This window comes from Aedes albopictus, chromosome 2, assembly GCF_035046485.1.
Source record: "Aedes albopictus strain Foshan chromosome 2, AalbF5, whole genome shotgun sequence".
Classification (NCBI taxonomy): Eukaryota; Metazoa; Arthropoda; class Insecta; order Diptera; family Culicidae; genus Aedes; species Aedes albopictus.
In genome coordinates, this window is record NC_085137.1 from 332,725,823 (window position 1) to 332,797,911 (window position 72,089).

At 37.2% G+C, this 72,089-nt stretch overlaps 3 protein-coding genes across 5 annotated transcripts in view; all 3 read right to left on the minus strand.

The window, feature by feature from the left end:
- Positions 1–1,608: 1,608 nt before the first annotated feature.
- Positions 1,609–10,222, minus strand: LOC109426115 (peptidoglycan-recognition protein 3). Of its 3 annotated transcripts, none has more exons than XM_019701566.3 (4): positions 9,464–10,222; positions 2,502–2,759; positions 2,096–2,437; positions 1,609–2,031 (listed from the first exon to the last, which is right to left on the minus strand). In XM_019701566.3, exons 1-4 carry the CDS (start codon positions 9,474–9,476, stop codon positions 1,829–1,831), a joined length of 816 nt encoding a protein of 271 aa, XP_019557111.3. In that variant the 5' UTR covers positions 9,477–10,222; the 3' UTR covers positions 1,609–1,828. The 3 variants fall into 3 exon arrangements, with proteins under 3 accessions (XP_019557111.3, XP_019557103.3, XP_019557095.3); XM_019701558.3 differs by lacking the exon at positions 9,464–10,222 and adding an exon at positions 9,060–9,429; XM_019701550.3 differs by lacking the exon at positions 9,464–10,222 and having other exon boundaries at positions 2,502–2,996.
- Positions 10,223–16,371: 6,149 nt separating this feature from the next.
- LOC115253461 (clavesin-2) lies at positions 16,372–55,020 on the minus strand. The gene is made up of 4 exons (XM_062852533.1): positions 54,997–55,020; positions 17,302–17,780; positions 16,930–17,240; positions 16,372–16,830 (listed from the first exon to the last, which is right to left on the minus strand). Exons 2-4 carry the CDS (start codon positions 17,747–17,749, stop codon positions 16,558–16,560), a joined length of 1,032 nt encoding a protein of 343 aa, XP_062708517.1. The 5' UTR covers positions 17,750–17,780; positions 54,997–55,020; the 3' UTR covers positions 16,372–16,557.
- Positions 55,021–71,707: 16,687 nt separating this feature from the next.
- LOC109426083 (transcriptional repressor CTCFL) overlaps positions 71,708–72,089 on the minus strand; it is a 7,941-nt gene continuing 7,559 nt past the window's right edge. The window contains 1 exon segment of the mRNA XM_062852534.1: positions 71,708–72,089. This exon segment is cut by the window's right edge and continues 103 nt beyond it. The gene's annotated coding sequence lies outside the window, so the exon portion shown is untranslated.

The window sequence follows — 72,089 nt, forward strand, 5'->3', positions numbered from 1 at the left end:
TGGTAACCAGGTAAATGATTAAACCATAACAATTTCTTATACGCTTTTTCGCCAAGGAAAGCACCCCATTAAACCCTATCCAATTTCCAACTCCAGATATCTATGAAGTGGGCCAAGTTCTTGGGCACATTATGAGTAGATATCTAATCAACATTTCCTCCCCATTGTCGGGGCCCGTGGCGCAGTGGTCCACACGTTCGCTTCATAAGCGGATGGTCATGGGTTCGATCCCAGCCCCGGCACTTGCAACTTTTCGTCAGTTGCTCTTTCCCCCGAGAGCAGCTGACACCTGACCCTCTTCGGAGCATATAGCTCTAACAGACCCGGAATTTGGATATCGGCGAACCGCAACTCATAATGGTCGACCCTCAATTGGGCTGAAAAAGGAACAACAGCCACACATCGTGCTCATCATTCTACCGTGGACAGGGTAGAAAAGTTGAAGCAGCACAAGGCACCAGTTCGATATGTGTAGTTGAATTAGAATAGAATACATGTAGGCGCTGTACAAAGTGTAAGTGCAGCGTCCAATTGGAATCGCTCACGTAGTACCCAAGTGGACAAAAGAGCTGTAAATTAGGTTAAGTGATTAAGAATAAAAAAAAATTTCCTCCCCATCCCCGCTCAGCGTAAGGACCTGGCCAGGTGTCGAGAGTTCGTTAAATGAAAGGTTTGTCAAGGCCCAGGCAACTTTTCTGGCGCATTAAACGTCTCTATCGACAGCCACCCCAGGATGTGTACGGTCGGCTATGCTATGCTATGCTAATTTTAAAATCATTCTCAAGGTTAGAATATTTTGCACAGGCAGCAATTTTTGCCTTACAGATAAAATGTGGTGCTGAAGAAGCTTGCAGATGTAGACAAAATCGTGATAGAGATATGATACAGCAAGTGGCAGTGGCTTCGAAAATATTTTCAAACGGGTTTAAACACCAGGTGTCTAAAATGTATACCGTCAAATTGATCAGCGGGGTGAAATGATCAGTTCGCAGACTAAATTGTTATTCGATATAAGCAATTCCAGCACGTCATTATGATCATAATTTTTTTATCGCAACGTGTTCATAGATGTCAATGGATGATTGTAGAAATTCAGTTTTTAGAAAAAGTTAGTCTTGAATTATTCTTATTGAAGGATTTTTTATTATGCTTCTTACATAGCCCAAACCATTGGTACTAAACAATCGATTGCCTCTAGGAGCTATTCGCTATTTTCATTCAATCTTCAGCCAGGAATGACCTTGTGGATATTTTTAATGGACAGCCGTAAGAGCCTCGGATCATACGAACATGATCATTATGGGCAACATCATCTGTATCTGTTTGATTTTGATTTAAATTCAAACTAATATCCTCTGGGTGGTCCAAAATTCGACCGTTACCCTACAATGACTGGACTTCAACTCTATCAACCTGCAAAAACGGGCAACCGACCACTGACTAAGATATCATTGTACATAAACTTTGTACATTGAGAAAGGCTACAACGTTTCTCATGTGCGGTTTTCCTGATTCAGTACAATCATGAAGTAGAATAGACATGTGCATTTAGGCTAAATCTAGATCAACCAGACTTTGCATAGCTTTCGGATCATGGATAAGCAATAGTTTGCTTTTCTAATTACTAATGTGATAGTTTCTTCTGACTCCTTGGCCTTTATTTACATAAAAGCAAATTTTTAATATCTTTGAAACGGATCAATACTTTACTACCACCATTTTGTAAAATCGCCATTTTATTCGAAATTTTCCACATATACATGTAATACTTGCGGACCAAGATTGGTCCACGTCACCGATGATTAAAAATTGCGCTAAAACATTTTCCCTAAACTGTAACGAATCCCTTCCAATGCCTCCACTCTTTGATCTCTGCGTACAGTTCGGCAGCAGCATTGTTCGCTATTGAGTTGTCGATCACGCCGAACAGGCGATAGTTTGGTGATAGGCAGTACCTTCGGATGGATTCCGTTAGTAGTGCCTTGATTTCTGCATACATCACGGGGCCGGGCCGCTGGTCGTTAAATGTACCTAAAAATAGAGTTTAGTGAAAAAGATGTTAGTTATTACATAAAAATGTTGAAGTAATTCGTACCTATCACCCCCACAACAATAGTGTCATTTATTCCGGGAAGATTCGAAAAACCATGCTGCGTTTTCCAGCCTCTGCCTTCGTAAGTTTTTCCATCGCCACCTATTAGGAAATTGTACGGAATATGCGTTCCGTTTAGATTCCACGCGTCATTCTGTAGCTTCTGTACCAGTTCAATGCATGCGGCTTGATCGTGGCAGGTTTCGCTTCTCGTATGCAGAATTATTACGTTCTGAGTTGCATACTTCTCCAATGGATTTAGCTGGAACTCCTCCGTCGGTTGTTTCCACCATACGTTACGCTCCACTAAGTAAAACGGATGGGATACGGGCCAAGGACGTGGTACTGCAAATGGATTATTTTTTAATAGTTTATGGTCCCTAACAATTATACCAACATATTCCCTTACCTTGCATCAGCAGCAAGTACACGGCTATTATAATGCCTATCAGAAGGAATAACAGCAGCGTCAAAATGCCAAGCAGAGCTGTGGTTTGTACGGTTTGAATATGGCGGGACCGGTCGTCTACATCTGGGGCAAAACGAACCCTCGATACCAAAAGAGGAGTGTGCTCTCCTGCTTCCAAGTCGTATTCCGACAAATTGCTGCCATTTCGGCTGATTGGATTTTTCAAACGGTTCGAGCTGCTTATGGCGGCGGTACGGGCTGCAACGGAACGAAAGAAGTTATAACAATTACTGTAGCAACGTTCTAGGGTAAGGTCCAGTTGGCTGCCATGCAGGAATGGTTGTTCGTTGGTTTGCTTTTGCTCTAAATGGCGCTCGATGCTGACAATCAAACGAGAGTTTATAAAAATTAACATTTTTGTTTAAGTTACTACGAGAAAGGTTGCTTCTAGAATATTCGAAAATGCTAGTCTAAATAAGTAACTCCAGGCATCATTGTTCAACATCAAAAGCGATAAGGCAAAAAGATCAGAAGTTAGCAAAAACTTGTCAATCAATATGATGTGATTATCTGTGCGATAATCATGGCTCATGTGTATGCAACTTATATGCATGCATTTTACATTAACTGAATTACATAATTGAGAAATCACCTTATCTAAGCACATTATATTTTGAAAACATCAATCTGTTGATATTTCTGACACAACATACATATGTCGACATCAGCTGAGAGTTATACGAATCAATGTCCTCGTCCAGTCATCTAGAAACTGCATACTTGCAGTGAATAATTTCCCTTCAATGGTTTGCTCTTTACTAAGAGTAACTCCCGCTGAGACCGACCTTGTCTTTGAAAAATTTTAAGGCGGCGATTTTGTCCTCGCCAAAAAAGTAAGGAAAATGCATTTGTTTAATCAAATTGATGGGCCCCCGTTAGTTGGAGCCACAACCATTTTTGCGAGCCCCTCGATATTACTCTCAGTGTTTTGTTCTAAGAGTCCTTTACATATTCTCAAACATCTTCGAAGACATCGTTTCAATTCATCAAACCGTTTTCGAGTAAATTTTTTTTGAACGCACTTTTCGAAAGTTAGGTGAGAAAAAAGAGTTATAATTCATGAAAACCAGTGCGTGAACAAAATATCATTCAAATAGAAAAATATCGACTAAAAAATGCCATATTTTCTCATGTTCTGGAGGAATTCCTGGAAAAATCTCTGGATATATTTCGGAAGAAATCTCTTTAGGAATTCCTAGAGGGATTTCGGAAGGAATCCCTTGGGGAATGTCTGGAAGAATTCCTGGAGAAATCCTCGGAAGAATTCTTGAAGAAATTGCTAGAGGTGAAGGAATCCCTGGAGGAAATCCAAAAGGAATGCCTGAAGGATGTTCTGGACCAATTCCTGGTGCGATTCTAGGAGGAATTTCAGGAGGAAACCCTGGAGAAATTTCTAGAGAAATCTCTAAAGGAATTCTTGGAGAAATTCTTTGGAGGAATTTCTGAAGGAATACCTAGATGAATTCTTGGAGAAATTCCTGGAGGAACTCCCAGAGAAACGCTGTGAGAAATGCTTAGATAAATTTCTGAAGAAATTCCTCAAGAAAGTCCTGGAGAAATTGCAAGCGTAATTTGTGGAAGAATCCTTGGCGACATTTCTGGAGAAATCCTTGAAGAAATTCCTGGAGAAAGCCCTGGAGGAACCGCTGAAGAAATTCGCGAAGAAATCTCTCAAGAAATTCCTGGAGGAATTCCTAAAGCAGTTCCTGGAGGAATGTTTGGAAGAATCCTTGGGAGAGTCCCTGGGTGAATCTCTAGACGAATTCCAGGAAGCAATTTCTGGAGGAATCTCTGGAATAATTTCTGCAGGAGTTCCTGGAGGAATGTCTGGAGCAATTCCTAAAAGAATGCATGGAGCAATTCCTGCAGGAATGCCTGGAGGATCTCTTGAGGAGTCCCTGGAGGAATCCTATGCGAAATCCCTTATGATTATTAACTTTATTTACGATATTTTCAGCCTTAGGCTGGCTCATCTCGAGCGAAATCCCTGAGTGAGTCCCAAAAAGAATTCTAGAGAGTAACCTCCCAGAGGAATCCCTAAAAAACCCTGGAAGAATTCCTGAATTACTGAAGCTATTCCTAGAAGTTTCTCTGGAGCAATCCCTGAAGGAATTTTCGGAGAAACTCTTGGAGGAATTCCCAGGGGAATTCATGGAGGAATTCCGGGGGAAATCCTGAAATAATACATGGAGAATTTCCTGGATGAATGCCGGGAGGAATTTCATTCCTAGAGGAGAAAATCCTTGATAAATTCATGGAGGAATCCCTGGAAGAATTGTTGAAGGAAATCCTGAAGAAATTCCTGGAAGAATTTCTGAAGAAACCCCTGTAGGATTTCTAAAGAAATCGCTGGAGGAAATGTTGTAGAAATTTCTTAAGTAATTCTTGGCAGAATTCATGAGTCCGGTCCTGGATGAATTCCTGGAGAAATCCTTGGGGTTATTTCTGGAAGAATTCCTGCGGATGTCCTTGGAGAAATCTCTGGAGGAATAACTGGAGGAATTCCTAGAGTAATACCTGTGGTAATTCCTGGAGAAATCACTGAAAAATCTCTTGAGAAATTCCTGGAAGAATTCATGGAGAAGTCCCAGGAGAAATTCTTGGAAGAATCCCTGGAGGAATTCTTGAAGGAATCCCTGCAGGAATTACCAAAACCCCGGAATAACTCCTGGAGGAATCTCCAGAGGAATCCCAGGAAGAATTCCGCAAGAAATCACAGAAAAAATCCTGATAGAAGCCCTCCTCCTCTGAAGAAATCTCAGAAAGTGCTGTAGAAATCGCAGAAAGAATTCTTGGAGAAATCCTGAAGGAATCCTGAGAAGAGTTCATGGGGGAATCCCTGTATCAGATACTGAAAAAACCGCTGGAAGAATTCCTAAGAGGTATTCCTAAGGGAATCCCTAAACAATTCCTGAAGGAAGTCCTGGATTAATTCCGGGAGGAATCCCAAAAAGAGTTCCTTTCTGACGGAATCCTTGAGGGAATTTTTAAAACATTATCTGGAGTTATTTCTGAAACAATCACAGAAGGAATTCCCGAGTAAATCTCTGGAGGATTTCTTGGAGGAATTCCTGAAGCAATCCGATGAGGAATTTCTTATGAGATCCTAGGAGAGCTTTCTTAACCAATTCCCGGAAGAAATTACGTAGGAATCCCTGGAATAGAAACAAAAAAATGAAAGAATGCATGTCTTGATTAATATTTGGACGAATTGATTAAGACATCCTTTGATAGGCTCTTGAAGGATTTTTTTTACAAAATGTTTAAATAATTCCTGGATTCTTTTTGAATAATATCTGGTTGAATTTTCTGAGAGAATTCCTGGAAGAAATTCCTACATTTTTTAATTTTTTTTCATGCAGTCTTCAAAAGTACTGCCTACAAAATTCCAAGAAAAATTCCTGAAGTAATTCTTGCTGTAGCAAATGGAGAGCACGAAAATCACTTTGCATGAATTCTTCAGGACAGAAATGTGGACCTTGTAGAGTCGTTTTTACCCTATTTCCTAACACAAATCTGCAAAATTGCTTTTTGGCCTTTTTGGATATTTATGAAAGTCCTTCTGTAAGATGTTCTGGTGAAAATTTTTACTAATATTCTCAGAAACAGAAAAAAATGCCTCATATACTGGAAGATTTTTAAGCTCATTCCTTGAAGGCCTATCTGATGATTTTTTTTACATTGTCATGAATTTCCAAGTAAGTTATTTAAAAATGTGATTAGAAAAAGTCCAGAATATTTTTCAATTTTTTTTTCTTCAATATCCAAAAACAGCCTAACAATTTGTGTTAGAAATGTCAATGTTTTGTTTCAGATATTGAGGATTCCTCACAAATTTATTTTCCATCCCAACAATTTCTTTATAAATGACCACAAAAATTAAAATGTTTGAGTAAAAATTCTCTAAGGAATGCGCCACGAGTTCCCTCATATTTTAAAGATATTTCCTAAACCTCAGCTTTTTCTAGAAAAATATTCATTCCTCAACGTAAGTGTTTTTTACGGAAAACCTAGAAAAAATCACGCAGTTTTAGGTTTCCTGAACCTGACAAATGAAATAGGACCGTCTTTGAAGACGTATAACTGTGTTCGTATAAATAGCAGTGAAGGCTTATTTTCATACAAAATGGCCAAATTTAACATTCTGTATCTTTGTTTTCTTATGACTGTTTGAGCCAAAAATTTGAGTGCGAACTACAAATACGATTAAATTTTTTATAGCAAAATTTAGAACACTTACAAAAAAGTTAAATACTATGTAAAAATGTTCAAAATAATAGCAGTGTTTGTTTTTTTTCTATTCAGCAATTATTTTCATTATTTTTTCCTTACATTCTAATGCTTCACCTCGACAGATGTTGTCCGAACCGCGTGCGTGAACAATTTCACATACATTGCAAGTGCTCCGAAAAAGTCTAAATTTTGCTAAATCAAAATTGACCATATTTGTAGTTCACTGTCAAATGTTTAACCCAGTCGGTCATAAGAGAACAAAGTTACAGCATGTCAAAGTTGGCCATTTGGTATGAATATTGGCTATTTACAGGTCTGAACACGTTATTTTACGTCTGGTTAGACTCAATTTCAAACGAGTTGCCAACATTTTCTATCCTTCAAGACTGAATTTCACAAAAAAAGATGTAATATTCAGCGTAACATTTGGAAATTTGAGATATTTTAAAATATTTACGTGTAAGTAATGAAATTTACGTCTCATGTAAAGTTCGTTTCTTCTTAGTGTGCTGCGGTTACCATTAGTTAGTAAGAATTGAAAAATCGGACGGTGATAAGAAGAAGTTTAAACATCCATCTATCGGACTAAAGTTGGAATACCAATTGAAAATTAATCGATAAATCCAAAATTTCGTTGTTTCTGGTACCCAAGTATTTTTAATTACTTTATCCCTTTGGGGACGCATGGATCATATGTGCTTAGCCAAGAAAGTGGACCATCACAAACGTGTTCTAGACCAGCGAGGTTGCATTCAGAGAGGTGAAAATTCCGTCTCCAAATGGTTAAAGTTTGCGGATTGAAGGGTTTTTTTTCTTGTCCAATTCTATTCTGCAGCCAATCTATCGATTGAACTGTCATTTTATCCAACGTAATTAAAAACAAAAATATTGGAGCGCATTAAAATCGTTTAATTCTCAGAAAAGGGGTCTCCAGTTAGCCTTCTGGTTAAGGCTATGGATCGCCAATCCGGAGACGGCGGGTTCGATTCCCGTTCCGGTCGGGAAAATTTTCTCGGCTCCCTGGGCATAGCATATCATTGTACTTGCCACACAATATACAAATTCATGCAATGGCAGGCAAAGAAAGCCCTTCAATTAATACTGTGGAAGTGCTCAAAGAACACTAAGTTGAAGCGAGGCAGGCCAAGTCCCAAAGGGGACGTTGAGCCATAAAGAAGAAAAAGAAGAATTCTCCGTAAAGTTAGCTCTTTCTATTAGGCAATAAAAATAGCATTTTTTATTCACTAAAGAACCAAATTATCCGATTTACTTGATTAGCCCAAACGAACATTCGGATCACGTTCACGGTTATTTATTGATGATTGACAACTTGTTGACATCTGTCAGTCGTTGCAGTTATCAAATTTAGTTTGCTAAGTGGAGCGTAAACATGTTGCAGTTATCGAACGTCTACTGTATAGTACTTGTTCACTGTACTTTTTGGTTCAAGAGTGCAACAAACTATTGGTTATCAATTAATATTTTTTTTATGGTTTCCATAAATTGAAGTGATTTCTGACGAATTTTGTTCAAGCACTTTTTATTCTAAGCATTTATTTGCATTCAAAAAGTTGTGGGCGGTAAGTTAATGTACCGTAGGCCGGGGTCAAATTGATCAGATGTTTTTCTAGTAGATTAAACATACTTTAACCGTTATGTGGCTGGCAGTTTTTTTGCTTTTTTCTACACCGTGTCTTTTAAATGGGGGCTGGGTACCCGGGTACCCTGCCGGCCACATAAGGGTTAAATTGATCCCTTACTAGTATCGTGCAATTGAAATAATATACTACACGATAATTACAAGGAAAGTGTTTGAAGCATGCTAAATCTAGTGGAAAACGTCTGATCAATTTCAACCCGAGGATCAATTTAACCCCGGTTTACGGTACATATTTTTTGGTTCATTCGCCTCTAACAATGTGCATATATTATCCATCAAAAGTTTGAGAAACAATATGTAATATATTTTGAATATGAGGGTATATTAAAAAACGGTCGCGCTTATGTCTACAAATCATGATCAAAATAATTATTACATGTTAAAAGTATCTCCAATTAAGAGACCTTCAGCCTGGTTCGTGTCGTTCATGTTAAAAATCTAGGCTGGAAATAAAATATGATTTATTTACGCTGATAGAATCTTAAGTTGTAAAAATGGTTGCACAAGGGCTATCCCGAGCAATGAATTTGAAGATTCCATCGAAATACTCTCTTTTGAAACGTTATATTTACGAATCTATGTAAATTGAATTATTACCAATGTACCATAGTATGCTACCACTTGAACAATTGTGTTCATAGTTGTTAGATTGTACTGATTTGAACCATCAAATTCCAAATCCTTCCAAGAATAACACTAGCACCAACTGTACAGAACCAACACTCACTACAATCTGCTGTTTAAGCTTCTTTATCCTGCCAACTGTTCATAGAAATGAGATGATTCCACTGAGTCAATAATGCATCACGAACCATGGATGTGATGCGTTTGCCATTGTTTCGTTATCAGTGTCTTCAAACAGTTCTCGTCAAAGAGAAAATAATGAGATCCTCCTCACATGCACTATTCCTTGATAGTTTATCATTAGGCAAATATTGTATTTCAAACTGTCATTTTCTGCCTGGCTACCGGACTCGTAGTAATCTAATTGGGCTGCACAAGAACTTACCTGTAGAGTACATACTGGTTGAGGAACAATTTTCTAACGACGAAACAAAAATAATTTCCTGCTACAATTTCTTTCACAGAATTCCGCGTCCAACGGACTCTCTGTAAGGCCCTAACGTGGAACGCACAGAGTACGACCGACCGTTGAGGTGGGCCTTTCGGGGATTCGCTACATTAAAACAACCTTTTCTTCTGTTTAAAAATAGGCACTTTTGGCCTACACTGCTAGCTGGCTGGTGATAGTTTCGGGGCACTCGAACAACTTTTTCTCTAGCTCAGGGAGGTTCTCGGACGAACTTCCTATTCGCAGTGTGCGAAATTGTCATCTGAGAATGCCAGCACTGATTTGCACATACTGAATGGAGAGCAATCTTGTATGCACCCAGTAGCTCGATAAGTGATCGATCGGCTTTCTCTGCACTAACGCCAACCGTTGCCGATCGATTGTTTCTCCTCTCCCGATGATGTGCACTTGCCCGGTATACAGATAAACTTTTGAACCTCGGTGGTTGCTCTCCGTAGCAATGCTTGGTTGCAGCTCAATAAATAACGATTTGTTTTTTGTTAGAGCACAAGATGTGTTTACTATAACGATCGTCTATACTATATAGGTGTTGATGGCTTCTATCCTCGATGGATTCAGGTTGTCAGTGAACCGCAGCTTCACGTTGGGTATCGTCTTACAGCTTCCAAACCGAAATGTTTCAAATTACTGTGATCGCACTTGCTGCGTCTGCAAACTGCACAGATAGACTGTACCGTGACGTGTGGGATGTGTGAAATAAGTATGATTAAGCATCCAGCAGTGAGATTGTGGAGTAAACAGAAAGACCTTATCGGAAGAGTCAAGAAGTATTGCAATCATGCTCCACCAAGTATTAAACTTTGGAATCAGACATGGGCAGTGTTTTCACGAAACTTTTTGAACATGATTTAATTTATAAGTGCAGATAAAAAAAAGCTAGATCTTCTTCTTTATGTCTCTATGTTCCCACTGGGACTTGGCCTGCCTCGCTTCAACTTAGTGTTCTTTAAGCACTTCCACAGTTATTAATTGAAGGGCTTTCTTTGCCTGCCATTACATTGCATGAATTTCTATATTGTGAGGCAAGTACAATGATACACTATGCCCAGGGAGTCGAGAAAATTTCCCCAACCGGATCGGGAATCGAACCCGCCGTCTCCGGATTGGACTGGAGACCCCAAAAAAAGCTAGATAAACCCAAGAAAAATTTCAAGCTTTGTTCTCTGCCGTAAATCACAAGTTAGTCCCATCTGAAAAAGTGGGCATTGAGAAAATGGACTCGGAAGTTTTCAAAATTGATTTCTACAGGGGATAGACAAAATGATCGGGACAGGCAAAATTTTCCCTTCCCAAAAAAATGTCATTTAGTTGTAACTTTTCGAAAAGTGCATCAAATATTCTCAAATTTTTACTGTAAGTTCATCAACTATTTGTGCATCAGTGGACAAAATTTGGAAAAGATCGAATTATTCTGCACGAAGATATAAAGATTCTAAAAAAAGGTAGAATTATCCGATAGCCAACTTTGAACTGTTATATCTCCGGATTCAATGAACCGAATGCAATGAAATTTTGACCATTTATGACTTATATAATGAGCTTTGAAAACCTTTTAACATAACTTAAAATTTTTAACACGGAAGAAAATTATAACGATTAGATTAATTTTCTAATAAAACACCAAATTTTCTTAAATTTTAACATCGTTTCTAAATTCAAGATGTTAATTATAGTTCACTTAAATTCCCTCCGATTGTCTTGAATACAGATATGTTTTGAAAGAAAATATCAACATAGGCGGCAATTCATTGAAAAAGTAATGGGATGCATATTAAAAATAGACCAATTTACTAAAAAATCATAAAATTAATGAAATTGCTATAACTTTTTCTCTTGTTAATAATTTCAAGTTTAGTCAAACGTTTTTCAGAGCTCATTATATAAGTCATGAATGGACAAAATTTCATTGCATTCGGTTCATTCAATCCGGAGATATAACAGCTTAAAGTTGGCTATCGGATAATTCTACCTTTTTCTAAAATGCTTGTAACTTCGTGCATAATAGCCCGATCTTTTCCAAATTTTGTCCACTGATGCACAACTAGCTGATCAACTCACAGTGAAAATTTGAGAATATTTGATGCACTTTTCGAAAAGTTACAGCTAATTGGACATTTTTTGAAAAGTGAAAATTTTGCCTGTCCCGATCATTTTGTCTATCCCCTGTATGTGAAACTTCAAAAATTCATCACGAATTGAAAACTTCTGCTGTCATCATGAAACTTTCACAAATTGTTTCAAACCAGTGTTGGTAAAAACTGAAATTCTCAAATCTCATGGTTGACTTGTTTCAGGTGCGATTCTTGACTCGCCAAACTCACCACCGAAAAAATCATGCTTGAGTTGACTCGTGATTTCACTCATTACTTTATTTCTTGGTGTTCTTATTATTTTCATCGGTGTTTTTAGGATTGTATGATAGAATAAAAGCAAATCTAGCATACAACAACATTGAATATCGTTCAAGTTGATTTTGATTCTTTTTACAAGCGAACGAGATTTCGGCGCTTGACTCGTGAGAGCGAGATTTTGCATGAAAATCTTGCGCGTGAAAAAACGATACAGAATCGTGCGCGATTTTGCTCACACAGGAGCGGTTCATGAGTGTGTTTTGAGTGTGAGTTTACCAACATTGTTTCAAACGTGAATACGTTACTGTGAAAAATATAAATTGGCTAAAACAGTGTTTGATTTTGTACTGCAAGGTACTCAAGTTCGTTATGGGACTGATTTGCGATTACTTTTGATTGTGAGACAATCTGACTTGATGTTGTTTTTCGATTTTACTGAACAAACTATATATTTCAATTCACGCAGCTGATAGATCACCAAAAAAAAAGATCGAAAATTGACATTAACTCAATTTTGCCCAAAATGCAGATGGGACTGATTAGCTATTCACGGCAGTTCAGCTCTATAAAAGATTTTCATAACCAATTTTACAAAATATCCAAAAAATGGATTCATTCAGCAAACCCTCTTGGGGTACGTTCAAAATTTGTTACGTGGGGTCACATCATGGTTTTGGAGATACTATCATTTTTTGCGACTGTCGTACTTCACATCGTTAAATTTTCAACGTGTTTTTGCAAGATTTTTTTCTTTTGTTAGTCTTCAAACCGAAATTATTTCCCAAGTAAACCATGGAGCTGTACACTCCCGATCAAAAGTTGAGGATCATCCCCTCAAAAACATGTTATTTTTCAGGCTCATATATCCGCCAATTTGCGTACAATTTCTAAACCCTAGATCTCATTCAAAAGATAATAAGTCAAAGAAAGATTAAACGTGATTTAGGTGATACTTTTACAAAAATATATGTAAAATTACCTAAAATTGCAACATTTGCTAAAAAAAAATTTCGCTGAAAATTGGGTCGATCAAGTTGAGAGCGTCAATTTAACCTACTTTCTTTTAGCTTTCAACTGCGCTTTTTACAGAACTTAGCTAAATAATCTAGACTATTCCGTACGAAGTTATAAAGATTCTAGAAAAAGGTTTATTTTTCCGATAGCCAACTTTGAGCTGTTATATCTCCGGATTCAATGAACTGATTGCTTTGAAATTTTGACCATTTATGACTTATATAATGAGCTTTGAAAAGCTTTTGACTTAACTTAAAATTCTTAACACGCAAGAAAATTATAACGATAAGATTATTTTTCTAATAAAACGCCAAATTTTCTTAAATTTCAACATCGTTTCAAAATTCAGGATGCTAATTATAGTTCAATTATATTCCCTCTAATTATCTTGAATATAAATATGTTTTGAAAGAAAGTAACAACATAGCCGGCAATTCATTGAAAAAGTAATAGGATGCATATTAAAAATAGACCAATTTACTAAAAAATCATAAAATAAATTAAATCGCTATAACTTTTTGTCTTGTGAATAATTTCAAGTTGAGTCAAACGTTTTTCAGAGCTCATTATATAAGTCGTAAATAGTCAAAATTTCATTGCATTCGGTTCATTGAATCCGGAGATATAACAGCTCAAAGTTGGCTATCGGATAAATATACCTTTTTCTAGAATCTTTATAACTTCGTGCAGAATAGCCCGATCTTTTCCAAATTTTGTCCACTGATACACAACTAGTTCATCCACTTACAGTAAAAATTTGAGAACATTTGATGCACTTTTCGAAAAGTTACAGCTATTTGAATATTTTTTAAGAAGGGAAAATTCTGCCTGTCCCGATCATTTTGTCTAACCCCTGTATTTTGGGCTGCTGAATCCGAATCCGGGCTCCAGCACGTCACAATTTTGAGTTATACCTCAATTAATAGGGCAAAATATGAGATTTTGGGATTTTTTGATTGCATGCCATTGGCATATAAATATTTTTTTTTAAGAAATCAAAGGATAATTGGTCAAATAACATCTAAATTAACAACTCATGAAAAATATTCTGCTTTACCAAATAACATTGATAGGTTTAAGCATTTTATGTTAGTAAGTGAACTTGCATGCAACTTTTGAAGGGTGACTTGTATGGGAAATATCGTACCTAGTATAAATCGGCTAAAACTACTAATTTTGATTTAGTAAAACGGAATATTTTACATAAGTCGTTCATTTAGATGTTAATTGACCAATTAAAAGGTACGAAATTGAAAGGTACGAAACTGATTACACTCATTCTCTGGATAGAACTTGATCTATCAAAAATCTTTCATAAAACTATCATTTTTAAACAAGCGAAAATTGTAAGCAACTGAATAAAGTCATGTGCTAGGTTCACCCTCGAAATGCCACATGCTTTGTCGGTATTACATCCGGCTTGCTTCTGCAAACTTTAGGATAACCTTTAACTGGATTCACCTGCCGTCACTCTTTGACCAAATAAATTATCTGATAAGCTGTAGAACATTCCGACTGGCCGTGATACGCTACTATACGCATGCAAGGTGGAAGTGAACCTAATCATTTCACAGTCTTATGAAACAACAAGATTAATATCCAGAACGATGATGATTGGTATAGAGTGGAGAAGTGCGCTGCGCGTGAATTGCATTTAAATTTTGCTAATTGATGACGAAATTAACAGTTTCGTGAATGCTGCAAGATCCGTGGAAATGAATCCTGATCGCAAAATTTAGGAAATCCCGTGAAGTGTCGCGAAATTTAACTAGTTCTAGAATATTTCATACGAATCTTTACGAATTCCTTGCTTCGACTTCGTCATAATTGACAAATGGAAGCAATAACTACAGGAGACAGACAAAATGATCAGGACAGGCAAAATTTTCACTTTTCAAAAAATGTTCATTTTGATGTAACTTTTCGGCAAGTGAATCAAAAATTCTCAATTTTTCACTACAAGTTGATCAACTAGTTTTGTATCTTCGGACAACATTTGGAAAAGATCGGACTATTCTGCACGAAGTTATAAAGATTCTAGAAAAAGGTATAATAATCCGAGAGCCAAATTTAAGTTGTTATATCTCCGGATTCAGTGAACCGAATGAAATAAAATGTTGTCCATTTATGACTCATATAGTGAGCTCTGAAAAACGTTTGACTCAACTTGAAATTATTAACAAGAGAAAAAGTTATAGCGATTTCATTAAGTTTATTATTGTTTAGTAAATTGGTCTATTTTTAATATGCATCCCATTAATTTTTCAATAAATTGCCAGCTATGTTGTTACTTTCATTCAAAACATATCTGTATTCAAGACAATTAGAGGAAATTTAAATGAACTATAATTAGCATCTTGAATTTTGAAACGATGTTGAAATTTAAGAAAATTTGGTGTTTTATTAGAAAAATAGTCTAATCGTTATTATTTTCTTCCATGTTAAAATTTTTAAGTTAAGTCAAAAGTTTTTCAAAGCTCATTATATAAGTCATAGAAGGTCAAAATTTCATTGCACTCGGTTCATTGAATCCGAAGATATAATAGCTCAAAGTTGGCTATCGGATAGTTATACCTTTTTCTAGAATCTTTATAACTTCGTGATGAATAGTCCGATCTTTTCCAAATTTTGTTCACTGATACACAACTAGTTGATCAACTTGCATTGAAAATTTGAGAATATTTGATGCACTTTTCGAAAAGTTACAGCTATTTTGAAAATTTTTTAGAAGGGAAAAGTTTGCCTGTCCCGATCATTTTGTCTATCCCTTGTATAATCCCAAATTGGGATGAGAGGTAACTCGGTATTCACCACAAAAGCTGATTACTGTGATTAATCATAACTGTGATTAATCATTGTAATCAACCCAGTTACCTCTCTCATACCGAATACCTAGTATGAGAAAAAAAGCATGAGTACTTAATTGAGCAAATTCTTTTCGTACGTGCTATCATACTGTGGAATCAGCTTCCAAACGAAGTCAAAGTTATACGTTCTGCGACAAGTTTCCGTCGTGAATGTTTGAATTGGCTTAATGGGGGAGACTAAAATGATCGAGGAGGAGCAAGTCAACGAAGTATAAATTAGTTAGTTTGTTTTTGTATGTTTGTTTTGTAGTCATTGAATTTTCGCATACGGAAGTGGTAAATTAGAACAGCAATAATATACCGATTGTAATATTTTTATAAGAGTGAACTCTTACGCTACAAGTATCTTGAAATAAGTAAATAAATAAATAAATAAATAAATAAATAAATAAATAAATAAATAAATAAATAAACAAATTTATTCACAGCATGAGTTTAATTTAAAGATTTTCGAGGTTCGCGTTACTAATTCTCATTGATAATGAAAATTTTACTCTCTGCTGAGTAGACATTTTTCTGGTGTAGCATGATCGATAGGTCCATTACTTAAGACAGAATGTGATATTTTTTGCATGTCATTTAACACAATCGCTAAGGCTAGTGGTGAAATTTATTTCAGAAAGCTATACATTTGCTATACAATGGGATCTTTAAACTGTTCATGGTGTCCTTTAAAGCTACATAGTACATATTTTAAGTCAACACATTCACACTCTTGATTATAGTAACATTGCAACGATCGATTTCTTAACCTAATGACATTTTTTTACAATCTTCACTAATCTACTTCCAACTTTCGGAAGCTACCCGTAATAGTTTCCATGCCCAGAGCGGCACCATTATTGTTGTTACGATCGGTTCCATTCCGAGAAATGATGCTTCGATCGCTGAAAATGTTCATATTGTCCAAGGCAAGCAGTGTGTTCCGCTTCGCTGCCAACTCCTGCTTCCACCAATCGATCATGTCGACCATAGGGATATTGCCGCCCAGTTCCTTTGGGAGACACGCGGGTTCTACTTTTTTGCACAGATCTGGAATGGTGACATGTACCTGGAAGAAGCGTTGAATGAAACATTTTGGAATCGTTAATATCATTAGGGAGTGATAACCTCCAAAACAATTGAATGGTTCCTGTTTTGTAATCCTTACCTGAAGTCGATCCTTCATTTTCTTGCTGATCATTGATTTTCCAGCTTCAATCACGTATTTCACCGCGGATGGAACATGCACTAGATGCACCTCTTTGTGACGCATCGGGATCGACTGTTCGCCCCACTTCATCATGCGTAGAAAATCGGTTGGATTCCAGCAGGAGACGTGCGCAGTGGTGATGCCCTTGAAGTCTCCAATATGTACGTAACCCATAATCTGGTTTTGAGCATCCTCCTGAAGCGTTTCGTAGGTTATCGCGTGCACTCGGGACATGTCCGAACTGTCGTGCTCTTCCGGATTGAAGTTTCCTGAAATAGTGCGATAATTAGCAATATTTGAGCCCAACCGCTAATAGCCAATCAAACATACTTGCAAAGCCGATGATCAACCGTCTGCCATGCTTGTCTCGCACTGGCGAAGGAAACATGTAACCGTTATTGATGAGTTTATTCAACTTTGGCGAGAGGAAGTCCAGTCCGTACATCAGGTGCATGTGGACTTTTCGCAAGTTCAAATATTTTAGAATCATCTGCTGGGCCATGAAGACGCTGAATTTTTTGGTGCGTAGAAATTTGAGCAAGAACAGATCATCTGTGCGAACGTTCTCGACGTCTTGGTTTTGTTTGAGCCATTCGCGCATCTGTTCAAGTGCCTGCTCGCGGATCGCTTTGTCTTCACGTAATTCTTTGCGGGCCACCTTCAACACGACGTCGCTCAAGCCAGTGTCATTGTGAATGTCTCCCTTTGTTTTTTCATTATTGTTGTTATTGTTGTTGTTACCCCATGGGAAGTTCAGGATTACCCTGGTAGTTGTCATGGCTGTGATTTCCTGGAGGCTGACGAGAGCTCTGGAATGGGAAATGAAAGACGAACATCAATAGCAGTTTGTTAAAAATTAAGGAATATTTTGTCAAGATTATTAAGCACGGATTTAAAAACATTTTTGATTTCTTAACCTTCGTAGGGCATTAGGGTCATTATGATCCAAAACGTGATTACAAGCATTAATAGGAACTTTCGAATTTTCGGCTGTTCTGTTCTCTTTCGTCATGGTTTTTTTTTTAAATTGGCCTCAAATCTTTCCCAAGCAAGCTGAATTATACGACCAAATTCCAGGCAATTCAGTCAAAAAAACAAAACCCTCATGACGAAGAGAATAAACCTTTCGATAATACCCTCTGTCACCCTATCTCCTTTGTTCATAAACTAATCGTTATGAAATTTCTAGACTTTTAATATTTTGCAGAAACGAAGCAGATAACGATTTTCTTTTTTCTTAAGGTGAAATCAAAATGGCGCCACAAAAAAACCTACGAACGATAGTGCATTGAAGTCATTATGACCCAGAAATTCAGACTCTTATTGAATGATCATCAATGAGTTTCACCAATACAAATGACCAACGTCTTATTTGAAAGAAAATTTCATCAAAAATATAAAACAGAGGTTCCTGGAACATTGACCATCGGGAATCTGCTACATAGTGCCCTTGTCGGACATGAGGGATATCATTATATTTTGCCAGTAGTTGTCGTTCTGGACTATTTAGAAGGATACTAGGGTATTGGGATGCTCCGTTGGCATACTCCACCCGTTCGACCTATCCCGCACGTAAACCAAAATACCAACAAATACGCTAAAACTGGAGATCGAAAAAGGTATGCGTCAAACAATTTAAACATATCATTTCAATTCGAGCACTTACACTTTACCCGTCATAAGTACGGACTCACAAAAAGTATTGCAACAATATTGCATCACCCTGACTCACCTTGATATCTCCAAAACCTGAGGACTTACAAAGATGCTGTCTTCAGGAAAGTTATTCAGAAGACCAAAAGCAACAACTTTTCTGAAGGCGACATTTTCGTAGGTGTTCTGGTTTTAGAGATATCGAAGTGAGTCAGGGTGATACAATATTGTTGCAATACTTTTTGTGAGTCTGTACTTATGACGGGTAGTGTAAGTGCTTAAAAATAAAATGAAAATGTCACTTTGTTTAGACTTTTTAGACGTCATGATTCTTCTGGCTTGGTGGATAGTCTGAGCACATGATCAAAAATGGCATGATTCTGGGATATATTGAATTGACAATAACTGAACAGTAAATGAAACAGTTAAAGACATTATATGTTCAATGTATATATTTGTTTTCAACGTATAACAACTATTTTACTAATTAATCCTTTATAAGGCCAAGAGAATCAGGCACGGAATCAACTCGTTCATTGGAATATAATAAGTACATGTGGTGTAATGAACAAAAACGTTTTTATTTTCAAAAAATTCAATGGTCGATTTTGTATGAAAAAAATGGTCTAAATTTTAACTTTTTGTCAACAAAGTTTAAAATGTTGTTATTTTGTGATGTGTTTATTATATCAATATAATATCAATCATGCTGATTCTTTGACAGGTTGTTGCCCTAATATTCATGAGTTACATGTGTGGATTTGAACTTGATTGGTCAATTATTTTCAACGATATGGCAATTTTAGTACATGCCCATTTATTGTAGCACATTTTTTCAAAAGGCTGAGTTTCTAAATGTAATGAATCAATCAAGTTGAAATGTTGTCCACAAGTAAAAATAACATAGGCCTTTCATTCCTCATCATTCGATTTTCAATTCGCTCGCCACAGCAGAAGTTCGAGCTTATAAACCTTTATGCACTCAAAAATGGCAGTTTTTTGAGAGACATTTTGTTGCAAAAAAGCCCATTCATATTTGTTATGGCTCAAAAAAATCATGAGTGTCCACAAAGGCCTAATGTGTCCATCAGTTAAAACAGAAGTTGTAAAAATTTTCTAAACGAACAGAAAAAAATATGTGTATATGGTGGCAATATAGTATAGAAATATGGAAAAAATGAGAGAATAAGTGGTTGTAGCGCTCGAAATGCAATAGGCCAACTATGTATTCAATCCACTAATAGGTCAACTTTTGTACCGCAGACCAACGTTGCATTATGTCGCATCAAATCTTTTTAACGTAATTAAGTAAGTTCTTGAATATTAACGTTAACGTACCTCCAATTGGTGAAACATGCATTGTCTAGTACGCGTGGTAGAATAAAAAAAAACTTTTCTAGTGCCATAATTTACGAGTTATAGTCAAAATTGACATAGGCGGCTGGCATATTAGGACAATGTATGGTACATATACCCTATCTTCGGTACATGTGCCCTATAAAGTTGCTCAGAAGACTAAGAGCTTTCTACAGGAAGTAATATAGTTCGAGAATCACTCACTACGTGGCGCTTGTGTTCTCAGGAGCTTCTAGTTTAGTCTAAACATCGTCTATCTCGCATTCTGGACCACTTAGAAGAATACTGTCTTCGGCAAAGTTGCTCAGAAAACTAAGAGCTTACGCATAGAAAAAAAATAAGGTACACTGGGGCAAGATGACTGTTTCTAATAACACTAGTTTACAAAATAAAACGAAAGTCGTAAACTTCTGTCAACGACCAAAGCTTTTGAAGCAGAATTTAGCGCTGATTTCGAAACCGCGCTGCAAAAACTTTTAAGTAGAACAGTTTTTGAGTTTTAGCTCAATATTGATTTTTACAACTTTTTAAAATACGGAATTTACTAAAATTCAAATATCTCGCGTTTTGTTCAACCAATTTTAAATATTTTTCCATAAATAAAGAGCTGAATATAATACCATTCGATCATCTGAAGGCAGGTTGTGCGTCAGATTGATGAAATTCAAGATATTGGCAAATTTATGGGACGATCTCCTTAAATTTTAGCAAAATTCCCAAAAATATGTGAAGAAATGTATTTTTTTCAATAAGAAAAAAAAACAATTTAAAAATTCTTTCTCAATGTTTATTTTACATATCATATGTAAGCGAGTTACAGTAAAAAATTAAGCTCAATCGGTGCATTGATTACGGAGAATAAGATTTGTGAAGTGAGCGACTTTACTTAAAAATAGAACAAAAATCGATTTCAAATCATCAACCTTGTATGGAAAGTCGAAAAAATTTCCGCTCTACTGTATTTTTTTCCTTCACATTTTCGAACTCAGGGCATGATTTTACACCAAAAACGATCATTAGCTTACCGAGTTCAAAAATGCTGTAAACTAGTGTAATAATAAACAATTAATTTACCATTACACATAGTTTTTGATTCAAAAATTCTTTTAGCGAAGGATACATTTCCAAATTGTATTTACATCTGTTTCAAAACTTCGCATCTTACCCGGAAAAGGACACTTTAAAATGCATAAGCGTAAAGAGAGCCTATAAGCTCATTGGAGTTTGCTTGTAACGTCATGCGACTTTCAATACGACATTGAATGGCACGCCGTTGAAAACAACCTCAATGTTCAAGAAATCACCCAAGCAAAAGCTACGTTTGAGCGAGTGCTTTCTTGAGAACGTATAGACCTTTGCGTAAAAGAGCCACTGTGGACATCCCACATTGGAAGGCATATGAGTTCACATGAATAGGCATATTAGCCATACGAACATCACAGATGTGATAATCGACAATACGTTTCAAGAATTTCAGAAAGAACGAGGTAACCTGATAAATCTGGAATTCATTCCTTTTTTATACAACACACGCATCCTTTCGGAATAAAACTATAGAGTAATTTCACGTCATGAAAAAAAAATCCAATAAAATACTACAAGAATTCAAAACATGTTTGAAATACTCAAATCCCTCTGAAGAAAATAGGACAAAACCCCATTTGCTCCTGGAGATTTAAAGTAAGCAAAGCTTTTTAGTGCCCACTAAATCGATTCTATAGCTCTTATTCTCGGGGTGGAAACTGGAGATTGCGAGGCATATCCCTTACCTCTCGGCTATTTCGCCGAGTTTGAAGGTGGATGATAAATATGATGATAAAGCGTATCACTTGGGCAGCGGCTGGTATTTTGGGCACTCTTCGCTATAACGCAGTCAATTCCAAACCAATTGACTTGAAATTTTGTACACGGCTAGATAATATACATTACGTATCTCATCGCGTTCCAAAAATTGTGTTAATTGGTTCAGAATTGGCTGAGTTATAGTAGAAAAGTGCCCAATATAGGACCCCTGCCGAAATGGTTCCACTTCCCTACTGCTTCTAGGTATCTGCTGAAACGGGTTTGTTAACACTTTCCGGTGCCAACTGGGGTGTACATGGTGAGAGTGATAATTGTTGAAAAACGATGCAATCAAGTGGAATAATACATCACTTGAAATTACGCGCCTGGATATTACAAAATTATTTGCTGTGTACCGACACTAAGTACACCGCTATCTAGGCTGATCGGGAAAAGAAGTTAACGTTGATGGTCAACTTCCAAACGCGCCCGAACAGCCTTCGAACGAACACAAAATAGTGAAGAAGTTGAAGTTCTTACATGAGCACAACCCCAAGAAATTGAAAAGGCATTCTAATGAAAAAAAAAACTAACAGTTCCCTGTAAGTTCCGAGTCCAAGTTCAAAATGTATAAAAAATGAATGCTAAAAAAATAATTTCTTCATTTTTTGCTACATTAACTTTCCTTGGGTAAAAACTAACAGAACAAAATAAAGACGACCCTAATTAGACATTCCATTAGCGAGCTATGCGTGCACCAACTTTTTTCTTCTACTCACCTCAAATTAGCATGTTAGCATGCCTGAAAGTGTTTGACAAGAGTTCCACTTTCTGAATTTTACTCTTGTTCAATTATTAGTATTATTTAGTATCCAATTTACTTCCAATCTTCGATCAAAGCGAAAAACTTATTTAGAAAATCCTTGGGATAAAAGTAAAATTGCGAATTCATTCATCCGTGCAACAAAACAATACCCGCTCACTATCTTCTACCTATTTTACGGATACAGCTATTCACTCCATCATCGAAAAGCCATCAATGAATAATACAACAGAGCCACTTACAAGACTGCACCAACAACAGATTTGATACATATTCGTGGACGCCTAGCGAAACTGGAAAAGATTCAACAACGGCTCAAACTCTCAATCATAGAGCATCGATTAGTAGTAGAGCAACTTTGGTAGGCTGCCCCAGCGCGGTACCGTATACCCTTGCTAACGGTACCAGTTTCGAGATCATTACATATTGCGTAATAGGCTCTAATGGCATTTATCACACGCGTGTGTTTGATCTTGCACTCCAAGGGGTAGGGTGTTTGAGCATTATGTACAACAACGATTTACTGCATTACTTCCACTACTTTTTACACCGAGTCGGTCTTAGAACCCGTCCCAGAAGGACGGTATCGCTCTTCAGTGAAGGTTAAACCCTTGGCGCAACCTGTCTAATGCCAATGTCCATAATTAGTGCAGATTTCTGCAAACGTATCTTTTATATCGGGCTCAATTGAGTTACAACGTCGATGATACAAAGCGTCACTGCGTGTCTTATGTTGCTGTTTGTAGCAAACTCTAGAATCGGTTTTATAAGCAATGACTACAAACTGTAATGGGTGTGTTTGACTGAAATCATTCGCAATATAACATCACCACCATATAGATCGGGACTTCAACGGAAGCTGGAGATTTGTTTGGATTATGTCTGCCAAATATTTACCAATCACTGGTTCTTGGCGTATGTCACTTGACGAGCTCATTCAGTCGTTCACCCTATCCGAGCGCGACATGTGTGAATATGTTTGCTTGTACACACGTTATTTGGGACTGCCGAAAGATTCTAATTCCAAAGATGTTCAATAAGTACCATTCGAGAATCGTGTGAGCAGCTAGGTTCTATACGTAGAAGCTTGATCAGGAAATGGGTTCTAGATAAATTATCATCTCTGTCATTAACATAATCAACAAGAACAAAGGTTAGTTTAAAGAAATAGCCATGTCATATGATTTGAAATATTTACGAAGCATATTGTACCCGCGCCGCATGTACATCGTGCTTCATGTACAGGGGGTGGCCAAAATGTTTTAGATAGGCATGTTTTTCTATATGTTGTACAAATGTTGTAACTTTTCATAGAGTACATCAACAATTCTTTTTTATCTATCAGTGGTAAAAACAGAGAAATTATTACCTGGATTTGGTTTTTAAATTATTCTTCTACATATTTTTTCAAATCAAATCAAGCTATCAAATTTGTGTGGGTTCCTGCTCATTCTAATATTTGCCCAATGATTCCCAAAGTGGGCGAAATCGCCCCCTGGTGGGCAAAAATCACGTCAAAGGGGGCGAATATTACTAATTTTTTTCAATAATAGAAATCCATCTTTAAAATGAACAAATAAGTTCATTTCATTGAAAAAACTCCTGGGTCAAAACATGCTAATGACCTAAACTATATAGAATTCCGAAGTGTAGTAGTTTTTGATGTTTTCTTTCTGGAAATGACCGGAGGATTCCTACAAAATTTTCTCATAAAACTGCTACAAGAATTTACGAAAGAATTCCGTGGGAATCATATTAAGAAGCTTCTAACTAATGAGAAAATTTGCAACACATTTTTTGGCAAACATTCGAGAAAAGGTTCGATGCAGGATCAAATTCATGTTAAAAAGATAGTGTTGTCCCGTTAAAAATGTTTTGAAGCATAGGCGGATTTCCGCAGAGGTTTTCAGTCAAGAATATGGAGAAGTTTAAGGCAATTTTTATAAACATATTGCTGGTATATCTGATCCATAGGCCAATATTGGCCGAACAATAGTTGTGTAGATCCATTTGATATACTTGGGTTTTAGACCCCAAGTTGTACCAAAGGTTCGTCGGCATTGCCCGAAGGCCATACAAGCTTTCTTGATTCTGAACTCAATGTGAGGTGTCCAGGAAATCTTGGAATCAAGAATGACTCCAACGTACTTTACCTGTTCAGTCACATCGATTTCAGAATCAAAGAGACGCAAAGGTCGAACGCCATTACGGTTTCACCTTTCCGTAAAAAGAACAATAGATGTTTTACTCGGATTAATCGAAAGGCCATATTGGCGGCACCAACCCTCAACTACCTGAAGGGCGCTTTGCATCAGGTCGAAAAGAGTGGTGATACGCATACCAACTAACAATGCTAGGTAGTCGTCGGCAAAACCATAAGTAGGAAAACCGCTATTATTGAGTTGCCTCAATAGCGTATCTGCTACGAGATTCCACAAAAGCGGTGATAAGACTCCCCCTTGGGGTCATCCACAAACACTCAATTTTCTAATCCCTGCTAGACGCAATGTCGAGAAGAGATATCGGTTTTCGAACATTTGATGAATCCAATTGGAAATCATTGGAGATATACCATGACTCCGTGCGGCTTCCAATATGGCATCGAAAGGCACATTGTCAAAGGCATCCTCGATATCTAAGAAAACACCCAAACAAGATTGCTTTTGAGCGAATGCTTTCTCTATATCGTAAACAACCCTGTGTAAAAGAGTCACAGTGAACTTGCCAGATTGGTAGGCATGTTGGTTCACATGAAGAGGCACGTTGGCCAGATGAACATCACGGATGTGATGATCCACAATGCGTTCTAAGAAAAGAGGTTAAACTGATAGGTCTTAAACTCTTTGCTTCTTCATACGACGCACGTCCCACTTTCGGTATAAACCTGACAGTAATATCCCACCAGGATTTGAGAATATACCCTGTAGCAAAACTGCAAACAAGTATTTTTTTTTTCAAAACATGTTTGAAATGATCAAATCCCTTCTGAAGCAAAATAGGATAAATCCCATCTGTCCCAGGAGATTTGAAAGGAGCAAAGTTATTAAGTGCCCACTCAATCGATACTATAGTTACAATACTCCGATCCGAAGCCAGGGAATCGTAACTACAAGAAAAGACATCAGGTTTATCCGAAGATGTTATATCCACACATCCAGGGAAGCGTGTGCTGAATAAGCATTCCTGAACTTTCTCATCAGAGGAAGTCAGATCGCCATTTGGCAAACGAAGCTCGTTCACTCGGAAATCCTTAGATTTCGCAAGGATTTTATTTAACCGACTGACTTCACTCAAACTGAAAACATTTGTACAAAGGTTTTTCCAGCCGGATCGTTCAGCAGACCGGAGAGCTTACCTGTAGGCCTTGCGAGCCGACCTGAAAGCCTCCGAACCAGCCGAACGTCGTCTCTTCCAACTCTTTCTACATTGTTTCCTGAGTTTCGCCAGATCAGAGTTCCACCAAGGGGTTCCTCTTGTGATCTTCACAGACCGTAGAGGACATGCTTCTTCAAAAGCTTCCATGATGAAGGTCGTTGTAGTATCAACGGCATCATCTAAATCACTTGGAGTGTCAATGAATGGTGAGTATCCATGAAACTTGGCCGCAACCAAATCAGTAAAAAGATCCCAGTTTGTTGACCGGGGATTCCTGAAACGCAATGTTTGCGAAGTAACATTTAAATGTTCATAAAAGATGTAGCGATGGACAGATAAAGATTCTTCATCTGACACATGCCAATTGGTCAGCTCGTGACTAATTCTACTAGAGCAAAGCGTTATATCTAACACTTCCTCTCTAGCAGATACCATGAAGGTTGGGCGGTTGCCTATGTTAAGTAATGCAAGATCTGTACTACTTAAGTACTCCATCAAACTGGAACCTCTCAAGTTAATGTCTGAGCTGCCCCAGATGATATGATGAGCATCAGCATCACTGCCAACAATTAGCGGAAGGCCTTTTGAAGTACAGTATGCGATGACTTGTTTGAAAGCATCCGTGGGGGATGGCTCATCATGCGGTAAATAAACCGAACAATAGACGTATTTCCTGTTGAGGTTTCCAACAGATACATCAATTGTGATAGCACATACATCTCTGGTGGTTAGTTCAGAGATGAGTGTAGCAACTATTGCGTTGTTGACAAGCACACAGGCTCGAGGCATGACACGCGAGTTTGCCATTTCAGGTTTACTGAAAGTAGTAAACACCGGGTTCACAAGGTTTCCTAGATAGAAATTCCCCTTACGGAAGTAAGGTTCTTCTAAGGTCCATTTTGCATAAGTCTGCAAAGATTGATTGTTGCTGTTCTTTTTTTTTTTTTTTTTTTCAAATCGTTTATTTGTAAGGCTCAGGCGTGTATTACACTTGACGGAGCCAAAATCAATATGTTTGTTACAAAATTACAATAAATTATTCTGTATAAAAATCAATTTTATCTACTTCTAAATTCAATGCTGCAGCAATTCTAACTTTATCTTCTGCTATCAATTGGCGTTGTTCAGTTTCATCATCAATCCAATCATACGACGCCACTCTGCATCTCTGTCTCCTAGGAGAAGAGTCACGAGTGGCAGCCAGGTTCGCTCCGCTGCATGTTGATCTGTTTGCGTTCTTCTTCTTCTGTGACCGGTTGGACTCCAAATCCGATGAACGTTGTCGCTTCACGTCGGGCTTACTCAATTTCTGCTCCATTGTTCCTTTGTTTTGATCAGTGATGTCCGGCTCTGCATTGTCTGTTTTAGCAATAGCTAGGTCTTCTTCCTTGTCGTTGCACACGGTCTCAATAATACCGTTTGCAACTTCAGCTGTTGGTCGGTTTCTACAACCACTGCGTCGATCTTCAAAAATGGGACAGGACTTTTTCAAATGTGATTCCGACTTACACACAAAGCACTTCGGTTTCAATCCATCGTAATAGATCCTCCCTTTTCGGTTGAGGAAGAAGAGAGTCTCCGGGATGTCTTTTTCAACCGCCATGTAAACGCCACGGACTCCCGTGAACATGTCGAGCTGATACTCTGGTGGGAACCGTTCACGCACGGTTCGCTTGATTCTTCCATATTTGGCCATTACGGATGACAATTCTGAGTCGGATATTTCGGGAGGAAGGTCGAAAATCCGCACGTATCGATTGTTTCCTCCAGCGACGGACATTTGCACCATTACCTGCTTACCATTACTGTAATGGAAAGGCAAAGTCTTTGGGTTGTTTATCAACGTAAACTGCATTGCGTCCTCGTTTTTAAAACGTATAAATACTGACTTTTCCTCAGATATCTTATACGCTGTCTCCATCATGCACTTATCACCTTTCAGTGATTTGATAAAACGTCCCATATCAACCAAGCTTGGTTGAATGGCATTGTCCGGGAACAAAAAAGCCAGAGTGTTCTTTATCACCACTTCGCTGGACATTGTGACCAGTAGGTACGAACGCCGCGCAAAGCCAAAACCAGCACCGAAAATAAACGGATGAGCAAACAAACGCGTCTGTTCGCCTCGAAGCGTGATCGTGTACTGTTGCTGTTCTTTTATTGCTGTTCTTTTATGCTGAAGATTGATCCGAGCTATTCTAACCCTTGCCACTACCCAAACTGGGCAAGATTAAACTCTTTGCAACAACAGCACAACAAAGAACAGCAGCAACAAAACCAGATCGGTATCGATTGGAAAAAGCCAAAGGCGAGGATACACAGAATACACTGTGTAAATCGCATAATGCGAAACCATAAGTGAAAATTTAAACTAATTAACAACATCTTCATAATCCCGCTTTTATTTAGCCTCAAGTAAGACTAAAGAAGGGCAGCCGATTGTCTCGGAGAAACACAAGGTCCACTGCACCATTGCTCCGGTTAGCGCAGTAAGGGCGTAATACTGTGGAGGGTGCCCTGGTACGCCACAGGCTCCGTTTGCGGTTAGGTTTTTATTAGACCCCCCCCTAGCCATTCATTCCTAGGCTTGGTAAGCATGAAGCCGCATCACACCATGAATTAGGGGTCACCTGTTGGTGGACTTTTACCACCGGAACAGGCAGTCCGTAGTGTTATTCTTAGCCAATTGAGACAATCGCTACCGACACTACACAGCTATCTAGGCTTATCGAGAAAGAAAGTTAATATTGAAGATCAACTTCATACGGGCCCGAACAGCCGAAAAAAGATTTACAGATATTGCGACCCATACTTCAAAATACATAGGGTCCATTTATATACCAGTGGACACCCAAATAGCAACACATAGAGATACTCGTAATCAGTCCTGTAAAATATCGTCTCAGTGCCTGTTTTTCAGCCGAAAATGAATGACTGCGGCGGTCGTTTTCAGTTCCTCGATGTGAGAACTGACAGAGTTAGGGAGCTCCATTCGTGAGCGACCCAACAAGATCAATTCCCAATCATCCACACACTACTCATGCTGAAAGGCCATTCGTCTCAAGCGGTGGCTTGTGAGAGAGAGTGCCCTATACGTTAGCACGGGTGAAAACACTCAACTACAGAAAATTGAATGGAAATTTAGCCCTGTCAGCTCTCACTTTCAGCACACTGCGTGCGGGTGTGAATACCTATTGCATTTCGCTCCCTTGTTGCTGATCGGAAAGCAGCTTTGACAGGAAAACCAAAACGGAGAAAATGAAAAAAAAAAAACAAAATATCGCTATCATAAAGGCCTGTCGAAAAATTGCAGCACTGATGCTGGTAGAGTGAACATAAACAAGAGTAGATCCTGTAGACCTTGAAGGTCCCAATTCCAGAATAGTTTGCAAAGCCTGGAATATCCCATGAATGTACCAAAAGCTTTATAGTTGTCCACTGAGGCTCCATCAGCAGTATAGACTACATTCCACGAATATTTTTTACAATTTAAACATGATACAGTATGTAGATATCGTAATCCAAACTTCAAAGTGTTTTGGAGGCCATTTGTGTTTCACGGAATGTCCAACTACGACAATATAGAGTTGCTCGTAGCATTGCGAGGTCTAATGGACATCATCGTGACTAAATTCCTTGAACAGAGTGAACACAAATGATGGTAGATGTTGTAGATCATAAGAAAATAAAATTCCGTTCAACTGTACTGCTAATGCGAAACCGAAACACGCGCCGTAGCTTTACGAGACAACTGGAGCTAAAAAAAGCCAATAAGCGACGTTTTTGAGTTTCATCAATGTTCTTGTATTATTATTTTCTCGCGTTACCGTGTTAATCAGTTTGCAACTTCGCGAAAGATTAACCAATCGAGCTCAAATTTGTACCAAAGATGCACAGGTTGACAAACAGTCAAAATTAACGAATGTTTGATGTACTCTATGAAAAGTTAGAGCTTGTTGAACTTTTTGTGAGAGAAATAAAGTTTCCTTTCCCAATCATTTTGGCCATCCCCTGCATATTATTTATATAGTGATTATTTGCATCAAGAACACTTAGGGGAAGACGGGGTAAGAAGGCCCGCCGGGGTAAGACGGACCACCTACAGTTCACCATGAAAATGCCGTTTACTATAAACTTTCACCTAGTACTCTGTTCAAGTAAGAAATATTTGTCATTTTGAGCCATTTTGCGCAATGTTTATATTGAGATTTTCAAAACAAATAAACAAAACAAAGATTTTGCTCCATGATGATGTATTTGATCTAATTTTGTCGCATATAACCTTAAGGATTTTGATTCGGAATAAAGTTTTCAAACCAAAAAAGTAACCCGTTATAACTTACCAGGAATGTTAACAAAACATAAGAGGAACGGGATTGAGATTGAAAACAAAAATCCTTATAAACTAGCCTCATGAGTAAAATCTGCCCAAGCGGGGTAAAAGCGACCACCTCGAACGGGGTAAGACGGCCACCCCCCAGATCATAGAATAATATGGCTGCACCCAATTTATAGAAAATTGTTTGTTGAAAATATGCCATTTCACATAAATAAACTCATATTTGCGTTGTTTGCGCTGGACGTAACCAGAAACATCATTTTTGTGATGTAAATGGGTGTTTGAGTATCCATATTTACGATACCCCAATAAAAATAATAAATGGTAACCCACGGGCAATTATGTTAACCAATTTTGCATGTGAGGGACTTGAAGGAGTCATATCTTATTTCAACGTATGGAATTCAAACATTTCTAATCACTATTATTTTAAAAAATAGTGATGGTCCTTCTTACCCCGCTGGTGGGCCGTCTTACCCCGTCGTCAAAAAATAAAGTGCTTTTTAATCAAATTTTCAAATAGCTCAAAATTATAAAAGTTTCAACAGAACAAATCGAAAAATAATTTTCTTGCATGCCCAACACTTCGAAAAATGATATGCTGTGTTGAAACTAGTGTAATTCATTGTCAGTGTTAGGTTATGATTTTTATGGCTTAGGGTGGCCGTCTTACCCCGTCTTCCCCTACAAGGATCACACATTAAGTCACAATGTTTTATATGATGTTATACTTTTCCACTATTGTATGTTGAACAAATGATTATAAATATGGGATCCTGTCAAGATGAAAAACCACTAGGAGTTTATATCAGACTTTTCCTCAACGGGGATGAACCAGCCTCGGGCTGATTTTCCCCATAATAAAAATTAATCCCCATAATTCCAAATTAATCCCTATTTCTACTTAACAAACATACCCAATTTTTGTATGAAAAAGTTCCCCCGATGGAATATTTCGATGTTGGGCTTGAATGAAAGCTAGTAGCGTCAACTTTCACGTAACGTAAAAATTAGCGATGCTTATTTTTTTGTAATAAATTTCTTCTACCAGACACACCGTGAATAACTTTTCCTCAAATGCTGCAACGCATAATTGGTAATTGGTTTATTCAAATTTGCAACTCAATGCATTTGGGTCGTTCCGAAAGGTATCTGAAATTTCAAATGCTTTAAAATATGGAGCCTGACAAAGGTGCATTCAACGACCGAATTAGGATCCAAATTGTATTAAAATAATAATACCAATTATAAGCCCGACGTTTTGAAATATACCTTTCATATCTATAGTGTGTCAAATGCAAGCACCTATGTAGCAAAGGTCATCAGCTATAATCGGTTGGCGTGGGGTAGGTTCAAATCCGGTCACTGCTGTGGTCACGACACGTGCCCAGAGACACTTCGGAGATTTCCTACAATGTGGGTTGCGCGCCAAACCAAGAAGCTGGAACGAAAACCATTACATAACAACGTCACTTCGCTTAACATTTAGACCGTTGTTGGTTGCGCTATACCTAGTGCTGCTCTGTCTGATATCTCTTCTTAGTTGGTTTGTCTCGTTGAACCCTTGCGTCTTGTGATGCGGGCGAGATGAAAACATTTTTAATGAGTGTGTATAGCGGAATCATAAAAAAACATGTCTGATTAAATAAAACTGACCAACGAAAGTATTTCCAAGGTCACACAGATGCGACTCGCCTTTTCGGCGGGTTTGCAGCGATATGTCGTGTGGTTTTCACGCTACAGTTGGGCTTTTTAGTTGACTGTGTCATTAATGGATGGTTACTGGGTTCGTCAGTTGGCTTTTGAGGTCGTTTGCTCGCTGGATCGTGTTGCATTCCGGTCAAGGTTAGGATATGATTCACGTGACAGGGTAGCAAAGCGTGCTATATCAAATGTGTTGGCTAGATGTTTCTGTTGTTAGCAAAGCAGTTTTGCAAACAAATAACGACGTGAACGAAGGAAACATCAGAAAATGTTCGACTACGTTTCATAGCTCGATAACAAAGCTTGTCATAGTTTGTAATAAAGTGTTCCATCATTTACACCGAAGCAATGTAATGATATACTCGTTTCAATCATGAGGCAGATGTGCGCAATTAAGATTTGCTGCTCAGAGAAAACAGGGAATACCTGTCGTATTAGATTCACGATATCCACACGGAAACTCCCCTGGTTTTACAACTTGCTACCAGGAAGGTCACGTGGAGGTCCGCAACATGTCAAATAGATAGAAACTGGTGTGCAGTTCAGACAGATCAACACGGACATCAAACTGCCATAAGTCAGCTACAATTAACAGTTATAGTGATCGATGCATCCCATTCATAGTCGAGCGGCACATGCTAAGAACGTATTTGCGAAGTGGAGCGCGCGTTCAGGCGGACAGCAAGTAGGTAGGGAAATTTTTCTCAGCTTAATCAGTTGCACTATTGCAATGCAATTGCGATCTAAGGATTCATACGGTTATTGCGGTTCCTTATTATAAACCGGTTTGGTGGAAATAAATTAAATCTGCTTTCCGGTGTTATGAACGGCTATGAAATCTTTATATGTAGGATCGATAAATCAACGCAATAGATTGAACATTGCATTTATTTTATTAACAGGGAAAAAAGTAGTTTTTTTTCATACGCAATGAACATTTTGTATTTTTTCTGGTGAGTGACAGCAATTCGGTTCCCCATAATCAATACACTTTTTGCTTTCCTGACTCGACTATCCAAAATATCGCTTCTACATAAACCATCCCTTCCCGCCTACAGGGGATAGACAAAATGATCGGGACAGGCAAAATTTTCACTTTCCAAAAAATGTTCAACTAGCTGTATCTTTTCGAAAAGTGCATCGAATATTCTCACTGTAAGTTGATCAACTAGATGTGTCAAAATTTAGAAAAGATTGAGCTATTCTGCACGAAGTTATAAAGATTCTAAAAAAAGGTATAATTATCCGATAGCCAGCTTTGAGCTGTTATATCTTCGGATTCAATGAACCGAATGCAATGAAATGTTGACCATTTATGACTTATATAATGAGCTCTGAAAAACGTTCGACTTTTCTTGAAATTATTAACAAGAGAAAAAGTAATAGCGAGTTCATTTATTTTATGGTTTTTAAGTAAATTGGTCTATTTTTAATATGCTTTCCATTACTTTCTCAATTTATTTCCGGCTATGTTGTTACTTACTTTCAAAACATATTAATATCCAAATCAATTAGAGGGACTTCATATGATCTAGAATTAGCATCTTGAATTTTGAAACGATGTTGAAGTTTTTAATTTTCTTCCGTGTTAATAATTTTAAGTTCAGTCATAAGTTTTTTTAGAACTCATTATATAAGTCATAAATGGTCAAAATTTGATTACATTCGGTTCATGAAATCCGGAGATATTACCGATATTACCGGAGGCTTTCTGCCGCCTCAGTTTCTCAATCAGCATGACTCAGCGATTCTCGTTAGATAAATGTGCTGAGAAAATCATCATTTTGCAACTCTTTGTTAAAATATTTTTCTGCAATTGTTTATTCATCTAATACATTTTAAATGTTTTTTGTCGAAAATCAATCATTTATAGAAAGTTTTGATTTATTCATGCATTTACAGATTTTTAAGTGATTTTTGTTGATTGATAAGGATTGATATTGCTTCTACACTTATAAGTTTTTTTTATGAAAAATAATCACTTTTCATGTGCCATTAATATTGGAATAGTAAGTGTAAATGAACCTCACGGAATAGAACTTGTTTTCTTGGAGCATGTTTACATTTTAATAAAACATTTTTGCATTCCTATGGATGAGCAATAGGATCAACATGCATAGTGAAATAAGATAATGTTTATGGTGCAAACTGATGTTTCTTTGGAGCAAAAATGCTATATCTATGGAGCATCTATGCATAAACTATGGGTACATTCTTGGTTGTTTATGGAACATTTTTATGAGTTTATGGTGCATTATGTCATAATTTATTGGTACAATCTGTCAACTTCAGTCAGACAATTTGTTGGTCTACCGGTACAATTTCAGCTGTTTAATGGTACATTTCTGTCAATCTATGGAGAATTTCATTTTATTGGTACATGGCTCCTTTTTCTATGGAGCACTTTTTTATTTTCTAAGGAGCCTTCTTGTATTATTATAGTAGCATAAGCTTTTTGCCCTTAAAAGCCCTAGCATCTAGCTAGGGCTTTTAAAGGCAAAAGGCTTATGCTACTATAATAATACAAGAAGAACTAGAACTAGAATCCCCACATATATAGAGTTGTGTATGAAATTAGCTATATTACTCATAAGCAACTTATGAGTGGTATATTAACCCTAAAAGGGATACCTTCATGGCCTCGGTTTCGTCACCTCGCTGAGTGTGTTCCACCAAAGACGAGCTCTGAAAGGCGCCTGGGGTCCAAATGGACCCCAGGTATCCCTTTTAGGGTTAAAAAGCGTTTATTTGAAGGATTATTATACAAGGAATCGATTAGAATTGATTGCAGTGACCGGGCGAATGTGATCATGTTCATTTTACCCCAATTCCCCACATATGTTGAGTTTTGTATGGTATTAGTTATATTACTCACAAGAAACTTATGAGTGGTATGTTCAGAGTGTTTTTTTTTTTTTGGAGAATTATGATACAAGGAATCGATTGAAAGTGATTGCAGTGACCGCGCGAATGTGATGCTGCTCATTTTACCCTCGTTCTCCACATATATTGAGTTTTGTATGAAATTAACTATACAACTCACAAGAAACTTAAGGGTGGTATGCTATGGTGGGGTTCCTTTAGTGCAGTGGTGCTCAAACTGCGGCCCTCCAAGCTCTTGAATGCGGCCCGCAGAGTACTTGGGAAAAAAGTTACTGAACGATCAATGATGAAAAAATATTATTATAATGCTCAATCTTATGCAAATATCTTTCACTTTATCAATCATCTAATTCAATTTGTGAAGAAATGATTTCAATGACAGCATTAATACTTGATGATTTTTCTTGATCCTTAAAGTTGTGAAGAAAAGTTATTTTAGTGCGTAATAATCTTAACTGTAAATTTTTCCATTATTTTGAAATTTTCGCTATATTTTTTTCTGTAGTTTGAGGCTATATTTAGCATCCAGTATATACAGTGGTTTTTCGGTTTTATCACGGTCAATAAAAATTTTACCGTGATATAAACGAAATCGTGAATTTGACGAAACGAGAAATAAATTCAGTTTTATTCTTCAAAATTGTTCAGCTCTGAAATATATGAGTAGTAGTTCACATTTTCCAACAGTTTTGGTGAACTGGGCAATGCTGTATTGATTTTTTTTTATCTATTTCGGGATGTTTTAAAACAAGTGTGATAAAAATGAAATGAAAATCGTGATAAAACCGAATAGAAAACCGTGAATTTGGGCGAGTAGTGATTAAAACGACTAGTGATCAAACCGAAACGCCACTGTAATCCAGTCATAAGTAGCAATAAATGATTTACTAATACAAATGACTCACAATTAGATATTTTTTTTTTCAGTGAGTTTTCAATGGTCAAACTGAGAACATTGAAAGTATTGAGGTGAAAGAGATGTTTATCAAAAATATCATAAAATCTATGATTTTCCAATACTAAAATTGCCTTAGTAGAACACTTTTATTAAAACATTTACGATAATTTTTATCCTGCGGCCCGCGGCTCAGTCGCAAAATCTCAATTTGGCCCGCGGTCTACATCAACCTGAGCACCACTGTTTTAGTGGATTCGATTAGAAGTGATGGCAATGTCCGCGTGAATGTAGTTATGCTCATTTTTCCCTAATTCCCCACATAGGTTGAGTTTTGCATGAATTTAGCTCCCTCACAAGGAAGTTATGGGTGGTATGCTAAGGAGGGTTTCTTTAGTGGGTTATAATACACGGGAGCGATTAAAAATGATTGCAGTGACTGCGTGAATATAATTATGCTCATTTTACCCTAATTTCTCACATATATTGAGTTTTGTATGAAATTAGCTTCAATACTCACAAGGAAATTATGAGTGGTTTGCTAAGAAGGATTCCTTTAGCGAATCGATTAACAATGATTGCAGCCACCGCATGAATGTAATTCTGCTGATTTTACCTTAATTCCTCACACATATTGAGTTTTTCATGAAATTAGCTTTATAACTTACAAGAAACTTATGTCGTATGTTGCGAAGGAGTTCTCTAGTGAATTATGATACAAGTAATCGATAAGAGGCGATTGTAGTAACCGCGTGAATGTCATAATGCTTATTTTAACCTAATTCCCCAAATATATTGTGTTTTGTATGAAGTTAGCTACAAATTTCACAAATAAATTGTGAGAGGTATCTAAGAAAAGTTTCTTTAGTGGATTATGATTCAAGGAATCAATTAAAAATTATTGCAGTTGCTTGTCAGTTATAGAGCTTATACCAAACAAAACTCAATATATGTAGCGAAGTAGTGTAGGATAACATTCACGCGATCACTACAATCACTTCTATTCGATTCCTTGTATCATAATTCACTAGAGAACTTCTTCACAGCATACCGCCCATAAGTTTTTTGTGAGTTATTTAGCTAATTTCATGCAAAATGCAACATATGTGAGGAATTATGGTAAAATGAGCATAATAACATCCGCGCGGTGACTGCAATGATTTTTAATTGATTTCTTGTATCATAATTCGCTAAAGAACCTCTTCTTAAAAAACCACTGATAATTTCCTTGTGAGTCATGGAGCTAATTTCACGCAAAACTCTACATAAGTGAGGAATTAGGGTAAAATGAGCATATTTACATTCGCGCGGTCATTGCAATCATTTCTTATCTGCATCATAATCCACTACAGAAACCGTTCATAGCATACCACCCTTAAGTTTCTTGTGAGTTACACAGCTAATTTCATACAAAACTCAATATATGTGGGGAATTAGGGTAAAACGAGCATGATTACTTTCGCGCGGTAAAATGAGCATTATTACATTCGCGCGGTCACTACAATCATTTCTAATCGATTCGTTGTATCATAATCCTCCAAATAAATGCTTCTTAACATACCACCTTTAAGTTTCTTGTGAGTTATAGAGCTAATTTCATACAAAACTCAATATATGTGGGGAATCAGGGTAAAAGTAGCAAAATTAAATTCGCGCGGTTTCTGAAATCACTTCTAATCGATTCATTGTACCATAATCCATGAAAGAAACCCTTCATAGCATACCACGTTTAAGTTTCTTGCGAGTTATATAGCTAATTTCATACAAAACCCAATATATGTGGGGAATTAGGGTAAAATGAGCATAATTACATTCGCGCGGTCACTGCAATCACTCTCAATCGATTCTCTACATATTAATCCTTCAGAAAAGTCCTTCAAGGCAAACCGCATTCATGTTTCATAAGTGTTTTAGAGCTAGTTTCATATAAAAGTCAATAAAAACTGGGGAATCAGGGCAAAATGAGCAGGATAATGATCCGTGCGGTCTGTTTAACCACTTTCATTCGATTCTCCAGACAATTTTACGCCTAAAACCGTTGGGTTTATTAGAAAAACTGGATGCGTTCGTCAGATACAGAATTTTGTGTCGGTTTGCACTGTTTTTTTTCACTGTGACCGCTGCGGAACCGGTTTCGGATGTTCCGGATTACGGTTTTACCCAGCCATTTTAACGCGTGATTCTTAGAAACGCTGAAAGCAGTTTTGGACCGTTTAGAAACTACCGGATGTGGCCACCGGACTTAATCTACTGTATACTGGCGTTCACATCCATAATACATTTTTTTGGCTTCAAGTATTGAGTTTGGAGGTATATGGTGTCTTAAAATAATTTGTTCTATATACTTACCTCTTTATTTTTGAATTGTCACCTTTGTGGTTAATCCACCTAAAAGTGTGATGGGAATTCACTTTTCTCATAAGAGTATTGGTGTCTTCCGCAAAGTTTCAGAAAAGTGCATTGTTGCCAAGTTTGCCGAACAAACTGAGGAACAAACTATTACCTCATTTGCTTAATTTTAAGAGTTATGTGTCATTTTTTGTGGACGACCCATGGGAATGGGTTTTCCGATATAAGTTTTTGTATGGATCTTTCGGAATGTTCGTGTGTTCAATAAAGCTGTTCTTTGTAATGAAATGCACCTCCTTCTGCTTTTTCCTTCTTACTGGTATAACGCTCCAAGTGCTATGTTACACTGCATCTCAACTGAAAAAAAATCAAAAAGACTTCCTGCGGGATTCCTGGAGGAAACCTAAGATTTTTGCAGAAATAATTGCTGAACAACATCATGCAATTACAGCCACAAGCTTCTACTGATTTTTTTCTCACTCATTCACCTTCATAAACATGAGAAAATGCGTAATGGAAGAGAGAGCAAGTGCCCACTCTTCCATCCTTCCTTTTCTTGTGTTTGTTCAGAGGAATGAGTAATAAAAGTTGTCTACGCTAGTGATTACTGCTGGTAATCCTCCAAAAAATCCTGCTGTGTGGATTATTTAAGAACTTTCTTACAAATTTTCCAGCTAGGAATCAACTTAAGAGCAATTGGGACTGCTCCAGGAATGATGCTGGGTAGCATTCAGAAATGTCTGGTAGAATCCATCTGGAACTTTTGCAGAGATTTCTCAGACAATTTCTTTTGGGAATCCTCCAGGAGGACTCTCAAGAGCAATTTCCAGAGAAATTCCAGCTGAAAATGTTTTAGAGATCCCATCAAGTATTCCTGGAGAAATTCTAGTATGAATTTTTGCTGGTACTCTAAGGAAAATTTCTAAAGGAATCCTTGAAAAAATCTCTGAATGAATCGCAAGAGGAATTTCTATAGAATACATTGAAGAAATTTCTGGAGGAATCCTTGAAGGTATCACAGAGGGAATATGTATAAGAATATTTATAGGATTCCCTGGAGAAACCTCTGAATCAATTCAAAAAGAATACCATCAGATATTTGCGATCCCCATTGGCGTAGCTTTTCTTTTTTCTCACTCATTCTCTTGATTCTCTTGAGGGACCATGTCCCCTTTTCCAGCCTTCTCTTTCTCGTGTTTGTTTAGGAGAGTGTGTGAGAAAAAAGAAAAAGCTAGTTACGCTAGTGGGAATTTCATGAGGATTTCTCCAAGGATTTCTTTATGAATGCCTCCAGGAATACCTGACGGGCTTCTCTAGGGGATTGCTGAAGAAAACCGTCAAGAGTTTCTTTAGTATTTTTTCCTATGAGATGAACCAGCCTAGGGCTGAAAATCTCAAAGATAAAGACAAAAAAAAAATTCCTGGGAATCCACAGCAGATATTTCTTTATGAATTCTTCAAGGGACTTTTCCAAACATTTTAGCAAAAAATCCTACAGCAATTTTTCCAAGGGATAATTTCAGATTTTGCACTAAAATTCTCCAAGAAGGCCTGCTGCGATTCCTCCATAAATTTCAGCAAGGATTCACCTAAGAATTCTTCTGGTATTAACACTAGGATTTTTTTGCTGGGATACCTGCAGTAATTATTTTAGAAACTACTGCTTGAAATGCTCCAGGACTGCTACTTGGATTACTTTAGCTAGGCATTTTAGATACGAATCATCCAGGACTATTTTCTGGGTTTCTCATGCAATACTTGCAGAGAATGCTCCTCAAGACTCTCAAGAGCAATAATTTGAGATATTACTGCTGAAAATTCTGAGAAATCTCAGCAAGAATTTCCGAATAATTTCTAGAAGGAGATTTTGAAGGAATCCTTGCTGTAATTACTGGGTGTATTGCATTCCTCCAGGAATGCCTGATGGGATTCTGCTAGAAATTTCTGCTCAGATTCTTTCATTGATTCCTCCGATGATCCTTTTAGGAATTTCTTCCATTTCTTCTTCAATTTAGTTCTCGGAATACCTCCAGGAATTCCAGGATGGGATGATCAGATTTCTCCAAACGTTCTGGCTGGGACTTCAAAATCATTTCCAGGTAATATTTTTACAGTTCACCAATTCCAAGAGGATTAATAATAATGGAATCCTCAAGGAATCCTCAAGGAATCCTCAAGGAATTGCTGGACAATTTCCGGCAGGAATTGCTTGAGGAATTCCAGCAAAACTTCTTAGAAACCCGTACAGAAGTTACAGCAGTAGTTACTGGATGAATAACACTAGTTTACAGCATTTTTGAACTCGGTAAGCTGATGATCATTTTTGGTGTAGAATCATGCCCTGAGTTCGAAAACGCGAAGGAAAAAAATTACAGTAGAGCGGAAAATTTTTCGACTTTCCATACAAGGTTGATGATTTGAAATCGATTTTTGTTCTATTTTTAAGCAACGTCGCTCATTTCACACACCTCATTCTCCGTAATCAATGCTCCGATTGAGCTGAATTTTTTACTGTAACTCGCCTACATATGATATGTCAAATAAATGTCGAGAAAGAATTTTTAAGTTGGTTTTTTCTAATTGAAAAAAATACATTTCTTCAAAAAAATTAGGGAATTTTGCTAAAATTTAAGAAGATTGTCCCTAAAACTCGCCAATATCTTGAATTTCATCAATCTGACGCAAAACCTGTATTCAGATGACCGAATGGTATTGTATTCAGCTTTTAATTTATGAAAAAAGATTTCAAATTGGTTGAACAAAACGCAATATATTTGAATTTTAGTAAATTACATATTTTAAAAAGTTGCAAAACTCGATATTGAGCGAAATCTCAAAAACTGTTCTACTTTAAATTTTTTGAAGGTCGGTTTCGAAATCAGCACTAAATTGTGCTTCAGAAATTTTGGTCGTTGACAGAAGTTCACGACTTTCGTTTTATTTTGTAAACTTGTGTAATTCGAGAAATCCCAACAAGAATGGCTAGAGGTTACAAGAGGTATTACTGGAGGAAATCCAGAAGGCATTTCTAGGGAAATTTGAAGTTGAATTTGTGTAGGAATCTTTTGTAAAATCCTTGTACAAATCAGAGAGGGAACTTCTGCAGGATTCCCAGTGGAAAAACCTTGGAGAAATCTTCAAAGAAATGCCAAGAGGCACTCTTGTAGGAATCCAAGCGAACGTCTTTAGAGAAATCCTCTTGGAATGCCTCCACAAATTCCTGTTCCTGATGGGATTTCTCTTGAAATTCTTGCGGAGATTGCCCCATAGGTTTATCCAAAGTGATTTTCTCTGGTGGGCCGCAAAAATTGCATCTAAAGGTCGCGTATCTCAATTTTTTAAAGCCAATAGGTAGTCTAGATTCCTGTACCTCCTGGTGATTTTAACTCTTAACCCCTTTGTAAAAAGTAGAACACCACCAAAAAACTAGGCTCGCCGTATAGTTAAGTTATACGCCTTTGCTTGGTGCAAAACGTGGTGAAGTTTTAGGAACAGGCGCGCGTCCTAAAAGGGTAATTTTTATAGAAACTTTAAAAAACATCTGAAGAGAAATTTCTGACAAAATGTTGTTTTTGTTTCAAATAAATTTTAAGAAGTAAATGTCAATTTCTCGATTTTTGTTTAGGCTTATCTGTGCTTAGCAACGTTTGATTGCTTTGACATTTATGCACACAACAGAAACACGTATTTGACGAACGAATTGAGATTTGAATTATGAAAGAAATCCACGTGCTGCGGCGGGAATCGACCCCACGATTCCCAATTCTTTAGACGGGCGCTTCTTTTCTCCAAGCCACCAATGCAAAAAGTAGTTCGCCGAATATTTCTTAAAACTCATAACTGCCTTTTGTGTTTTTTTTATTTTAACAACATTCTTAAACGAGCATTTATTTGTGGAGCTATAGTTTTTTGTCCACTTCTCGAGTTGGATAAACTATGCCTAAGGCATGACAAATTTCGTAACCTTTTGTTGCTTTTAAAAAGCCTTGCCAGAATCATCGTAATCATTAGAAGTCGCCATACAAACTCGAAATTGCCTACAATTATTACCGAACAAAGCCCGTTAATGCAAGGCGTGGGATAACAGTCTAGTGCTCGGGGTCATAACCTCGAGCCCTGTCTACAAGCAAAAGTTGAGTAATCAACTGGACCAAAGTTGAAAAGGGCTCGTGCAGATTTCGGAAATCATCGTTGACCACCAAAACAAAAAGCGACTTGCTATGCCTACCGGCTATAGGTGGAAACTGAGAAGCGTATGGGGAGACAAAAAAGCAATTTTGATCATATCAAATGCATGCTATTCCAAAGATTATTACAAATTGACAGTGTCGACAGACGCCTAATGATTGATTCAAAGTGTTTTGTCACACGATTAATGATGTGTCTTGCGGCAGCAATTTTGTTGTATGTTTTTCGCCACGCTTTTTGAGCTGTCGTTCGTCTAGAGGTGCAGATAATCTGCAGGGTAGTTGGGTGACGTTAAAATTTAAACACAATAAATCAGCTGATATCTTATTCTTCTGTCTCGTTTGGAATGTTTGGAATTTATTAATTGCATTTTTTGCATGGATTAAAACGTTTTTTTGTTTTTTTTTCAAGAGGATATCCACTACAAATCATATTGTTTTGTAGCAACTGTATCTTGATATTTTACATAATTTATTCACATTTATCATGATATTAACAGAGGGATGCACTAAAGAACGTAAACCGCTGATTAAAGATCATTCTTATTAAGGACAGACTTGTTAGAATTCCAAAATAGCCGCCAACTTTGGTACCTACTTACCTACTTTATGACTAGTTTCCACTTCATACGTACTGTGCGAAAAGATAGGACATGTAATGATTCCGCTTCAAAATTACTTGAGCAGTTCGCAGATGGCAAGTAAGGAAAAAAGTGTAACGCCAGTAACGCTTCCCGTGCAAAACAAATGAAGCTGTCACTTTTCCGCGCGGAAAAATAGTCCGTGCTATTATTCCGTAAGGAAAAGTGACATTTCTCCCCATATACACACCAAATTTTTAGTGCTGTAAATCAGCAAAATTTTGCTGATTTTTTTTGTGTAGCAAGTTCAGCAAGCCATTCAGCAATGAAAAAGTTGCTGATCATCCAGCAAAGCCAATCGTCAACAAAGTGACAGTTCTTTTGCTGATGTTTCAGCAATATTACCAATAGTCTATTTTACGAAACGACAACAGTGTTGATATTGATTTTAACACTCACGGGCTTGGGCGCAACCTCCTGTCAAATTTTCATTCATGAAATGAGCGATCAGCTGATCCGATACGTCTCGTAAAATGGCTCATTTGTTTTGCTGATTAATCAGCAATCGGGGATGTAAATAAATGTTGCCGCTTTACAGAAAGTCGTATAGAAAAAAAAAGAAAATTATATGTTCCTTCGTTGAAAACAAGTGTATACACAACTATAGTTTCGTTTCATTTAAAATCAGTTTTTATTTTATCTTGATGATTTAGTCAAAACATATATGAAGAAGGCTCTTCACGCAGATTCGAACGATCACCATTTCTCTTCCCATGAGCCTTTTCATCACATGTCTGGAAATTAAAAATTTCAATAACACTAGTTTACAGCATTTTTAAACTCGGTAAGCTGACGATCATTTTTGGTGTAGAATCATGCCCTGAGTTCGAAAACACGAAAGAAAAAAAATATAGTAGAGCGGAAATTTTTTTGGACTTTCCATACAAGGTTGATGATTTGAAATCGATTTTTGTTCTATTTTTGAATAAAGTCGCTCACTTCACACATCTCATTCTCCGTAATCAATGCTCCGATTTGGCTGATTTTTTTTTACTGTAACTCGGCAACATATGATGTGTCAAATAAACAATGAGAAATTTTTTTTTCTCATTGAAAAAAAAAATTCTTCATATATTTTTGGAAATTATCCTAATATTTTAGGAGATCGTCCCTAAAACTCGCCCATATCTTGGTTTCATTAATCTGACGCAAAACCTACATTCCGATGATCGAATCAGCTCTTAATTTACGGAAAAAGATTTAAAATCGGTTGAACAAAACGCAAGATGTATGAATTTTAGTTATTTCCATATTTTAAAAAGTTGTATAACTCAATATTGAGCTAAAACTCAAAAACTGTTCTACTTCAAATTTTTTGAAGCACGGTTTCGATTCAGCGCTAAATTGTGCTTCAAAAACTTTGGTCATTGACAGAAGTTCACGACTTTCGTTTTATTTTGTAAACTAGTGTAGTTAAATAATCACGGCTTACGGAGTTATTCAATGTGTTTAGTGAACCCCCTTAATATTTCTTCCTGTTAAAATGAGCTTGTGGTAGTTTAGGATTCATCTAGTAGGCTAAGGACAGGTTTCAATACAGGACTAGTTAACTGTTAATAAGCGAGTACGCAACCCACCACAGAGCTCTATATTGATTTTTTTTTTTTGTCTTTTTAGTAATGCTGTTCAACTATCTATGTACCGTCAGTGTACCAGTAGCCGCTCATGACCCAATAGCCGCTCACTGTTGCAAAGATCAAGTTTACACGCATAAAAACACTCTTTTCGGTGCTGATATTCTTGGACAATATAAATTAGACGAGAGCAAAGCCCATTTATGCAATATTTACCGGATAACATAAATTCTAAAAACAAAACAATGAATTTTTTTGAGCGGCTATTGGGCCCAAAAAAGTTGTAGGTAATTTCATGTGTTCCAATGATCGCTCACGCAAAAAAATACGTCAAAATCGTAAAATCTGCCGATTTTAGTACACAGTGTGTTTAACCCCTATTATACACGCCTACGGAACAGAAAAAAATAATTGTAGAAACATAGAGTTGCAAAAATAATGCACTTTTCCGCAAAAGTCAATTTAAAAGATGGTATAAATTTGTTCGTGAGCGGAATTCGGACAACTTTGATCTCACACCAAATGTAATAAAATCATACTTTATGAAAAGTTCTACATAAGTCTTGATTTGTATCTGATTGTACTTAGATTGAACTAACATAAAATGGAAAAAACATTACAAATTGGCTTAACAGCCATTCAACAGATGATGTTTTTCTGCGAAACTGGCCTTAGATGAGCGGAATCTGGTACCTTGGTATTTTGGATGTTGAATGATATAATTTTGAAGTTTTGTAACTGATAACTTATGCTACTTGATAGATTTAATATTTCAATACAATTTTTTTTGTTCATTTCAATTCAAATCAATGAATCGGTAATTTTAGGTGTATGATCAAAACATTCAGGGAATGGCCAAAATGTTTGGGATAGGCAACTTTTTTTCCTCTTACAAAAAAGTTCGACATGCTGTAACTTTTCATAAAGTGCATCACTGGTACAAATTTGAGCTCAATTGGTCAATCTCTCGCGAAGTTGGAACCATTATCAAAAAACACTATTTTATAGATAAATTATTTTTGAACTGTCTTATCTCGGAAGCCATAGACCCGAATTAAATGAAATTTTGAACGATTATCAACAATATGTTAAGGGGCCATGCACAAAGTACGTAACGCTTTTAGAAAGGCTTTACAAGTCTAAAACATAGGTGCTTTTTTAACGTTGAAAAAAGCTATGTTGGATTGACATTTTTTTGATTTTTCTTGAAAAAAATATTTTTTTCACATCAACGTCTTGCAATGTCATAAAACTTTAGTTTTGATATCCAAATATTTTCTACTTTTGTTCTCAAGATATCTATAATAAAGTATATTATTAAGTGCCTGTTTGGATTAAAGGAAGAACACATTTATACATTTTTGTATGGTATTGTAAATTTGATTCATTTTCCTCTATGTGGGTCAAACCGGTATAACTTTACTCGTCATTATAAAATATTACATTTTATAACGTCGTTTCAAGTTTCTATATATTGTTGACAAATGTTGAAAATTGCATTCAATTCGGTTCATTGGTTTCCAAGATGACTGTTCAAAAATTAAAAAAAAAAAAAGTCGTCTAAAAATCGTGATAGTCGGGGCCCGTGGCGTAGTTGGTCACACGTTCGCTTCATATGCGGATGGTCATGGGTTTGATTCCCAGCCCCGGCACTTGCAATTTTTCGTCAGTTGCTCTTCCCCCGAGAGTGGCTGACACAGACCCTCTTCTGAGCCCCATAGCTCAAACGGACCCGGATACCTGGACATCGGCGAACTGCTACTCATAATGGACCCCCAATCGAACTGGAAAGGAACAACGGCCATCCATCATCCTTGTGCTCATCCTTCTACCATATATAGAGTAGAAAAGTGAAAGCAGCAGAAAGGAAAACCTGTTCGATAATGTTAAATAGCATACATCTAGGCGCTGTACAAAAATGTAAGTACAGCTGTCAATTGAAATCGCTCACGTAGTGCCCTAGTGGACAAAAGAGATGTAATTAGGTTAAGTGATTAAGAATACAAATAATATAAAAAATATGGTTTTTTAACAGAATGGCCATAGTTTCGCGAAAAAAAAAACAAATCGAGCTATTTTTATTTTTACCAATGATGCACATACATACATACGAACAGTCAAAATTTGAAATTTTTTATGCACTCTATGAAAAGTTACAGCTTGTTAAACTTTATAGAGAGAGAAAAAAAACTGCATATCTCAAACAATTTAGTCATCTGCTGTAGCTATGAGAACCATATTGTAACCTTGGTCCTTACAACTTCACATTTAGGCTCGGTCAACATAGTTACTCAACCAAAAATACTGTGCGATCATATCCAAAGATCATTGTTGCATGATTAGTTTATTCACGATTTCCATCACCCAACCCACAACGATGTGAGAACAATGATCGAAAAATACTTGTCCGCTTTTGGACGACGCGTAAATTCCTTCTCATGTTAGCTGGGTATTTATTCAAACGAACAAACGTTGACACCCCGAAAGCAATGACAATGACCCGCAGAGTTCGACCAGTTCACGGTGTCTTTATTGAAAAATTAGACAGCCAGCGTTAAATGTTTCCAGCGCCAAACGCTTTCGGACGATGTGTGACACTAAATGATACTGAAAAATTGATCTTCTCCTCTTTTTATTGTGGAAATTCTTCCAATTGGCAGAGGTGATTTACGAAAACCTGAACTGAACATACCGTCAAGGTCACCGTGGGGGCTCCATTCACCGTGTGCCTTCGAATATTTTTTCATTATTTCCATATTATGATTGAATGATATGACAATTTCCCTTCAATTTCACCAATACAACACTAATGTATTGTTACCATGCCATAACGCTCATTAGAAACATTTAAAAGTATCATTTTGACACTAAAGTGTGTTTACATGAAGCGGGTTTCTGCACGTTCACTGCATTCATGGTGAAAAAACGAAAAGTGCGCTAAGGTGATTTAAGCGATAAACTAAATGTAGTAACGTTTTTATTCCACCAAGAAGCAATTAAATTTACATATCAGGTATGCATTTTGCATTACCGAAGTAAGTTTAACTAGAAAGTACGTTTACTCGTACTTTTTAATTGAAACAAAAAGGCGGTAAATGGGTACCCTAAGAATCAATGGTCTCCATTCACCGTGCCCCATATTGTCCCATATATCTAGAAAAAATCGAAAATTTGAACATTCGTTTTTCTAATAAAATCTTGCAAGTTATTACTTGAAATGAATTTAACCGAAGAAAATTCCCTTGGCTGGGTTGTTTTGATCATTTTTAAACAAAGAAGAATTCAATTTCTCATACACGGTGAATGGTGACCTACCACGGAATTAGGCGACCCTACTCCCCTCTACTAATTGTACTATATCACCAAATTTTGTGAAAAATTTTCTACTTCTGTGGATATTGCTTTGATTTTAACCTATAATGAAGGCAATTAAAAGCGGCACCAACAATGTTTATAAGACTGGTGTCAAATGACAGCCCTTATTTGCCCCGAATCTTCTTAGATCCACGGTGAATGGTGCCTTGACGGTACATTATTTAACTTTAGGGAAATAAATTGATCAAGCGATATAATAGTGAAGCTGTAATTTGTACCTACCACTGCACTGGTCAGCTTGGTTTGAATTTTGAAAACAGGTTTGTCAAAAAAAGCATTCGTCATACAATACCTACTCCAAAAGTATAACTGCAACTAGTAGTGACACGACTCGCCAAAGGGAACGCAATCAACCCGAACACAAACTCGATAAGTACATGACTATGCCTACACTATCTCCACTCTCAGTAGTAGAAGGTGACTGATGAGGTTCCGTTTTGTCAGGAATCAACATCGCCAAAAAGAAAATCAAAATTTCAAGCCACGATTTGCTATACAACGTTCTCTGCGTAATATGAAAGAAAGAAAAGTGAAATAATATTTACATATATCTATGGGCGACATAATTTCACCGGCAAAATGACCATGACTTTGCCATTCCTAACAGAAATGCTCAACCACAGATTCAGAAAACCAGATTTTTGCAATTTGCGATTATGTGTTTTGACGCAAGCAAGATAAACACAGAGACAGAAAGAAATGACGATAGGAGCACCTTTTTTTTGGTGGTCGAGTGCGAAATATCCGAACACGCCAGATCAATTTGCATATTTTAATTTTTTAGGAGAAGGTAGACATATACGCTCATCTGTTTTCAGCTTTAATCTATTAAAAAAAAAATAAAAACAAATGCATTTTTTACAATTTGTCATCAATATTATCGTCTGCCACATGGTCTGCTGTTTACCTGCTGGATAAGGCTCACAAGGGGTCCACGTGTCCGAAGTGGTAAGGGGTCCCAGGTAACCACTAAGCATTTGAATAAGCCGTGTATCAGCCCGTATCACGCATTTCAACTGCTTGCTGCCCTACATAAGCAGTTCGAATGCATAGCTGCCTTGAGTTAGCATAAGCTGTGCTGCTCAAAAGCTTTCGGCTGTTAATTAGCATTTCAAGTGCTTGAAGTGGTTTCACTTGGGAGCATACAGAATGCTTTTCAACTGCTCTTTAAATGCTAGGAGCAAAAAGGTTGGGAGATATGTTACGCATTTGGCAACACATTTTGTCTCTCTCTTACAGAGCCTATGCTTCTGTTTACAAATTTGTGTATCTTATTTGTTTCTTCATTTTCCCCTACTCATCCAAAAGCACCAAAGAAAACATTACTGCAGCTGGATTGGATTTGGAACTTGTCCATCAAAAAATCACCAATTATTTATCATTTCGTCGGAAAATATGTGCCGAATAGGTGAATGCTTTGGTGGATCATAGGATTGTTTGAAAGAGGGAAGAAACAATCTTATTCCACAGATATTTAAAAGAAAAGATCGTAATGCTCTACCACAATGAAATATCTCAATGAAAACAAGTTTTGGATGCTGAATCTGAAGCTGTTATCGAATTATTCTTTATATTGGCGATTAAATCAACGCACGCCACCGGGACAGCTTTAGCATCGTGGAACAGGAGCAACAGAATCCGAAGCAGATATGATTAATCAATCTCCGGATCGTAAGTTCAAACCAACATCACTACAAAAATCAGCAAAAAAGTACCACCTAACACCGGCTGGAATATGGAAGGACGATGAAGCGGGGAAGCAGGCTGAGAGAACGAGAAGCAGGCGTCAATCTATTTTTGTTTTTTTTGCTCGACGAGGCGTTACGCTTCTTTGACATTTCGTCACGACGTTCCTGAAGGGATAGCACTAAGACAGCCCGTTATTTTGCCAAAACCTGCTGTGAGGTAGCACTATAGGCGCATATACGGCTAATTAGCATTAAACGCCTTGTCGTAAAGGCTACTATAATGCTGAAGGAATGCTATTTTAAATGCTTACTGGTTACTTGGGTTATTAACTTTCTTAATGCAAAACCGTCCTTCAAATCTCAATATACAGCCATGCCAATGAAAAGCGATGAATGTCGTGAAACATGGTAATAGTTTGTAGTTGATTGATTAAAAACCTAGAGTATATCAAGCCTAGCTTCACCAAACACCGTATCCAACAAAACCTATGAACGGAGAAAATCAAAGGGGAAGTTCGCTGTTCCCATAGCAACTCATTGATTGAGCATTTCCGAAACGTGATAAATCCGGGTATTTTTTTCACAAATTATCCCCAAAGATATTATCTTTTTTTTCTTCTTTTGTCTCATTGCTTATTGACTAGACCAAAGTGGTAAATACTAAATGAATTGAGTTAAAAAAAAAATGAACATTTAGGCAATATTATACCATCACCATGTTGATCAAATGAATGATCCATAAACTGTGGTCATTTTTGCCGATTCATAAGTTTTGGGGTCACTGTAAAACTTATCGGGTATATTGAACAACTTTCTGGCCGTCATAGATTTTACCTTACATTTTCAAAATTTCGTCAACAAATTATTTATACCCCCCTCCAAATGACTATTTTTTGGTGGTAGACCAAAATATCACATGTCAAAAAGTTCGATGAGCATATGACGCCGGGTTAAATTTCCAGCTAAATATGTTAACGTTTGGACGGTGCTAAACCCATTTGATATCAGTATGGGTGTTTATATTGGAAAACAGCATTTTTTTTTGCATTTTTTCACTTGAGGGGTTCTTTTTTCTGAAATGAAATAATCAATTATATAGAACTATAGCCCTATATGTGCCAAAAAAGCTTTGTCGATGACCGCAAAGTCATTCGAAGCTTGTGAGAGAAGATATTATCTAGAGACCATCCGTTTCTACAGACCATCAAATTCAAAGGGAAGAACATCAGACCACGCAGAAGAAGAACAAAATGCTCGATATTTCCAAAAGTCGAAAATCGTTTCGATATCAAAACCTGTAAATTCGCACTGTACAAAAAGTATTTGCATTGGCCTTATGGACTAGTTCACATGCAACATGCAATTAATCCACCGATAGCCATCCAATAGCCGCTCGGCAGTGGTTGTGGTTTTGCTTTAAGGGCTACTAGTTTATTGATAGGGAAAGTTGGTCAGTCGTGCAATAATGATCCGGTCATTAATCTGTAACACCGCTCATGCAGAACAAACCTTATGCTGCTGCGCCGGTGCGGAAAGTTCACGATCATGAAGTTGATCATAACTAAATAACTGGGGTGTTGAGAACGGATATTAGAAGGAACCGGTGACGGCGTTGTTTCCGCATTTATTCTAGATGTTTCCATACGGCTTTAAACCGGTTAAACATCATGATCCCAATTCGTATCGAAATAAGGTAAAAAGTGGGAAAATAAAATAATATTGTTATAAAAAAAGCCCGAGATTTGTCAAAACATGTATGAAATCTAAATCCTCAGGGAGCCTAGTTTATAAGACTTTTGGATCGAGTCGCGGATGTTTACATTGACTACTGTCGTGCAGGACTACTTTGGACACTTTTGAATATGGATTTTTTGAATTCAAATGGTTCAAATCTATTTGATGTCTCAGGGACTACTATGAAGCAATAGTTTTTCCTTCATTTGGTCGAAATTATTTTTCAAACAGTCCGTTTATTGTTTGTCAGGAGGCGAAAAACATCGAATAATTTAATAAAATATACATAACATATCAGAACATTTGGTCTGTAAGCATTGTTTCTACAGTTCATAAATTTCGAAGGGTTGATCAATTCATTCAAAATGCATCAACGTAGCATATACAATCGAATATTTTCATCGTTATACATTATAAATGACCGTTTTACATAAATATAGGATTGATGTTCCCTTTTTCAAGTTATCTATATAGCAATATCACACTGCTCATAATACCAAAGGTAGCACTGAACCATCTTAAAACGCATATTTTTTATTGAAATCATGTCTGATATAGTATACTACAGTATTGGTACAAAGTAGTTTTCTAAATAACCCTGGAATTTGAAAAGCAGTTTTTTTATAGATAAAAGTGTCCAAAGTAGCCCCCATGCTGTTCTATATGATTTGTGTCCGATTGGTGTATGAACAACTTTTTTGTTTATTGTTGCATTTAGTTCAAATTTTGCATACATCCTACATACACTTCTTCTTCTTCTTCTTTATGGCTCGACGTCCTCACTGGGACTTGGCCTGCCTCGCTTCAACTTAGTGTTCTTTGAGCACTTCTACAGTTATTAATTGAAGGGCTTTCTTTGCCTGCCATTTCATGAATTTGTATATTGTGAGGCAAGTCCTGTGCCCAGGAAGTCGAGAAAATTGTGCCGACCGGAACGGGAATCGAACCCGCCGTCTCCGGATTGGCGATCCATAGCCTCAACCACTAGACTAACTGGAGACCCATCCTACATTCACACTCACGATTATTGTGTGTAAAAATTGTGGAAATCCATTCACTACTCTGGGAGTTATAACGTCATGAAGTTGAAAAACCATAAAAAGTGTAAAAAGAAGGCTTGCACGACTGTAAGTTTTTTGGCAATATATTTTTGGCTATGAGCAACCCAAGTATCGTATAATGGAGTATTATAGATCAGCGTGGTAACAAGTACAAAGGATGTAAGAAATAGGACTTCAAATTTCAGGGGGATGACGAAGGACCAGACTCAGCATTCCAGTTTTCGATTCAACATGGCGTCCAATGTTTTTGTTTTTATTACATTTTTCGTGGCAAAAATGCGCTTGAAACATCGAGACTGCTTCGCTGCTACATACGTGCAAAGTGATAAACAAAGAGAAACAATAATCAAAAACAACAAATTTGGTAGAAATGGGTAATTTCCGAAATAAGCACTAACAACACACGAGCCACATACCCGAAAATCTGGAGTAAGTTAGGGTAAACCGACCAGAAAGTGGAAACCAAAACGCGGCGTACCAAAAACGATGGTGGTTAGAACAGCGACGTACCGAGTTTGACAGCTGTGTCACCCCACTGACAAATTTAAATCCGGGACAAAAATAAAATGATTGGGCTGAGTGTACCAGTTATGGCTATACATAGTACCTCAAATTGGTCATATTTAGTTGATTTTCAAAATACCTAGTACATATAAGATGTACTCATTTTAACTTCAAAATTTGCTGAAAGTATAAGGAAAATGAATAATTTAAATAAAATTTCCTCCCCATATATAGCCATAGTGTACCAGTTATGGAAAATCTCACAAGGAATGCATGCAAATAATGCGAAGTAGAAAGAAGGAAGGAAACTATTTCTACAAAAATAACAAGAAAACCGTTGAATGTCGTCGATATGTCAACTGATTGATTTGTTTCCAATGACAGAAGCCCTGTACCAGTTTTGGACACATTTTTAGTTCCACTTCGCACTATTTGCATGCATTTCTTATGATATTTGCCATAAACTGGTATACTCTGGCGAAATAAGGTACAAAGAAGCCCCAAGGAAAATTATTGATTTCTAAGTGTCGTGTTCTAACTGTTTGAACTGAAAATTATTGATTTCTAAGTGTCGTGTTCTAACTGTGAACAGATGATCGAAGGATTTTGTATTGAGCTTTCTATGCACATCAAAAGATTTGAAATCGGTTCACTATTAGGCAAGATTTTTGAATTTTAACAAATTTTCTATTGCGCATTTAGCTTACCATTGGAGTTTTGACGATTGCGAAAACGTAAATAAAGGTGCGCGATTGCACCAAATCAACTCGGTAGCTTCCGAGCACTTATTCAGCATAGATCGAAGACATAGTGCGCTGATCGCGCAATATTAAACAGATTTTGCTCTGAGTGCGCAATCCAGAGGTGAACTAAATGCGCAATATGTTTAATAAATATCAATTATTGTGAAGCTTATTTTTAAGCTCTAGCTTAAAAACTACTCTACTTAATTTTTTTGTAGCATGATTTTGAAATCAGGATCTAATTATGCATGAAAAATGTTGGTCGTTGTTTATGACTTTCGTTTAATTTTGTAATCTAGTGTTATCCACCCTAATCATGCAATTGGAAGTTATTTGATAAATCTGACTGAGCCACATTAAGTGAGGTAACAATACCTCACTCGTTAGTCTTATATTTTTCCACGATGACAACAATAAGTTGACTAACAGATACAACTGATAAAAGTTAAGGTGACAAAACTTTCAGATGTTGCGTGACTGTTGTTTAAAACTTTTAATGCCTTCTGGATGCATCGTAATTGATGTTTTTCGTCATAAGCTTATTGCTTGCTATAATGCAACGTAATGAGCGATTCGTGAAACTTGATTTCATTCATACCGCGTTTCCTGCGAACATGTATAAAGGAACCATAAATTCTATATTAGAATGTTTCCATTTCGGAATTTCCGATTTCGAAACCGAATCGAACTGCTTTATATTTTAATAAATCAACAAGTTTTTCTACGCTTAATGCGCCAGCATGCCAAACGGGTAGCTATAATGCTAGAAGATATGTTGAGGTTGGCCTACGTTCAAAGTTGGCTTCTAGGATTTTCCAGCGCGGCGCAGCATATCCACTCCACATTGCATAACCGTTAGGAAAAAAAAATGCACCAAGTTGCAACAGAACTTCGCGCGCTTGATGACCAACAAGTTCTGCACCAGCGCGACAGGGTTTCTCGCCTGCACACAAGTCTTTGGTTTGAATTTTCAAACTTGTTCATGCTCTCACTATTTGAAGTGCCCCAGTGCCCAAAAGAGTTCCACGTTTTTCGCTCGCTACTTACCTCCTGTAATGTTGACAGTTGATAAATATCCAAATGTGAAGATCTTCAAACACGCTGCTTCTAGAGGTGATAATCCCTTGACCTAACTGTTACTCTTTCAGAGAAATCAGTTAAACGGCGGATTCTAAATTCCTGTGAATCACTCACTGTGTTCAAATTTGCTCGACGGAGCTTAAATCGTTCACCTGAAGTGAGTGTGCAACACAAACAAACTAGGTCAGATTCGCGTTCCTCGCTGATAGATTCCTTACCAGAAAGGAACTAGCTAAACAAAAAGGAACTAGAATCTCCACCCCCGACCGTATAGCTTACACTTTAGTAACGGACAAAGAAAACGTAACTCAGAGCGAACTACACGCGACCGAACGCGAAGCAGAACTGACTGCTGTGTTGATTAGCAGCCAATGAGCAACCCTTCCTTCTATATCACATCACATCACAGCGAAAGCAAAACGGCGGCACAAACAAGTGCTAACTATACCTATACTCGCTGGTTGATTTGTACAACGTGCGTCATATAGGCTGCTGCTGTACATGATAGGTCATAAAGGAGCTCAGCGATGATGTTCTTTATCAATAAACACTTATGTTTTATTTAATAAGTTCGAATTTAATGATTGCGTATCAAATGAAACTATCACAGTATTTTAAGTATGCCAATTTATTTTAATTATCTAGAACATTACGGGTGTCAAATCAGGAGCCTGTAGAGAGCTAATCATTTTGTTGTCTTCGTCCAATTTTTGCAGCACATCCTAAGCCCTTTCCACGTGATTTGAATAATTACGAATGTTTAATTTTTTCATACAACGTTTTCTCACCCTAGTTTACATTTACAGTTGACAAAAAAACTATAATTTTATTTATGGAACACAATTTTAAATGATATTATGTTCTCTAGCGAAATATATCACTTGGTTACGTAATTTCATTCATCAGAACTACATATTTGTTTGATCATTTAATGAGCACTGCTCATTGAGCAGGATTACACCAATCAATGTTACTCAGTTGATCAATGACACTCTGTTTTACGGTACGTTTATTCTTCGTTGTTCAAATCGGAAATGGTGCTGGTAGGGTAGAGTAGAGTCTGTGACCATTTGGGCAGGAGCACCTATTTTGGGCACTAGCTGCTATAACTCAGTCAACTTTAAACCGATCGACTTGATTTTTGAGACACGATCAAATACGCACAGTTGACGGAATTTTTCAAAAATAGTTTTTCCGACTTTTCCAACCGATTTTCCTCAACAGTAAAAAAAAACAAAATTTAAATTTTGTATTTTTTTTTTATTGCTGAGAAAATTTGCTTACGATTTCAAAAAAAAAACATTTTGTCTACAATGCTTTGTTCTTAAGGCGAAACTGGAAGCATTTCCTCACTTTTTGGGTTTTGATTTTTTATTAAATAACGAAGCAATATTTTCAAAATCGGTTTCCGTACACATGTAGCGTATGGATCAAGGTATTTTTTTTCTAGTAGAAAATGTTTTTCGTTTTTTCGGAAACCATTTTTGAACAAAATTTAACAAAAAATGGTTTCTGCAAAAATGGAAAACATTTTCCACCACAAAAAATATCAGAAGATACCTTGATCCATACTCTACATGTGTACGAAAACCGATTTTGAAAATATTGCTTCGTTATTTAATGAAAAATCAAAAACCAAACAAAAAAATAGGAAATGCTTCCAGTTTCGCTTTAAATTATGTTTAAAAAAAAAAGCTCATATAGCATATCTGGAAAATTTACACAAAATTGGTCATAACTCAGGAACGGAGAAAAACCACATCTTGAAAATTTCACAGAATATAGCCTATGTAATTCCCTTCCTATTTTTTTTTACAATTTTCCCGGAGTGCGAAAATAGTTTTTCCGACTTTTCCAACCGATTTTCCTCAACAGTGGAAAATTTTGTGAAAAACAATTTTCATTTTGTAGTTTTTTTTTCAATTGCTGAGAAAATTTGCTTATGATTTCACGGAAAAGTACTAACCTTACCGATCAGGCTAAAGCCGGGGTGGCCTCTGCTGTACATAGTAGCCATCTCCATTCCACTCGGTCCATGGTTGTTTGTCTCCAGTTCCGCACTCTGCGTAGGGTCCGCAGATCGTCCTCCACTTGGTCGACCCACCTAGCTCGCTGCGGTCCACGTCTTCTTGTACCGGTCGGATGACTCTCGAGAACCATTTTAGTCGGGTTGCTATCCGACATCCTGATGACGTGACCCGCCCACCGTAGCCTCCCGATTTTAGCGGTATGGACGATGGTTGGTTCTCTCAGCAGCTGATGTACCTCGTGGTTCATTCGCCTTCTCCAAGTCCCGTCTTCCATTTGTACTCCGCCGTAGATGGTAAGCATCACCTTCCGTTCGAAAACTCCAAGGGCGCGTTGGTCCTCTGCACGTAGGGTCTATGTTTCGTGTCCATAGAGGACGACCAGTCTAATCAGCGTTTTGTAGATACTTAACTTCGTGTTACGGCGAACTTTATTCGATCGTAGAGTTCTGCGGAGTCCAAAGTAAACACGATTTCCTGCCACAATGCGCCTCTGAATTTCTCTGCTGGTGTCGTTGTCGGCGGTCACCTGTGAGCCCAAGTACACGAATTCTTCAACCGATTCGAATTCGGGGTGGCGGGCGCAGAGATTCCTCCCTGGAGCCCTTTGCCATCATGTGCTTTGTTTCGACGCAATTATGACTAATTCGATTCGCCTGGCTTCACTCTTTACTCGGTTGTACGTTTCCGTCATCGTCTCAAATTTACGAGCAATAATATCAATATCATCAGCGAAACCAAGCAGCTGAACGGACTTCGTGAAAATCGTTCCACTCGTGTTTATCCCCGCTCTTCTAATTACACCCTCTAAAGCAATGTTGAACAGCAAGCACGAAAGACCATCACCTTGCCGTAACCCTCTTCGAGATTCGAAGGGACTCGAGAGTGTCCCTGATACTCGAACTACGCACATCACTCGATCCATCACCGCCTTAATCAATCATATCAGTTTATCCGGGAATCCGTATTCGTACATAATCTGCCATAGCTGTTCTCGATCGATTGTATCATACGCCGATTTGAAATCGATGAACAAGTGATGTGTGGGCACGTTGTATTCGCGGCATTTCTGCAACACCTGGCGGATGGCGAACATCTGGTTCGTTGTAGCGCGTTCACCCATAAATCCAGCCTGATATTGCCCCACGAACTCTCTTGCAATCGGTGATAGACGGCGGCATAAAATTTGAGAGAGTATCTCGTAGGCAGTGCTCAGTAGTGTGATCGCGCGGTAGTTCCCGCAATCCAACTTGTCGCCCTTTTTGTAGATGGGGCATACGATACCTTCCACCTTCCCACCAGTGGTTTCTATTTTGGGTTTAGGGACTTGAAAAACATATTGGTTTTCCACCGTGCGTTGCTAAAACTGGTCCTTACTTTTTATCGGACGTAGTACAAACTGAAACAAATTAAATATGTCCTTATGGCTTTTGATGAATCCTGCATAAAATCACAAAGGCATAAAGGGTCACAGACAAACAGACGCAACACTTCTAACATTTTGTCACAGACAAGCAGACGTCTCCGGTCTCCCTCTAGTCATTTATTATTGTTTTATTTATTAAAGAATATTTAAATCAAATTTTCTGTAGTTTGCAAATTGTTCGCAGACGGCGCTCACATAATTTTTGCTCCTGTTTGACGTTCGCTCACTACCGGCACCTACTGAGCGTTTTGTGAAACAGCGTGTTTGGCATTGATGATTATGTTTACATGACGATAATTTTAATAGCAATTTCTTTCAAGTGATGCGTTTGCTATTCAAAATCATAGTCGCGGAAATATATTCACCCAATCTAAAAGGACTGAGTTTGGCCAATAGAGTGGCCAATCATAAACTAGGTGACAATAGTGAGCGAATGTAAAACTTGAACAAAAACGCTGCGAGCGCCACAGATGGGCAGTTAGCCAACTATTAAATCGACACTGATTTTTCATTTGGGCTTAACTGACATTTTCGAGTTCTCTTCATCGATCCTCTTTTTGTGTTATCACAGAATGTGTGTTGAGTTTTCCAAAGATTTTTTGGATGAAATGCGAAGAAGACGACTACATGTTGCTATAGAAAAAAGAATAATGATTTTGTTTGTTTTGATCAAGTTATTAGCGAAAGAGAGAGTCCACGAAGAGAAATCGATCAAGTCAGTTAGGCCCTTATGTAAAATCATTGTCTTAAATTTTAAAATAAACCGTTGAATCGGTGTACGTGGGAATTATTAGTGTTGCGTCTGTTTGTTTATGATAGGGTTCTGGAAAACATCAAGTCACGTGACAAAGTGCATCAATATTCACCTCATGCTTTATTGATCCACTGCTGTTCATTAGGCCGTCCCTATTTTTGCAAAAGTTGGAAATGTTAAAAGTTCAATATTGCAAAACGATCGTTTTAGCAAAAAAACCATCATGCCAAAATTTGAAGTCCCTATCTCAAGGCTAAGTGGTCCCCCACGGGGCCTAAAGTTCTCAAAAATTGTATGGGGTCAAAAAAATCATGAAATTTTTTCGACAAAAAAATATCCGATTCTACTAGAATCGGTGATTTTAGGACCCTAAAGGGCCAAAAATGAGCTCAGAATTGTGATATCTCTTTTCGTTTTTGAGTTATCGGACAAAATATGGCAGGTTGCCTCAGGCATTTTAAAAAATTGTCAAATGTTCATTTTTAGGTAGTTTTTTGTCAATAACTCAGAAACGAGAAGAGATATCGCAATTCTGAGTACATTTTTGGCCCTTTAGGGTTCTTAAATCACCGATTCTAGTAGAATAGGATATTTTTTTCGTCGAAAAAATTTCATGATTTTTTGACCCCATACAATTTTTGAGAACTTTAGGCCCCGTGGGGGACTACTTAGCCTTGAGATAGGGACTTCAAATTTAGGCATGATGGTTTTTTAGCTAAAACGATCGTTTTGCAATATTGAACTTTAACTATTTCCAACTTTTGCAAAAATAGGGACGGCCTACTGTTCATTTTCCATACTACTGCCCAGCTCACTTCACCGCAAAATATAAATAAAGAAAGTGACGTCACACAAACCATCGGAATAGCAACTCAGTGCAAGATTTAAGTGGGTCCCCAAATGTAGAAACCCATCGCTAATCCCATGTCGCGTCCTTATTTTTCATTCCCGTTTAGATACCACCGGTGTGAACATGGGTCCCTATTCAGGGCCCGGAAATAGGGATAGGGACCCAGATAGGGACGCCCGTGGCGATGCTCTTAGGGGGTCCACTACTAGTTCCCAAACCCTAAATTTTTTTTTTCGATTTACTTTAAGCGATTTTTCGCGCATAGAAGCTAGCGCCACATTGGTCGATGCGGAGAGTAGGAAAACAGCCAAAGCATTTAATTCATTGAGAGGTTGTTGAGGTCCGTCAAACTTTGCAGTTTTCGAATTTTGTTCACTTATGCCGTTTTTCTTTTTGATCTAGTTTCAATCTGGGTTGGATCAGATCAAAGTTTCAACTACAACCTGAATTAGGCTCGTTTTCACTGAAATTTGTTTGACGTTTGTTTGTTAACACATTTTTCTCCAATCCAGTTCCAACCCAGGTTAAAAAAGAAATACGACTTTTTATCAACATTCATCAGTGCTGTCTACGTGTGGGTCCCAAGATGAACTAGCCTATGGCTATAATTTCCGGTGATAGGGTATGTTAACCAATAGCGAACCCCTCAGTAGCTGAAATTTGCAATGATCGTAAAAGCATTATGATATCCTAATTGAATTGTCTTTACCAATGGTTGCCCAACAAGCTCTATAACTTTCCTACACATTGTACACAAAAACCGAACGGAAACACCTTGTATTTCTCATGAAATAATCATTTGAAATGTCGATATAATTATCCTATAGTGGACCCCGCGGGGTCCACTATCGGGTTGTTGGGGTTCACTATTGGGTATTCTCTTACAATGTTAAATCGGTGGCAATAGTGAACCCCCTTAGATTTAACCAACAGTGGACCCCCGATCTGACTTTGAAAAACAGTCTTAATTTGAAATTTTTAATAAGAAAAAAAGTTATAGCGATTTCATTTATTCTATGTTTTTTAGTAAATTAATCTATGCTTCATATGCATCCCATTACTTTTTCAATTGATTGCCGACTATTTGGTTGCTTTCCTTTGAAACATAAATATATTCAAGTCAATTAGAGGGAATTTAAATGAACTATAATTACCATCTCAAATTTTGAAACGATGATGAAGTTTTGAATAAATTGGTGTTATATAAGTAAAATTATCTAATCGTTATAATTTTCTTTCGGGTAAAGAATTTTAAGTTTAGTGAAAAGTTTTTAATAACTCATAATATAAGTCATAAATGATCAAAATTTCATTGCATTTGGTTCAATGAATCTGGAGATATAGCAGCTCAAATTTGGCTATCGGATAATTATACCTTCTTCTAGAATCTTTATAACTTCGTGTAAAATGGCCCGATCTTTTCCAAATTTCGACCATTGCACAATGGTCGGAAAAAGATAAAGTTCGGCCAAAACTCTTTTTATGTGTTTAATCGAAGTTATAGGTTGTCTAGATATGTTATATAGCATTTTTAGTGTTTAAAATGGGGTATTCAAAAATTACGTAACTTCAATAATTTCTAAAAACGGTAAAAATCAGCAAACCCCAAATTTTTCGCTTTTTTTGTTAGAAAATCAATTTGAATTTAATTAAATGATCATCTTTCGATCAAACCCAATCAAGGTTGTTCAAAACGTGTGAAAAATGTGGGAAGATAAATTTTATTTCAGCCAAAAATGGAAAAATAACGTAAAACATATGAAAAAAACATGACTTTTTTAAATAGCTCTAATTTGAAAAACTGCAAATTTCTGCAAAAAGTTTAAACGTTTTTATGCAGCCCTAAGCATGGTGTTTCAGATGTACTATTCGAAATTGCGGCGACACGTGACGACACGAACCGTTTTTTAACTTAAAAATTACCAAAATTCCTAAGGTACAAAATATGAAAATTTGAAAAGTTTTGTGACATATTAATTTTGCACCATACGTGCATTTAAACAGTCCAATAACAAGCTTTCATATGCTGGATAACATAAAACATATATTCCATTCTGAAAATATTATTATTTTACTTTTTTCGAATAATTCATTTTTCAATTTTATGACTTAGGCCACTTTGGCAGTGAAAATGTCATTCAAATACAAAAACTGGTATGCTTTTAATTAAGAGTCATAAAACTACAATACATTATCTTTGTTATAAGGCGAAAAAAAGTTTAAAAATATCAATTCCGTTTTTTGAGAGTTTTGGCCGCCCCTTAGTATGGAGCCCGACCAATGTGCATTGGTACACAACTAGTTGATGAACTTACAGTAAAAATTTGAGAATATATGATACCTTTTTCGAAAAGTTACAGCGAGTTGAACATTTGTTGAAAAGTGAAAATTTCACCTGTCCCAATTATTTTGAGTATCCCCTGTACAATAATACCAATGGGTTTGATTACACTAGTTTACAAAATAAAACGAAAGTCGTGAACTTCTGTCAACAACCAAAAATTTCGAAGCACTATTTCGCGCTGATTTCGAAACCGACCTTCAAAAAATTTTAAGTAGAACAGTTTTTAAGTTTTAGCTCAATATCGAGTTTTACAACTTTTCAAAATATGTAATTTACTAAAAATCAAATATATTGCGTTTTGTTCCATAAATTGAAAGCTGAATATAATACCATTCGTTCATCTGAATACAGGTTTTTCGTCAGATTGATGAAATTCAAGATATTGGCGAGTTTCAGTGACAATCTCTTTAAACTTTAAACTTTTTTTGACATATCATATGTAGGCGAGTTACAGTAAAAATTTCAGCTCAATCGGAGCATTGATTACGGAGAATGAGATGTTTGAAGTGAGTGACTTTGCTTGAAAATAGAACAAAAATCGATTTCAAATCATCAACCTTGTATGGCAATTCGAAAAAATTTCCGCTCTACTGTAATTTTTTTCTTTCGCGTTTTCGAACTCAGGGCATGATTCTACACCAAAAATGATCAGCTTACCGAGTTCAAAAATGCTGTAAACTAGTGTTATGAAACGCTTACAGCGTCACATAGTAGCGAAATTCGAAAACTAAAAATGTCTGCATACAATTTGTCAAGTTTTCCCATGCAAACTTCAAGCGATTTGAGCGCACCCTTAGGCTTAATCAATTTTGCTCAAATTTTGAACGTAGATGATGGGAGTACAAAACAACTGATTTAGGAGGTAAGACTTGGCATTTTTCGAAATTTTTATTTTTCATATAAGTGTGGCCACCTTACTCCACACTTGATAAGTAACCTTAGCGAGAGCTCCCAGAAGCGGTTCTGGAGAGGTTTCACCCCTGCCAGGACCTCTAGGCTCGCATTATGCGTTGAGTGCATGCAGCCGAGGGCAATACGCAGACAACGATATTGAATTCGTTCCAAATTTAATAGGTGGCAGTTTGCTGCTGAGTGGAAACAGAAAGAGCCATACTCGAGAACCGAGGGAATAGTCGTTTTATGAGTTCCTCCGGGTGAGCACCCCACCATGTTCCGGTAATTGTGCGTAGAAAATTGATTCTTTGTTGACATTTTTGCACCAAATACTTGATTTGGGTACCCCAAGTGCCTTTTGAATCAAACCAGACCTCAAGGTATTTCGAAGTCAAAGATTGGTCGATTTCTATTCCCAAAAGATTGAGTTTCAGTTGGGCTGGGTTCCGCTTTCTAGAAAACACAACCAATTGAGTTTTTTGCGGAGAAAACTCGATCCCTACATTTCTTGCCCAAAAGGATAGATTGATTAAGGAATTTTGCAATGGTCTTTGCAACATTTCTGCATGTGGGCCTTTGAGAGAAACCACAGCATCATCTGCAAGTTGTCTTAGCGTGCATTGTCCTTCCAGACAGCTATCATTTTTTTTTTCTGTATTAACGAGATTTTTAACCCTAGGCTAGTTCATCTCGGGACCCACGTTTTACTTCCCGTCCGAAGGAAGAGTGGGATTAGATCCCAGATCCTCAGCGTGATAGTCAAGTGTTCTAACCACCACACCAGGTCCGCTCCACAGCTATCAATGTCTTTCACGTAGAAATCATAAAGCAAGGGACTTAAACATGAGCCTTGGGGTAGGCCCATGTAGCTAATTCTGGAAGTTGTCAGTTGTCCGAGATCGAAGCTCATATGTTTTTCTGACAACAAATTAAAGTTGGTCGTTGATAGAAATTAACGAACTTCGTTTAGTTTTGTAAGCTAGTGTTATAAAAGATAGCAGGAACAAGTTGTTCGTTCAACAGTCCTTATCTGTTATTTAATTTTAAATCATTTCATGACTATTTCACGAAGTAAAAATAAAGAATTTCAAGAAAGCTTGTGGGTGATTAGAAAGAAAGATATCAACACGGCTAGACACTATGCGTATCCCATCTTATTCCAGAACTAAAAAAAATGACTGATTTACAGCAGCAAGTGTCCAAAATAGCTTTCCCTACACAAATGGTCCCAGACCCTACATATTGAAATTTCTAAATACCTAATAGAAACACGTGTTTATTTATCAAAAACGTGTTTCAGTGGTGTACATGGACGTCAAAGCACTCCAAGATAAATACAATAAGACATGTTTGAATACTTATTTGTGAACTTCATTTATCGAATTCCGGGCTAGATCCTCTCATTCGAATCAACCGTTGAAAAGGTGAACTATATGAATATTGCGTAAAATGTGACGTCTGCTTGAGTATCTTAATGGATTGTTAATTGGGATAACCTTATCTAATCAAAGTGGAATCACTGAGTATTAGTTTAACTATAATTATCCTCCCGTGCAATGATTAAGATGATGGATAACATTGTCGTCGGGCTACGTCGTTAGAGGTAGCAATCGGGTGAGGAATGCAATATTGGAAGCTGTAGACGAGTATCCAAGCATGATATTGTGATTATGTTTGTATAACAGTCTCGAATTATTCGTTTCATGTAATATTTGTAAAAATAAAATTGAGCCTAATTAATCTGCCGCAACTATTCTCTCCTTCTTTCAGAGTCAAGTATGCCTAAATCGTAAACATAAGATCTTAACAACAACGTAACGATAGAGTAGGTACACCGAGATTTGATATATAATATTACCCAAATCACAGTTGATAGATTCTCAGAAGTCTGCTGATTGAGGTCATCAACGATGAAATTCAAGGCTGTAATTATGAACAAAGTCTCCATCTTGCCCCACAGTATACGCCACTAGTGCCGGTATCTGCTCCGCTACATCCTATTGCTTATTGCAGTACATATCGAATGGCTCAGTTGTTTCTTTACTTATTAGCTTTGACAATGCAACTCCACCTTGATTGTACTCCGCTGCTGGCCAGACCGATGGCCCAAACCCTTTCGTCATGTCGTCGATCCGTTTCACCTGATACCGTATATGCGCATGCCTAAGTATACTGAACTGACTGACTTGTTGTTAACTCTGGCATGTTCTAATTGTTGCAATTAAACATATTTTGTTACAACTGGTTGGAGGCTTTCGTTTGCCAAGTGCCCGGCCAGGCCCAGGCCATCGCCGCACCACCACCGACTGACTGCAAGCAAGCAACAAGTTGCACTGAACTATCGTACGACCGACGCCGGACGATAGAGGCCGTTCCTCCGGAATGGATTTCCAAATCTGCCGGGCTGTATTTGACTGAAGGAAAGAACATGGAAAGAGAAATGGCAAACGTGCAGTTAAAAAAAATGCAAACTGCGCCGCTAAGTACCTATCTGCTAGCCGAGCCACATGCAGTCGAGAATGGTTGTAAATTGACCGATGAAGACTCTGACACAATCGTCTGGATCAAGCTAGCATGCAATTGCATATTTAGTATAGAGGGCAATTTATGTGTTTAATAAAGTAGGTACACATATGATTTCCCCCGACTTCGATTTCCGATTTTTTGTGAATGTGGAAAACTGAATGCCTAAATCAAATAGGCAGGTAGATAATGAGTTACAAAGGCTTTCAAGGTCGCAGAAATGAAAATAAAATGCATTCTGTGATCACTTTTAACTCGCAAATTTTGGTTTTTTGAACTTTCAGAATTATTTGATGGTCTTCAAATAGAAAATGTTTTGAGAGGAAAACATTTTCAGCTTTTATGATTATTGTTGAAATATTCTTATATTTTCATATTTTTATTTAATGGTGTAGTATTGATTATGCGGCGTTTTCAAAACTTGTTACTGAATTCTTTTATAATGAAATTTTGATTGAAGGAAATTTTAATTGTTGCGATTTTATAACAAAAGAAACAATGAGCTGAAGGGTGACCAAACCTTAATATTTTCAATACAGTCATTGCACAATTATGGGTCACACACAATTATTAGTCACTTTCCACTTTAATAGATAAATACTAATTAATTGCAAGCTTTTGTTAGCTATTATTATTTTTTGCACATAAGTTGATTTGTTTTGTGTCACTATACGTATCGCACACGGGCTTATACATCAAAACATACATATTTTCAATATTATTTTGTTCGGCGCAAAACTAGCTGTCAAAGTAACGCTTCTATTGTGAATATCGGACAGTGTGTGCGCTGCTTTCGTAAGCTCTGTAAAAGCGAAATTTAGTGATTTTCAAGTGCGAAATGGTATCGTCACCAGAACAAAGGTATAGTTTACGTTCTAAATGTAGAAATTCATGTGACTGCAGCTAATTAAAGCTTATTTCAGGCAAAATTTAAGTGACTCATTATTGTGCCAAGGAACACCGAAAATCACACAATAATTATGGGCAGCACTTTTTTTGTACCAGTAAAACCACAAAAACGATCCTTAAACAAATACGAAACGATCCATAACATATATTTGCATGTTCCACAGAATTGAACTGAAAATCCCTAAAAAAGCAGTAATGATCCATACAAAAGTGCAATACGATCCATAGTTTATGCGAAAAGAGCAATAAAATTGCTTACAAGACCCCATGAAATGATATTTTTTATGGATCGTTGCGCATTTGTTTATGGATCATTTGGTTTGTTTTATATGCAAAAGGATGTTTTCCCATAATTATGGGTCACTTTTTGTGCAGCATAATATTGAGCTCAATTGAGAGTTCTGCGTACATGGCCATTGCATACTTTTAGGCGTTTATCGGTGGTTGTGTAGGAGAATTTGTCCCAATTTTGAAAAATTGATTTCAAATCGTCAAAACACGCTTCGTTAAGAGGTTTGAGACCAGTTTTGGATTCTACTATAGTTGATCTATCGAGAATAAGTGATCATTCATTGAAAAAATAGACAAAACATTATTTTTGAGCCGATTCCTCTTGAGTGACCAATAATAGGCAACAAATTGACCCATAATAGTTACACAGCCAATTTTGACCCATTATTGTGGTTTTCATTATTCATCAACATTTTAGTAATTTTCACCGCCTAAAGTGAATTTTACAAGTAGATTTTTATTTAAAACATAAAAAAGGGGTTTCAATGAAGAGAATATGAAAAAAAATAATGAAAGTGCTATTTTTGTATGAAAAACGATTCATATTATAAAATGGTTGTCCCTTGAGTGACCCATAATTGTGCAATGAGTGTATGGGTATTCACTGATTAAATAACTGCCAAGTCCCGATTATCTGATTATTGAAATGTTTCATGAAATTGCGTATGAAATAATGATGTTAAACGTGAAAAATAGTTTGTGTAGAAGTTTAAAATAGTTATTTATGTAACGAGTTGCAAAAAGTTGATTTTTTTTTCAGAACACGTCGTACATTTATCCAACTAGACTTTCCGAGTTGGATAAATACGAAGAGTGCTGATAAAATCGAATTTTGCAACGAGTTCCATACAAAATATTATACAATGATTTTTTTATTATACAACTATTTTTCATTATGCAACTCAGAGTTGGCCATCATGATACTCAAATGAGTTACATAAAACTGAAATTATGATACTGAATTGCATAATAGTTATTTATGTAACGAGTGGCAAAAAGTTGATTTTTTCAGCACGAGTCGTGCATTTATCCAACGAGGCTTGCCGAGTTGGATAAATACGAAGAGTGCTGAAAAAATCGAGTTTTGCAACGAGTTCCATACAAAATTTTATGCAATGATTTTTTCATAATGCAACCCATTTGAGTTGCATAATGTTCATAATGCAACTCAAATGAGTTGCATTATGAACATTATACAACTATTTTCCATTATGCAACTCATTTTAGTTGCATAATGAACCAGTTCGGAAAAATTGGCCATTATGATGCCAAAATGAGTTATATAAAATGTAAATTATGATACTGAATTGCATAAAGTTAGTTTTTGCAATTGCGTTGCTTATTTTCCTACTTTTTACTCGCGGTAGCAATCATATAACGGCCTACTTATCTTCACTAAAGCAAAAGTGCCGAAAAGTGCTTCTTTTCGGCACTCTTTTGAGTACTAAAAAGTAGTACTTTTCGGCACCTTTGCTTACGCACACTTTTTACTAACTGGCACATTTTCCGTTGGTACAGCTGTTGCGTCTACATCCACTGAGCACTCGTCCAAATCAGGAAGATTTCTGGAGCTCGATTTGAATAGGTCGTATGTGCTTTCGTCGATATAAAATTCGATCAGTTGGATTTGCTTCTTATGGCGGAAACTGTTAAAATTTAACAAAATTAATACATACAAGCGATTCCTTACAAAACAGGCTTTCGGTTTTATCATTAAAAGCCACTAAAATATCATCCATATTTCTACTATTGCTAAATTAAACTGATCGAATTTTATATCGACGAAAGCACATACGACCTATTTAAATCGAGCTCCAGATTTAGTTTATTGCAGATCAGGCATAGAAACACTAGCTAAAACTCCATTCTCTTGTCCATACTGCTGTTTGATGACGACGGAAGAATGAAAATCTGTGACACCAACTACGCCATAGCCTACCTGATCAAACATAACAGCGGCGCTGTCGTGCATGAGAGTTTCCAAGTGGTTCTACCTGATTTCATTTTTGTGAAGCTAGGAAGATTATCCTGAATGGGTATTTTTCGCAATAGCAAAAGACTTTGTATGCAACTCGTTGCAAAACTCGATTTTTTCATCACTCGTCGTGCAGCACGACTCGTGCTGAAAAAATATTCATTTTGGAAGTTGTTGCATAAATAACTATTTTGTGATGATCACAACGATGTCCCCAAAAGTAAGTATTCAATTAAAAATAAAGTAAATTTAGTTTTTATTTGATTTAGGTGAAAACTGTATCGCTGGAACCTTGGCTGGAACACTCAGGTAATAGATACCACTCAGGTAATCGGACATCGGTCTTCGGAAGAAGAACCCGACTTGACACCCAGTGCTGACCCGCCACGGATTTCATTAGGCGTTACGGTTTATGCTACTATATAATGTCAAAATGATCAAAATGAGTAACTATCGCACATTTTCAGAGCAAGTGAAGCATTCGCATTATTTGTAACAGTTACTTTTTTTTATCTGTGTGGAAATTCGAACCTTGTAATGTATTGCTTATTAAGGTGAAGATATGACAAAGCCATACTCCAAGTTTTCAAGAGCACAAATCTGAAGAACCAAATAACGGTTTGCACTGAAAAGTTGATCGATTGGTCACCACCAGCGAGTAACCAATCGATCAAGTTTTCAGCGCAAATCGATATTTGGTTCTTCAGATTTGTGCTCTTGAAAATTCGGGCTGTGGCTTCGTCATATCTTCCCCTTAACTTCAATTTTCTATGCTTGACAAGGTTTTGAAGGCAAACATGAGATGAGAGAATTGCCTAATAGGAAAGTCCCATCAGCAAAGCTTTTACATATGCAAATGCTATCCATGGGGTCATGTCTAGCATTTAATATGTATGACAAGGACTGGTTCTTACCAAGTAGTACTCTCCTTATCATCGGCTTTGGACTGACTTGCGCTCTCATTACCCCACCAAATGCTGCAAATGAAAATAAAATAACAAATCCGACAGTCAAAACAAAAACTAAAATAGAATTTCCAAATTGCAATAAACAAGATTGTATACGGTGGCCAGTTAGTCGAATTAAAAGTTTACCCCAGTAATTCGACAGAAATCAGTGTCGAATTGGCGGCGTTTTACGATACCGCATGTATGGGTTTGCTTCAATTTTTAATTTTACCACTTTCGGCGGGTCACACAGAACCAGTTCCGGAACTGTACCGATTGTCCCTAATGTGGTCTGCATGGGTTTGGTTAACTATTATATTTTACCACTTCCAGCGGAACACCCAGAACTGGATTCGGAACACTAGCGGTGGTCTTAGATGTGGTCTGAGACCATTTTGTTGCTGTCCGTTCTTCACGTTATCAAAGAAGCCGTTATTTATTGTGCTGCATACATGCGTTTGGTTTCCTTTTACATTTGACCCTTTCCAGCGGGGCACCTGGAACCGGTTCCGGAACACTACTGGTTTTCCCAAGTATGTCGGAGCCTATTTTCTTCGAATGAGTGTAATCAGTTTCGTACCTTTTAATTCCGCCCTATGTTGCTTATCCTTTGACAGATACGCGTATTTCGACTACCACTTGTAATCTTCCTCAGTGTCAGTCAGATTACAAGTGGTAGTCGAAATACGCGTATCTGTCAAAGGATAAGCAACATAGGGCGGAATCAAATATTACGAAACTGATTACACTCATTCCAAGAGGGTATTCTGCTTAGAGGGTTCGAAAAGTCGGTACAAGACCTATTTTCTTGCTAAATATTCATCAGGTTATCAAAAAAGCCGTGATTTGAAGCGATCATAAATCGCTTACCACAACATTAGGCACACTGTTCCTATTACCGGTTACTATCGGTTCAGATATGGTCTGAGAATATTTTCCTGCTTACTGTTCATCAGGTTATCGAAAAAGCCACTGTTTGATTTCTCACATGCATGGGTTTTGTTCACTTTTGATTGATTGATTTGTCTTTATTAGAGAGACTTTCATTGTTCACTTTTATATTTGTCCAGTTTCGGATCACAACCGGTTCAGATATGATCTGAGACTATTTTCCTGCTTATCGTTCATCAGGTTTTCCAAAATACAGCGGCTTGATGTGTCGCATGCATGGGTTTGTAGCATTTTCATATTGGGCCCCTCCCAGGCTACCGGCCCGGAACACTTAAATTGCAATAACTTCGGGACGGCTTGACCGATCCGAACCATTCTCAAAAGGAAACAATGGGACCAGATTCTGAGTCGAATAAACCATCCGTCATTGAAATCGGTTGAGGTTTACTGCCTAAAAATGATGTGAGTTTTTTTGTACATACACATACGCACACACACAGGGGTGATACACAAATTATGTCACGCAAAAATCGATCTTTCTCAACCCCCCCTCCTCCTATGTCACGCTTTTTGTATGGGACCTCCAAATTGTTTGTATGGGTTGTCACGTTCTGCAAAACCTCCCCTCCTCCCTACAAGCGTGACGTAATTTGTGTACGACCCCACATACACATACATCACCTCAATTCGTCGGGCAGAGTCGATTGGTATATGTGACTCGACCTTCCGGACCTTCTATCAAAAAGTAATTTTTGGAGTGAACATATAGCCTTTCCAGTACACTCGGTGTACGAGAAAGGCAAGCCCTATTTTCCTTGGGCTTCCTTAGGCAGATTTGTTCAGTGAATCTATAGATGAATCAATAATTGAATTGCTAGAATAATTGACAAGTGTAAGTAGCGGCGCAGCCTAATTTTCTTTCCTTTGGTGTTGATTTATTACTATAGTTTTGTTCCTAGTTCTAGAAGCGAATATCTTGTAGAATATATTGTAATTTTTCTTTATGTTCCTCTTAAAATAATGGGTAGGACAACACATAGACTGTCCTACCCAGCATTTTTTTCTCCTCGTGATGAGGAGTGATGAAAAGTCAAATAGGACTGGGACAGTATAGTTAAAAAGAAATTTCTTTCAATTAAAAATGCAAAATTTACCGCTATTATTATTATTGAATGATTCCGGACTTAGATTTATTCAATTGTAACAAACCTACGCTGCATTCTAAAACGGGTTTATTCTAAAACTTACAAGCGTATTGTAAAGGTGAATCGCTATTTAATTCGTTTCTATTCTATCATACAAACCTAGATGACCACTGACAGCTGTTTTTATTACAAAGAAGTAGAATAGGTATGAAATAAAATAAAGCGTGTTCACAAGGACGTGCCCACAAAAATCATTTTGACTAGCTTGTTCAAAATTCGGGCACAATAATCTGAACCTACAGCTACCTACACTTAAACTTTATGACCAATTTTTTTGTCATATTGGACTTCAAGGAGCTGTTTCAAATCATCTGACATTCCATTTCTACAATGGAA

Coding starts and splice junctions, on each gene's coding strand:
- LOC109426115 (XM_019701550.3), bottom strand. CDS start 2,916: ATGTTAATTTTTATAAACTCTCGTTTGATTGTCAGCATCGAGCGCCAT. Junction 2,438..2,501: donor GTACTTGCTGCTGATGCAAG/GTAAGGGAATAT, acceptor ATCCATTTGCAG/TACCACGTCCTTGGCCCGTA. Junction 2,032..2,095: donor TATTGTTGTGGGGGTGATAG/GTACGAATTACT, acceptor CTCTATTTTTAG/GTACATTTAACGACCAGCGG.
- LOC115253461 (XM_062852533.1), bottom strand. CDS start 17,749: ATGACAACTACCAGGGTAATCCTGAACTTCCCATGGGGTAACAACAAC. Junction 17,241..17,301: donor GTTGATCATCGGCTTTGCAA/GTATGTTTGATT, acceptor GCACTATTTCAG/GAAACTTCAATCCGGAAGAG. Junction 16,831..16,929: donor AAATGAAGGATCGACTTCAG/GTAAGGATTACA, acceptor CGCTTCTTCCAG/GTACATGTCACCATTCCAGA.